This window comes from Aedes albopictus, chromosome 3 (assembly GCF_035046485.1).
Source record: "Aedes albopictus strain Foshan chromosome 3, AalbF5, whole genome shotgun sequence".
Taxonomy (NCBI): Eukaryota; Metazoa; Arthropoda; class Insecta; order Diptera; family Culicidae; genus Aedes; species Aedes albopictus.
This window is the reverse complement of record NC_085138.1, coordinates 74,426,148-74,498,236: the sequence shown is the minus strand read 5'-3', so window position 1 is coordinate 74,498,236 and position 72,089 is coordinate 74,426,148. Positions and strand designations below refer to the sequence as shown.

The 72,089-nt window shown below is 40.9% G+C and overlaps 1 protein-coding gene and 2 non-coding genes across 3 annotated transcripts; all 3 read left to right on the top strand.

The window, feature by feature from the left end:
• The first annotated feature begins 26,387 nt into the window (after positions 1 to 26,387).
• On the top strand, positions 26,388 to 26,469 carry Trnas-uga (transfer RNA serine (anticodon UGA)). Its single transcript has one exon. It is a non-coding gene; the product is annotated as a tRNA-Ser (tRNA).
• An 11,005-nt stretch (positions 26,470 to 37,474) lies between these two features.
• LOC134284337 (U6 spliceosomal RNA) lies at positions 37,475 to 37,581 on the top strand. Its single transcript, XR_009995769.1, has one exon. It is a non-coding gene; the product is annotated as a U6 spliceosomal RNA (small nuclear RNA).
• Positions 37,582 to 50,823: 13,242 nt separating this feature from the next.
• On the top strand, positions 50,824 to 56,452 carry LOC134291830 (putative uncharacterized protein DDB_G0293878). The gene is made up of 2 exons (XM_062860083.1): positions 50,824 to 52,535; positions 52,977 to 56,452. Exons 1-2 carry the CDS (start codon positions 52,231 to 52,233, stop codon positions 53,785 to 53,787), a joined length of 1,116 nt encoding a protein of 371 aa, XP_062716067.1. The 5' UTR covers positions 50,824 to 52,230; the 3' UTR covers positions 53,788 to 56,452.
• Positions 56,453 to 72,089: the final 15,637 nt, after the last annotated feature.

Genomic DNA, 72,089 nt, shown 5'->3' with positions numbered 1-72,089 from the left:
AAAAGGAGCAATTATGGTAAAAATTTACTTCATCATATGCGCTTATTCCCGTTTCATCGGGAGGAATATAGTTAATCATTACAGATATTCTCACTTACCTTTGCCCATGTCTCATTAGATGGAAGCAAAAAGATGTAGACTATATCTATGGCCAGCCTCTTACGCGAAATTTCAAGTTTAAATTTCACTCTACTTACGAGTTGAAAATTGTTCTCGTTTTGCGAATGACAACGGCAACCGCACCGAAGCAGCGGCCAGCTTCAGCCACGCCACCCTAAAGCTCATACATGAGCAAGATTTCATTTGAATTTAAAAAGGTGCGTTGAGCTGAAAATGCTCTAAATTGATATTGTATGGAAGGCATGGTACAGAATACTCACTTAACTTAGGGGCAAGTTATGTTTTCGTCAGAATGGAATCGCAACAACAAAAAAAAAAAAGATAATAATCAAGTCAGACTTGTATTTTACTGTCTCTGTCTAGGAAATTTCCAACTAATTACTTCTTCGTGTTCCTTTTGTGAAATTGCAGGTGTTTCCAGTGTGTCACCTAAACCAGCGCACTCGTGCAGAAGTGTGCATTCAAAAAATAACAGCAGAGAACATTTTAGGCAATAAGTACCTCCTACCATCTACGGTAGCTCAGATGGGCGCTCACTGCTATAGTTCTAAGCCAAGCAAAGTAGCATAGCTCTGAAGGAAAAATTTCCCTATCCTTGGCTGTTTTATTGTTGCCCGTAACGACCCAGCTGATGAGTTTATCCCTCTTGTCAACCTGATTTTGACGCCCACCGCCGTACGCCCACCTCCTGAGAGAGAGAAAGAGCGTTTTGCAGTCACTGACTGACTACTGACTGGTGGCATTGGATGACGACGATCGTTTTAGGAAACACACCGCACCGCATCATAGTCGAGATGATGATGGCAAAGCAGCAATAATGGGATAACCGGTCAACTTGTTTGGACTTGCCTGTCTCCAGCGGCACTGACTTCTCCAGGTAGATTGGAAGATTAATTGAGCCTCAGCCTCGTAGAATGCTAATCCGAGTAAGAAATGGCAACCGTTAATGAATGACGGTGGTGTCTCAAACAAAGGAACCTGTTGAATAAGAGAGTCAGTCGTCGTCGTCGCCGTCAGCTGGGAAAGGAACAGAAACGGACCACGCCCGCAATGCCACTTGCTGGAGTGCTATTATGCTGTTGAACTCTAGGACTGTGTGTTGCATGGTTGTCTTTTGAAGAAATCATCATATCATGTATAGATACCGATTGATGTGATGACAATCTTAACATTTTACCAGATCAGCTGGTTGATACTGCTTTTCAAAATACTATGAGTAATCAGATTCTAATCTATGCTTAAAACTCTTCGTAATCAACAATATACAGTACAGGCGCTTACCTTGGTGCGACCTAGAGAGCAGCTGGATACGTAGAATTAATCCCTGTAGCTTGGTACGTACCCTCTTAACCTCCCGGCAACATTATCGGATCAGTAAGAGCTCCATGAGGCCCATCTCGAGAGCTACTGGGCTGTAGTCAACACAGCAGAGAATATCGGAAATGTTGAGTAGAGGCGACAGAACGATAGATTGCCGTCTTGCCCAGGTCTCAGTCGCGTCCACGAAGTTGTCGACCTCTGGCTGGTTCTCTGCTGTTTTCGCTATTCTTTCTTCCGACATTGGCTTACGACTACGTGTCTAGCCCATTAAAGTCTGCCGTATGTTATCCGGTTCTCAATATTCGCTTCTTTGTACACTTGGTGCAACTCGTGATTTATGCGTTCGCGTAAAACACCATTTTCTTGTTTCCCACCACAAGTTGTTCGCAGCACGTCTACGCCTTGTGACCGTTAGAGGGTCACCAGAAGAATAGGCGTCTTATAAAGAGCGAATTCCGTTTGTGTTTACAAGTTACGGGACATAAGCTGGTTACGCAATCCGTAAAAGACCCTATGCGCAGTTGCAATACACCTTTTTACTTAACTTAACCTAATTTTTTACGCCGGTACAAATTTCAGAAAAAAATGTTTTTGTGAACATTTTACCTTGCAAGGAAAGTTTTATTTATGATTATGGAAATTACTGTTTCGTATCCTAAGTATATATAAATCCCCAATATGATTATTTCTAAGTTTTTGCGTCCTCATATTTAATCATCATTATAATATTGGATACTTTTCTTCCGCTCTCCCAAATATAAGGAAACCTCCTATGTGATTTTTGAGCGTGTATCACGAATTCAAGACAAATTGCCATTTTGAATATTCAAAGCTTTCGCGCTCCCATACTTGTGAAGAAGCACCTATATGAAATGGTAAATTTTTCTTCCACTTTTCCAGGTACATATTAGAAAATCAGCTGTTTCATTTTTTTTCGATATTTTTGCGCCCACACAGGACAAATATTTTTCTGCTATTTACTTTTTTATTTGCGCTCTCACTCATTATCGCGTGAGAATGAAAAAGAAGTTTTGATATTTTCTTTAGAGATTTCTTCAGTTTCTTCACTAGCTATGTGTATGTATATACAATTCAACTCACGCTGTCTAACAGTGGTATTATGGAAGAAAGATGTCTGCAGTTATTTGTATTATTTTCACTAAATTTTACACTAAAAACTGAAATCATCATCTGCTCGAGAGTCTTTTGCGATACAGTGACCCGTTTCAGAATGCCTGATTACTCACGACCATTCCGAAGTCACTTTCGCTTACAAAATCTGCATGCGTGCATTACCAGTATCAAATGGATAATGATATTGAAAACACACTTCCTGCTCCATAAATAAACTTTGAAGCTGACGCGTATTTAGTTCAATTGGGATGTTTAGTGAATAAAATATTGCCACTTTCTATAGCCTACGAAAGAGCTCATTTTTCTGAGTATAACAAGATTTTATTACATTCCAATACCTTTGATTTGATAAGTAAATAAACAAAGCAGTTTTAATTTCCGTGGATGACAGTTCAATCGATAAAATGGCAGTTCACTCCGAACAACAAAATTTCCCCATATAAACTTTAAATGCATTTTAAAAATAGTTCCCGGACACCAAAAATGATGAAATTTTGGATTTTGATTAATTTTTAGGCGGAGAATCCGATTATGAAATAATCTGGATACCCCTAAAGAACCCAATTGTTGTAGTAATAGGTAATCAGAACAATCTTACCTGAAACCATCCAAGATAGCGCTGCCATCATCATGGAAACGTCTTCACAACGAAGTCAAGCTAGCTCGTCGTCTCGCCTTCGTCGCACTATCCGTCATCATTAGAACAAGCGTCGCTTCAACGAATAAGGGAACGTTCAAAAATTGCATCCAACATTTGGGGGAGGGGGGGGGGTCTAGAAAAGTGTGACAGTACGTGTATTGGGTATAGGGAAATTGCCAGACAGAGGGGGGAGGGGGGTCTAGAAATCCCGAAAAACGATGGACGTAATTTTTGAATCTTCCCTAAGTATGAAACTACACTGTTGGATTTTGGTTCTACTCGCGAATCACTAATAGATTGGCATATCGCAGCCAAAAACGTAAAAAAACGCAAATACAGGAGCTTGTCAATGAGCCACACCACAAACTTTTTAAAACCTTTTTAAAACTAACGGATGAAGTAGGTACCAGGTGGCAGAACGCGAATCTGAGAACACATTTCAGCACTCTCGATGCGAACGTTGGTACCATTTTCGAAGCCCGTGCCGAGGGCAATGGCATGCAAGGCGTCGTCCACAAATCACGTAACGCTCTAGGGGGAGGGGGGAGTATGGCTGAGCGTTACGGCCCATACAAAAATTTTCGGGTTTTCATACAAAAAAGCGTTACGGAGCCTCCCCTCCGTCCAAAAATGTCGATTTTAGCGTTACGTAATAAATAGACGCTGCCCAATCTCGCATAAAACAATGAAACACCTCCGGATGGCGTAGCGCTACCAGCCTTTCGAGCAACTACGTGGAACAAAATCATTCACAATTCTTCTCGACATCAATATTTATGTAGGGTAGGTAATCAAAATTTGAACCAAATTGCGGCTTTCTGAAGTAGTGCAAATTTCAAGTGATTTTTTCTCCCACATGGAAATAACTTACAACGGCAAAATCGTATGTACATGGAAGCCACGGGTATAAACTTTCTGTTAAATGGTAAAAAGTTTGTATTTGCACCGAATTTCATTGAAATATTTGATTTTTCATCAACAATGATTTTAATCTTAATTTGAACCATCGTAATCATAATTTGAACCAATTTTAATCTTAATTTGAACTACTAGCGGCAACAGCTCGAGCAACTCACAAAACAGCCAATTCCATGCTAAACAATGAAAAACCACATGAATCTGCTAATTCTCATACCTATTTTTCATTAGGAAGTGGAATCTCAACTCAGAATGTTCGAAATTCTTTAGGAATTTGGAAACTAAATTTGGATTTTTTCATCCCCCAAGAGTAAACAAAGCAACCACTAGCGCAATCTACAGGCCAACACTAGAAGCTCACCCCCGTTTACTATAGATCAAATTTAGATTACAAATGGTTCAACTTAAGATAACATTCTCCAAGTAAAAATCACTTAAATTTGATAATTTTATGACAAATTATGCGGAATATTATTCGGTTGGTCGATTCTACGATAAATAAGCTTTCATTTGACGTGTTCACATATTGCATGTGATACAATGAATGAGCTGTACGAGTGCACCGAAAATGTGCTTTCTCTTGGGGGAAATGGGTGAAATCACAGTGATTTTTCAATTGCCTCTTTTCCACGACAAACACGCTTTTTTCAATGTTTTTAAAGTCCATGTTATCAGGTTATATCACGGAAAGCTGTTTAACATCTTTTTCGGGACAATATTTGCCTGAAAAGTACGTCGTTTTAATGAATTTTGATATGGTTCAAATTAAGATTACAATTTGACTAGTTCAAAGTTTGATTTCTTACCCTAGTTTCGCTTCCAAAGGGACACGGAATAAACACTCATTCACTAGCGGAAAAACCATTCGGAAGCACCGGCTGGATTATTCTTCAGCGGAATCGCGAAAAATACAATACAAAAAACGAGCAGACGCGAAAAAATGTCATGAGGAGCCTAAACCTTGGCCAAAACACGCCACTGCGCTCTCGCCTGGCTGACACAAAATCTTGTCCTCTCGCGAGCAACGTTTGCTACGATCTCCGATACCGAGAGACCATCGGTATGGTATTTTCAGATACTTCACCACCAGCTATTTCTATAAAATTTCCAGAATTTTTTTTAGAAAATCTTGCATGGATTGCTTCATGAAATTCTTCAGAAATCTATAGGTGATTCCTTTAGAAAATGCTTTAAGAGATTCCCACAGAAATCAATAGGATTCATTTAGGAAATCATCTACGGATATCTTCAGAAATTCTTCCGTGGATTCCTGAAAAAAAGGCCTGGTAATTCTTCAGCTATTCCTCCAGCGATTGCTTCAAAGATGTTTCCAGGAAATTTTTAAGAAATTCTACCAGGAATGCCCTCAGAGATTTGTCTTAGAGATTCTATAAAATTCCCCGAGAATTTATCTCAGTTTCCATAAGCATTTTCTCCAAAGTTTTCTAGAGATTACCACAGGCAATTATTACAGAACCCCTTTATAAAACCTTCCTTGCATTCTTCCGAAATTGCTCCATGGATTCCTTTAGAAAACCTTTCAAGATTTCCTTTCAAAAAGACTTCCACAGATCCAATTTTAAACTTTCAACGAGTCTGAAAACAATTTCAGTTCATTTCAGAGTCTGGGCAAGACTCCTTCAGAAATTCTTTCAATGTATGTTGTAGAAATTACCCCAAAGATCCTTCAGCGATTTCTTTAGAAATTCTTCCAAAAATGTTTAATGAAACTTGTCCAGGCCTTCAGACATAGATATTTATCAGATATTCCCTTAAGTATACATCCCGAGATTTCTCCTAGAATTCTTTTAGGTAGTTTTCCTTGGGTTTCATCTGAAACTCCGCCAGGGAAAACTTTAGATTTTTTTCTAATATTTCGTTTAGAAAACGATTGGGAAATATCTCCAGTGATCCCTTACGAATTTAAAACAGGATAATTTTTTTTCCAGAAAATCTGGTTTCTTCAGAAAGATATCAAGAGAGTCTACTTGAGATCAATTTAACAATTGCTTGAGATTCCCTCCTAAATTGTGTCCAGGAATTTCTCGCGAGAAATTTCTAGAAAATCTTGCAAGAACTTCTTCAAAGATTCTTGCATTTTACTTTCAGTGTTTCAGGCAGAAATTCATCCAGAGATTTCTGCAGGAGTGCATGCAGCCATTCCTTTAGAATTTCCTCTAGATATACTTCCATGAATTTCTCCAGAAATTTCTCCGTCATTTCCTCTAAGTATAACTCTAAGAATGTATCAACGGATTCTTCGCGAATGTTTCTCAGTATTTTTTTGTTGCAGCTTTTTCTAGGGACTTTTACAGAAGCTTGTCTAGCCATTTCCCAAGTATTCTCATGCAAAAGACGCCCTCAGATTTCTCTTGAAAAAGCCTTAGAGAATCCTCTACGAATTTTATTAGACGTTTCTCCTATAATTTCCCTAAAACATCCTCACTAAACTTTTTCAAGAATTCCCCCAAGAGTTTTCAAAGCAGTTTCTACAGGTATTCCCACAGTAAAATTCCCCTCTGGGATTCCTTATAGGATTTCCCTGAGAGTTCTTCAGATAATTCGCTGGTGTTCAATTCAAGACCACTTTCTGAGATTTTGACAGCATTTCTACCAAAGATTTTTTCGGACATTCCATCAGGGATTATTTTGGAAATTCCTGCTTGGGATTTTCTGAAAATCCTTCAGGGAATCCTTCAAACGTATCTTCAGAGACTTCTTCAAAACTTTATGGATTTCTTCGGAAATTTCAGCAAGGAATTTCTTCAAAAGTAATGCCATGGAATTTTTCAGAAATTCCTCTACAAAAGGATTGAAAAATCACACAGAGATTTTTCGGAAATTCTTCCAAGGGTTTCTTGAGAAACTCCTTCAAGGAATCCTGCAGAAATTTCAACAATGCCCCTGTAATTTCATCAGAAATTTCTCCTGGAATTCTTTCAAAGTGTCAGGAATTGTTTTACATATTTTCCAGGGATTTTTAAATTTTTTTTAGGAATTAAAGAATTGTTGAAAGGATCCCTGAAAGAATTTCCAAAGAAACACCTGGAGGATTGTCTGATGGCAATCATTAGAAAAAAAAAACCTCCTGGTGTTATCTTCGGAAATTTATATCAGAATTTAATGAAAATTTTCTGTAGCGATTCATAAACAAAAATACCAGAAGCAATTTTTGAAGTAATATCTGGAGCAAATAGTGAAACCTCCTTAATTTCTTGGAAAAACTCACAACTTCCGGAGTAACTCTTTCAGTTGTTCCAAGAAAAAAGTGCATGAAAAATTTTTGGAAGTCTTATGAAAATCCGTAGAGGTATCTCTTCAAATAGTTGCAAACATTATTAACAAATGTACAAGTGGACGTCTTGAAAAAATTCCACAATAAATTTCTGAGAGATCTCTAGAGGATTTTCTGAAGGAATCCTTGGAAAAAACTTTTAGAACTTTTTTATTATACTATAGCTGAAGTTTTAGTGCATAAATACTACCTGGAGAATTGTCTGAAAGATATTCTGCAAAAACAAAAAAAAAACAAAAACTGAAGATTTTTTTCAATCACAGAAGGCATTTCTAAAATGATATAATTTGAATAATTTGACGTATTCATCTAAAGAATACCTGGAAAACTTGAACTGGAACTGGAAAATCTCCAGCCGGACTTTCTTGAGAAATGCCATGGAATAGATTGTGGAGTTATTTCTGCATGAATTGTTGAGAGAAATTTTGAATAAACTCCTAAATCTTCTGGAAAAAAATTGACAGAAAGGTTTTATTAACCCTAAGAAATCCCTGGAGAAACTTCCTGAAGAATCTGCTTGAGAATTTTCCAAAGGCATTTCTAAATAAATTCCTGGCAGAATCCCTGAATATATGGAGTAATACCTAAAGGAATCCCTGGACAAATTTCAGCAATAGTTTCTGAAGAAGTTCCTGAAAAAAAAACAAATTTTCAAAGGGAAATCCTAGAGCAATTTCTTAAAAAGAGGCCGTGGGATAATCTTTGAGTTACTGTGATTTTTTCCTGGGACTGCATCTGCTGGGGAAATATTTGAAAAATAGTTTAAAATTGTAAAATTGTTCGAAGAATTTCTCTAAAGAAATCCCAAATAAAAAGTCCTGGATAAAATTTTGAATTTCTTTGCTCCAGACAAGAGCAATTTCTTCAGGAATGTTTGATAAAAAAAACATGAAGTTATAGAATACCATACATGCACGAAGGAAGAATTTCCTGAAGAATCTCTGGTAAAATGCATACCAGGAGGAATCCGTGGGCTTGTTTCATGATGGATCTTTTGACAAAATATTCTTAGGAAAGGCCCCAGGAAAACTCTTGGACGAACTCCAGAAAGAGTCTTTGTAGAAGTCTCTGGAGAAATTTTCAAATTAATACGGCATACGACAGTATCGACCGCACAGAGCTATGGAAAACCATGGACGAGAACAGCTTTCCCGGGAAGCTTGCTAGACTGATAAGAGCAACGATGGGCGGTGTGCAGAACAGCGTAAGGATTTCGGGTGAATTATCCAGTTCATTCGAATCTCGACGGGGACTACGACAAGGTGATGGACTTTCCTGCCTATTATTCAACATCGCCCTGGAAGGTGTTATGCGACGAGCCGGGCGCAACAATTCATTTCGTCATATCTAAATTCAATCACCTACAGCTCATTTTAGAAGCTGAACCTGAAAATAAGGTGTATGTAAAACATTTAAGGTAAATGTCACGGACTACCTTCGAAAAATGCCAATGATATTCACGGTGAATATCATTTGGCATTTTTCATAGGTAGCCCGTGACATTTACCTTTAATATTCGAAAAATAGCAGATTTTCCGTGACTTTCTTGCAGAACTGGTCTAGCCGCACAAGTTTTTCATATACCACATTCTCAAGTTCAGCTTCTAAAATGAGCTGTAGGTGGTTGAATTTAGATGTGACGAAATGAAATTTTTGCAATTTCTCATCGTAATAGGCTGTTTTACCTCACGCAAATCTAACAGGAAAAGGCCTACTTTCTCACACCAAATTATCAGTGCTGTAATGGTTTCAGCACTGATTTGCGTTGCGTAATGAACCATTACAGCACTGTTTTCAGTTTTGATAATCTTCTTGATGCTTTCTGGACGCAGGTTTGGATATAACCTGCTATGATCAGACTTTCTTAAACATGGTGCAGTTTGATGAAAAAGTTTTGTTAAAAACTATCCTCAAATGGTAATTTATGAAATTGCAAATAACATTGTACGCATCTCGGTGCAGAACTCGATTTTTACAGCACTCGTCGTACTTATCCAACTCGGCAAGCCTAGTTGGATAAGTGTGCAAATCGTGCTGTGAAAATCTTCATTCTGCACCTTGTTGCGTACACTACTATTTCAGCACTGGCTGCAGCTATGGGCACACACCTGTCTGGAGACGAAGCAATAATTAATGAAGGATTCGCTCTCAAGCCATGGAGCGAGCACTTACAAACACAACAGTCAAAACCTGTCAAATCCTCATGGCAATGCCACTGTTCAGGTGTTCTACAAAGTACTGCTATCACATTTCAACCACCTTCCTGAGTTCTCCCATCTCGATGGTACAGATGCCAGATCTCTCCATAGATTTTTTTTTTCATTTCTTGAGTCTGCCCGACCTTATTCATTAATTCTTCCAGCCATAAGTTTTCTTTCTTGGTGATGTAGGGTCACCTTTTACGTTTCCACTAGCAACACTCCGTGGTAAGTCCCATACTCGTACTTCTAATCCATCTCTGAGCAATGACAATTCAATGTAAATTCCTCGTCCAATCCACTGTTCCGTAGGGTCTGTTCTCAGTATCCGACAATACTCGCAGCTAAGTCATTGCTGGTTCTTTTGACTATCTTCCAGCAATTTTCAGGAAGGGTTTTGGTTTGATTCAGTTATCCTAGGTTATTCCGAGGCAGCCGTTGGTACCGTACGGTGACTCTTTAGTCCAGCCTATTTAATCACCACCAGGCAAGATGACATCGTCACAGTAGTGTCTTATGTCGATATTGTCAGAGAAGTGCATTTAATCGCCCAATATGTGGATAACTTTTGATTGTGCATCATGATAAGTGTGTTGTTATGATTTTTCATTGTTTCGCATTATTTCCTGAATGAATGTTCACAAAACACCCCAATTTGCAACACGACTCACCCCGAAGCGCCCAACAATAAGAAACTTAAAAAAAATCAGCAACCATTCAATCGGGGCTGCCTTAACCTCTAGTCCAGATGCAGCAAAACTCGGATTTCTCCCGCTCGGTTTGCCTCCTTCATCATCGGCAACGAACGGCTCGAGCGAGAAACCACATGAGGCACTGCCACACCGCATCAGACGCAGTCGTCAGCTCAGCAGCTAGCCCAGGCCTTTACCAAGCGATTAGACTCGTTTCGCTGCACATTTATCTCTTTGGCGGACACGATGACGACCGAGAAGCGATTCGATGGTGCACACGGCAGTATGGGATCGCTGTTTAGCTGCACAATCGCTTCGCGTTGTACTTTCAGTAAGTATGGGTACGTAAGAGGAGTTGGTGTGAAATGCGTTTGGTAGAGACCTGAAAGCATGTTTTCCTTCTTTTAGTTATAAAATAGCTCATCATTGGGAAATCCTCATTTGGGTCTGCTGAATATAATAAAATCAACCATATGATGTTTGCAACCTCACAAATAGAAGAATAAAAAGTCTTGTCAAAATAACATTCTTAGTAAAAAAAAAGTCCTCTAAAGTATTGGACACTTTTCTCCTAAGTAGGTATACAACCACTCAAAAGAAAATCGATATAGTAGTAGGTGGTTGTAGCGTTTGGGTTCCAAAAAATCTTCCAAAAATACAAAATAAATGTCTCCCTTTATTCTTTCGGGAACTTCTTCCAGAAGTTTTGATACAAATTCTAAAAAAAAAATTCTAGTATTCTTCTTTGAATGCTCCAGGGTTTTCTTCAAACACTTCTCCAGAAAGGCTTTCAGGAAGTTTTCCAGGGAAATTCCATTCAAACGTTAATTCTGGATTATCATTCAAAATTCTTCGGGAATTCTTTAAGAAAATCAACCAAATATAACGTCTGAAATTTTTCCAAGGATTCTTTTGTGAATTTCTCTATCGATTCTTTTAGAAATTCTCACAGGAATTTCTTCACACATTCTTGAAAAAAAAGTCATCCAAGCATTTGTTTCGGAATTTTCTATAGAAATACTTCCAGGGAATTTTCCACAAATTTCTCAAATTGTTTTATGAAAATCTCCATGAATGTATTCAGAAATTCCACAAAGATTGCTTAAGGAATTGCTTTGGGGTTCCTGCAGTAATTTTTTCAAGAATACCTTTAGAAAACTTTTAATTTTCTCCATTTTTTCTTCAGAAATACCTCAATGGATTCTTTAAGAAACTATTACAGGGATTTCTTCAAAAACTTCTCCAGGGAGGAAGTTTTCCAGATAACTTCCTCTAGAAATTGTTTCAGAAATTTGTCTAAGTATTTCATTGGAAAATCACCCACGGATTCCTTAAAATCTCCAGAGATTCGTTCAAAAAAACTTCAAGGGCCTCATTCGTAAATTTCACTCAAACTTTCTTCAGAAATATCACAGGGGTTCCTTCACAAATTTCTTGAGGAATTCTTCTAGAAAATCTTCCATAGTTCGCTTTATAATTTCCTCCAAGAATTACTTCACAAATTTCTCCAGAGTTTCCTTCAAAACTTATTTCCAATGAGTCTTTTAGAAAACCTTCCATAAATTTTCTTAAAAATTCTGTCATTCCTTCAGAATGTTTTAGAAAATTCTCCAGGGTGTTCTAAAGAAATTGAAACCGGGATTTTTTTTTTTGAAAATATTTTGCGGATTCCTTTCGGAATTCCACTTTTTTTAACCATGAATTTATTAGAATTTTTTCAGGTACTCCTTCATAAATTCCGATTAGAAGGAAGAATTTCCTTTACCACTTCCATAGATTTTTTTTTCATAAATTCTCTCAAAATGTCCTTAAAAGTTCTTCAGAGATTCCTTAACCTATCAAAGCGTGCGCTGTTGTAAAAAGTACAACACTGCCGTGAGAACCTCGAAATTTTTCAGACTCAACATGGCGCGCGTCCTAAATAGCTAGGTAGAAGGATTCCAGGGTATCACTCAATTTTTTTTCTGGAGATTCCCAAGAGATTTTTCAAATCTAAAATTTAACAAATCTTCCATAGTTTGCTACCAAAACTGCAGCATGGATACCTTTATGAAAATTGCTTCACAAATTCCTTCACGAATTTCTCCAAAAATTTATATTTTTTAGAAAGTACAATGGAGATTTCTTTAGCAATTTATTCAAGGATTCCATAGATTTCCTCAATCATTCCTTCATGGATATTACAGAGAAAGGATTTTTTTTCGGATAGTCTTCCACGGATTCGCCAGAAATTCCTACAGCCATTTCTTCAGCTATTCAGAATTCCCAAATAAATTTCCACATTTTTTCGGAAATTCTTCTCTAAAAAATCATTCATCAATTGTTTATACATTTCTCCAAAGATTTCTTTAACAATTCCTCTGAAGATTCACCCAGCAATTAAGCCATAAACTTTTTAGAATACTTGCCACGTCTTCCTTCTTAAATTAGTTCAAGGATTTCTTAAAAAAAACCCTCAATTGATTTTTTTAAATATTTTATAAAAAAATTTCTTCAGAAATATCGCCACAAATTACCATACAAAGTCCTAGAAATTCTTCTAGGATTTCTTTAAATAATCTTCTGTAGATTCTTTTAGGAAACTCTCCACTAACTGCTTCAAGGATTACTTCATCTCAAGGAAATTCTTTGGAAGTTTCAGAATAAATGTTTCCAGGAATTTCTACAGGGATTCCTCTAAAGGTTCTTGACTGATTTTTGTTTCAATAATTCCTGAAGAAATTCACACATAAATGTCTTCAGGAGTTCCCCCGAGTATTTTCCTTTATATTTTCTTATAAATTCTCCCAGGGCCTTATTACATCTAGAAATCACTTCACAGACTCTGTCAAGAATTTATTGAGACGTTCTTCAGAAACATCCTCTGTGAGTTCCCAGAGATATGCAATCAGAAAGTTCTCAAAAGATTTTTCGATAATTATTTACAAAGGTCGCCCAAGAGATTTCTCCAGACTTTCCTTGCAACATCTCATGAGATTCTTTCAGAAATGCAACCGGGGATATCCTTCAGAACATCAAAAATGCAGAAATCCTAAAAAAGAGTTTCTTAAGAAATTCTTTCAAAATTTTCTCAAAAATTCCATTTTAATTCTCAAACATCATTCACACGCTTATGTATGGATTTCTTTATATATTTCTCTAAATATTTCTTCAAAAATTCTCCTAGAGATTCCGTAAAGTTTCTCTAAAGATTGTTTAGAAAACCTTCTATGCATTTCTTCATGAATTCTTTTAAAGAATACATGGTTGCTTCAGAAATTCCTCTAGGAATTTCTTCAAATAATCTTCTAGTGAATCCCATAGAATATCTTCCAAGTATTCTTGCAGACATTTTTTCAGGGATTGCTGCAAAGGTTATTCCAACAACCATTTCAGAAACTCCTTCAACGGTTCATTCAGAAATTCGAAGGAATTCGTACATGTATTTCTTCACGAACTGTTTCAGAGAATCCTGTCGACGGGCAACATCGAGCCCGATACCGGTCGACTCTAAAAGGTAATTTTATCTCGTTTTTAACGTTGTAAGTATAAAAAGTGGTGTGTCCTGTCTCGCGTCGCGTCTAATTAGTGCTCTGGAGATTCGCCCAAGAATTTCCCAAAGAATCTTCACAAGACTTTCCACATATTCCATTTGAATTGGTTCTTGGATTCCTTAAACCAATCCTCAAGGGATTTTTTTTTTCAAATATTTCATTATATTTGTTTTAGAAATATCTCATAGAAAGTCTTCCACAAATTGCGTAAGAAATTCCATTAGGATTTCTTTTAAATATTCTTCTGAAGGAAATCCTTCACTAACTGCTTCAAAGTTTACTTCTTATCCTGAAAATTCTTTGGAAATTCCCGAAAAAATGTTTCTAGGAATTTCTACAGGGATTCCTCTAAAGATTCTTAACTGATTTTTGTTTCAATAATTCCTGAAGAAATTCAAACACAAATTTCTTCAGAATTCCTTCGGATATTTCTCTGTATATTTTCTCATAAGTTCTTCTAGGACTTAATCCAAAGATGCATCTAAGAATTCCTCCACGGATTCTGTCAAGTATTTATTCGGGACGTTCCTTAGAAACATTTTCTGTTCTTACATTAGAAATTTCTCAAAAAAAATTCTATGAATATTAATAGAGGTTTACCGAAGGGATTTCTTCAAACTTTTGTAAAAATATCTCTAGAGATTCTTTCAGAAATTCACCCAGGAATATCCCTCAGAAAATCTGAATTCCTGAAGAAATTTATCAAACGTTTTCTTCAAAAATTCTTTCAGCATTTCTCAAAAATCATTCATAAATTCATTTATGGATTCCATTAGATATTTCTCTAAATATTTCCTAAAAAAATCTCTTAGGGATTTCTAAAAAAATCTAAAGACTGTTTAGAAAACTTTCCATGTATTTCCCCCGAAATTGCTTCATGCTTCAAATAATATTCTAGTGATACATATTGAATACCCTCCAAGCATTCTTTCAGACATTTTTCTAGGGATCAAAGGTTATTCCAGCAACTCCTTCAGAAACTTCTTCAGCAGTTCGTTCGGAAATTCGAAGGAATTCGTACATGTATTTCTTCACGAAATGCTCCGTCCAGAAATGAATTTAGAAATTGCTCCAGAAAATCTATTGGAAGTTTCGTCAGGAATGTTTCTAGGAATATAATTTCAGATTTTATGCAATGATTTCAACTAATTTCCTCAGAATTTCTTTCTATATTTTTTAAGAAATTCTTCCAGGATTTTTTCTGGAATTTATTCACGAAATTCTTTAGAAGCGTTTCCCATGAATTTCCACAGTAGTTCTTTAAGAAATTTCTCAAAAGTTTTGTTCTGTGAATGTTTACAGAAATTTACCCAGTTTTTTTCCAGATATTCTTCCTGAAATTATTTCAGAAATTCGTACACGTCTTCCTTCAAAAATACCATTTGAAAATCATCCAGGAATTTAAAAAGGGATTTGAGATTTTTTTTGGGGAATTCCACTAGAGAGTTTCACAAGGAACTTAGTCAGGTATTCTCCAGGATTATTTTTACTAGAAAATCTTGATTTTATCAGGATTCTTTCTTAAATTTCTTCAGATATTCCTCCAGGGAGTTTTCCAAGAATTGCTCCAAAGGTTTCTACAGGATTTTTTCATAAATTTCATTAGGATTAATTTCTCCAGAGACTTCTTCAGTATTCCACGGATTTTTGCCTTTCTCGTTCACCTAAGTGAACTGAAAGGCTATATGTTCACTCCAAAAACGAATTTTCGATAGAAGGCTCGGAGGGTCAAGTCACATATACCAATCAACTCAGTTCAACGAATGGAGATTATGTCTGTGTGTATGTATGTGTGTGTATGTGTGTGTGTGTATGTATGTATGTGTACAAAAAAGTTCACTCATTTTTAAGGTACTTCCCATTGGCCGATTTTTCGGATTATAGCTCGAATCGAACCGGAATTTTGCCGCATTATTTTTTATTGAAAATGGTCCGGATCGATCGAGCCGTTCCGGAGTTATGGCCATTTTAGTGATCCGGACCAGCACCGGTAGAACTGGCCTTATATAAAACTGAACCAAGTCCCATCACGCGACGGTTCTGTCACATTCGCCCGAAAACCATTCGCCCGAATTCCAAATGCCCGAATGACAAACACCCGAATGTAACAAACGCCCGAAAGTCATTCGCCCGAAAAGACCATTCGCCCGAAAAGACCATTCGCCCGAAATACCATTCGCCCGAAAAGACCATTTGCCCGAAAGACCATTCGCCCGAAAACCATAATAATCTAGAACACTTTTCTGAAATCAGTTTAGGCGTCGTCCACGCGTATGGCTGAACGGCATTATCAACTAAAAGTTACTGCAACCATTTGCATCAGAGGTTTTTGCTTTCTTTGATTTAAGACTTATACTGTTACAAACATTTTCGGCAATATAGCTGTGGAAACATTGATTGGAATTGTCCCTTCTTTTGTTGATAGGCTTTTCTTTCTAGTTTCACCTTCAAGGAAATTAAATTCAATTTTATGTAATTTCTTACCAGAAATTTGCCCTTCTTACTATCATGGGCTGTTCTTTTAAGTTATTCTGTTATGGGGAACCTTGACGTTTTACATTTTTACAACTTCTGGATTCCAAACATGATTTCAAAAGAACAGCTTGTTCAAATAAGAATGCTGAATTAGCTCACGCGTTCTAATTTTTATCAATTATTGTTCATTTTAACGAAACGTAGTTATTCCAAGTAGATCAGTCTAGAACACTATTAGCTTAAAAGTGTTGACTACTCTGTGCTGAAGTATTGTCTTTATCCTTTCGATCAGCAATGCTGTAACAATTAATGACCTTATATGTAATATTTTCACAAGCAGTTAGGCCTTCTTCAAAGCATAGGCCGTTCATTCAAATTAAGCTGATATGATTATTATTGGCGATAGTCCAGCTGTTCTTGCGATTGATCGGATACTAAGTACACCATGGGTCTGTTCTTAAACTTTCATCATGACAAACCAAAAAAAACTTGTACTAAGAAATTACATGGAATTGGCGCATGACTTTCGGGTAAATGGTCTTTCGGGCGAATGGTCTATTCGGGCGATTGGTCAATTCGGGCGTTTGCCATTCGGGCGTTTGTCATTCGGGCGAATGGTTTTCGGGCGAATGTGACAGAATCTCACGCGACACATCAAACTGCGGCGATTTGTGTAGCCTTTAGCATGGTGCGGAAATTAACACGATGTCGGCCCAAAATTAAAGATGACAGCCTAATCTTCAAGATAGCGGCCCCAAATTGTGTCCGCGTCTTTTTTTAATAAAAAAAAAAAAACAAAATTCAAGATGGCAGCTGTTTAATGGAGTTTTGAGCCCTAAAATCATGCAATATGGGTATATTTTGTATGGAGAAGATGTCTGGAATCCAAAAATTGCAATCAGAATATCCAAGATGGCGGCCCTAAATTCAAGATGGCGACTATTTTATGGAGTTTTAGGCCCTAAATCATGCAATTTGGGTATGTTTTGCATGGGGAAGATGTCCGGAGTCCAAAAATGGCGACCAGAATATCAAAGATGTTGGTCTAAAATCCAAGATGGCGGCTCAAAACTCAAGATGACGGCTCAAAACTCAAGATGGCGGCTATTTTATGAAGTTTTAGGCTCTAAAAACATGCAGTATGGGTAAATTTGATATGGGGAAGAGCTCCGAAGTCCAAAAATGGCGACCAGAATATCAAAGATGGCCGTCTAAAATCCAATATGGCGGCTCAAAGCTCAAGATGACGGCTATTTTATGGAGTTTTAGGCTCTAAAAACATGCAATATTTGATATGAGGAAGGGCTCTGGAGTTCAAAAACGGCGTCCAGAATATTAAAGATTATCCAGAATATTAAAGATTGTCCTAGATGGCGACTTCAAATTCAAGATGGCGGCTGTTTAATGGAGTTTTAAACTCTAAAAACAAGCAATATGGGAATATTTTGTATGGGGAGGATGTCCGGACTCCAACAATGGCGGTCTAAAATCCAATATGGCGGCTCAAAATTCAAGATGGCGGCTGTTTAATGGAGTTTTAGGCTCTAAAACCATGCAAGACGGGTATATTTGATATGGGGAATAGCTCCGGAGTACGCAAATGATGAATAGAATATTGAAGATGGCCGAGTAAAGTCCAAGACGGCGGCATCAAAATTTAAGATGGCAGCTGCTTAATGGAGTTTTGAGCCCTAAAACCATGTAATATGGCTATGTTTGGTATGCAAAAGATACCCGGAGTTAAAAAATGGCTACCAGAATATTCAAGATAATATAAAATCCAAGATGGCGGCATTAAATCCAAGATGGTGGCATGAAATCCAAGATGGCGGTTCCAAATTCAAGATGGCAGCTATTTGATAGAGTTTTAGGCTCTAAAACCATGCAATATGGGTATATTTTGTATGGGGAAGATGTTTGGAGTCCAAAAATGGCCTCCAGAATATTCAAGATTGCGGACTTAAATTCAAAGTGGAGGCTTAAATTTCAATATAGCGGCCTGCCTCGCTTCAACTCAGTGTTCCTTGAGCACTTCCACAGTTATTAATTGAAGAACTTTCTTTGCCTGCCATTGCATGATTTTTTATATTGTGAGGCAAGCACAATGATACACTATGCCCAGGGAATCGCCGTCTCCGGATTTGCGATCCATAGCCACTTGGCTGACTGTAGACCCCTAAAAACTCAAAAAAGATAAACGATATGGATTTTTATTAAACATATGAGGGTGCGATATTCATCAACATGTGATTTTAGCTTTGTTGAAATGGGTTTTCAAAAGCACGAGAAAGGCGTCATCACCACTAGGTGGATTAATAAGGGTTTTTTTTCTAATTCCTGTGGGATTTTCCAGAAACTGCAAAGATTCTTCGAGAAATCGCTCCAAGGCTTCCATCAGAAATATGAAAACCTTGAGTTCCAAGTTCTGATTTTACCATGACAGCACTGGAGAAAGGGCAATCCGCAACATCTAGTCCGAAAACCAAGCTCCAAAAAGCATCATTTTACTCTGCCTTTCCCGCATCCAAACTAAGCTGCGTTGTGTGCTTTTGTTACCCCTTGGTAGTTGGTTGCGATTGCGAAGACCCATCGACCGACGTCGACGGACGACATTGCTTGCGACTGGGGCTCTCTTCTGGTTCGTTCGGTTACCTACCTACTGGCACTGGTGAACGTTGCTGCGCGCTGGCTGGGCTGGCTGTGTGTCTGTCTGCAAAAACGATTTCGCCACATCGACCAGCTTCGTCCGCATCCATCCCCCAGTTCCTCGCGGGAAGCTCACCCCTCACACACCGGCGCGCACCGTTTCATCTTTTCTGGCGGGCGAGCGGGTGATTCCCCATCTCCATATTTCCACAGCTGATGCAGCAGGAGTCAGTGAAATAGGTAGGTACCGTGATTTCGGGTGAAATTGATCGACGAGAAGTCTATTTTTATGTGTTAAAAATAACGCTTTAAACTTAAAACAATTTGTGGAAAATGGCCATCACCTTGCTCAAGGGTTATTGAATGATGAGTTTAAATGTTTTACAGCCAATTAGTTACATAGGGGAAATTACCTATTCTCGGCCGTTTTGTTCTCTTCGTCTTTGGGGGTTTTTTGAAGCCTATTGAACTCAGAGTTGGTCTCAAATCCTTCCCAACTAAGCTGAATTATATGGCCAAGTTTCAGGCAATTTGGATGACAAAAACCCCCCATGACGAAGAGAACAAACCTGCCGACAATACCCATTGTCACCCTATTTCGGTATTAAATTCAAAATTTTCCGAAACTGCGTGTTAGGCGTTCTTCATAGACACTTCCAAACTTTTGTTACCGTAGTTGTATCGCGCATGTAATGAATATTCGAATGGATGTTTCCAGCTGCAAAATATTCACTAAACCCGATTTCGTTATCAAAAGTTCTATAAATATTGTAATTTATGCATAAAATTGCACTTTTTCGGAAGTACAATTTTGATACACATAATTAGTGTGAAAATTGCATACTTTTAGGCGTTTTCTTTCGATTTATTAAACTTTAAACTTAAATAATTTAAAATTTAGTAAACTTGTAACAGTTTTGCATAGCTTTTCGCATTCTAGGGAGGTTAATTCTGATGGAAAAATAATTTTCAGCACTTACAAAGGCATTTCACTGACTGATCAATTTCACCCCGAAAGTAAAATTTTTGATTTTTTATTTAAAACTAGCTGTCCCGGCAAACTTTGTCTTGCCAAGCTGTGGTGGTTTGACAATTGTTGAGGTCATAACGTCACCGCACTCTAGATTGGTTTCATTTCAATCGTGTTGATTTCCTTCCCAGCTCACGAAAATCAGTACTTTATCAATTTTCTTACTTTTCTAGTTGTTTTTCGTAACTTTTTGGACATATAAACACAGCCAACACGAATACGAACCGAACCGTGCAAGAGTCAAGCTGATCGGTTCATCCGTTCTTGAGTTTTGTTGCCTCAAAGGGACTTCAAACTCATTTTTATATATATAGATGATATTTATTATAATAAAATGATTTGCTGTAAAAGTTTCAACCTCGTTGACTGATGAAAACCATGGTCGTACTTGTTTTAAAGCATTGAATTTAACCATATCGACAAACATTCAAAAAATAGACGCAAAAAACTGCGAAAAGTGATCAATTTCACCCGAAATCACGGTACCTCAACATTTTGTTGTTTTTTATCCGCATCTTCCGCATCTTTGGATTCTTGTTGAAATCCGCTCCTGCCAGCCAGCCAGCCGAGACACAACCTGGTGCTGCTGCAGGATCCGTTCGACGAACTTGTAGTAGGACGCGATGCGTTCCTCACATGACTACCCCCCATAGCAGCAGCATCGAGCGGGTTCACCGGAGTGAGATGAATGGCTTGTTATACATATGACCGACCAGCGACGATGACTGTGTTGTGTCCTCGTATTCCGTGGTGCATGATCTCTGCGCTTGATTCGCCGATCAACCAGAGAGACAGACAGAGAGAGAAATTTGGTTTAGCCAAAAATTGTGCACCGGCGTTTGCGAAGGATTCTGGCTCTCATATGGCTTGGTCGTTGTCCCTGGAATATGGTATACGTGGAAAAGAGGTGAATTGAACTCTTTCAAGGTTGTTGCTCGGACGAAGTCGTCGACATAGTATGAGGTTCTGATAATTTGCTTCGAAGCAGAATGCTTGTTTTTAAGAAATTTGTTTGTGTGTTCGGAGAAAGGGATCCGTTGGCGATTTGCAACTTAGAACGATGCCCTTAACTTCATTTTGGTGTCCTTGAAGTTGGATGATTGAAGGCACTGCCCTGCCATTGGAATTATTTTGTCAAACTCCCGTGCTTTATGTACATTGTACTACAAGCTATATGCTGACGATAATTCCATAATTATTAAAGCTACAATACAGCACTTTCAGTGCTTAATTTTCAACTATGGATTTCTTTTCGAGTCTTGCTTGAAACCATTTCCATTAAACTCATTTGTGTAAGTAAACTTCCGTTGAGCGCGATGGTCAAGTAGAGTGGAGTTAAGGTCCACCTCCAACAGACAACGAAAGACTACATCTGGAATACTGTACCTCCCTGACACGCTTAACCCTCCGCCAAGCCCTACGTGTCACCGGGACCTCCTAGAACGTATTTCTTTGGAGAGGTGACCCTCTCCTCATCTCCAGCCCCAGTCCCGGCTGTCCTACGAAAGGAGGTCAAGGATTAGGATCATGACGCGGAAAAAGCCCCGCGATAATATCTAAAATCTCTGAAGATTGCTCTGTAGAAGCCATTACACCTGTCGTCTTTGCCATCACAACCCTGTAGGTAGCACCCCTCGGATTCGCATTGACACTCTGGCAGAGCCCCACAAAGCAGGCCTTTTTGCTTGCCCTTATCTCGGTCTTCAGCGTGACTTTGACAGTGGCGAACACCAGCCGTAGTTCACTTCTCTGTTCATCAGTACTTGCTCGCTGCATTCACTGCCTAGCCTGGAGGCTTGCGCGGCACAGGTCTGCTCGTCCCCGCTTACACCGAGTATATTTCGCTCACCCTCAATACCCCTTCGCCTAAGTATGATATCTTCCACCTACGAGAGCTTGGCCTTGGTCTAACCGCAACTTCCTCTACCCGCTGCCTGCTGTTGTTGTAGTCGATACTGTAGCGAACCGTCGCGTCAGGTGATCACTGTGTGTGTAGCTATCATCAACTCTCCAGTTCAAACTACATACTTGTTAGGCTAGGACTACAAAACGTTACGTCAATAATCGACTCCGCACCGTTCCGACTAAAGGTACTCTTAGTACCGACATTAGCCAGGTCGACATCTAGTATGGCCAATGTCTCTAGCAGGATCTGACCCCGCTGGTTCGTGAAACGGCTTCACCATTCCACGGCCCAGGCATTAAAGTCACCCGCTATTACCACTGGCCTTCACCTTGTCAGCATGGTCATCATACAGTCCAGCATCTGCATCTGTGATTTGACAGCAGAGGCTCTACTGAAGGCCGAGCACCTTGGACCTCCCGTTGGGTGCTTGCTGTTCGCGGATTTCCCGGAAAAAATCAACCACGTGGGTGGATTCGTGCAGTCTTGTGCTTTATGGCCTTCACCACCGTATCGTCTACACAGGTTGCCCCTGGCAGCGCCTTTACAGTGCCATGATGTGTGTCCTGGTTTCAGACACGTGAAGCAAACCTCCAGACATACACGTCAACCTACCTTAATCCTCCCTGTGCCACAAGCCGACATGTGCCGAGATAATAACGGGAATATTCTCACGAGCGAGCGTGAGGTGGTCGAGAGGTGGCGGCAGCATTACGATGAGCACCTTAATGGCGAAGTTGCAAGTACCGAAGGTGACGTGGTAACAGATCTAGGAGTATGTGCACAGGACGAAAGACTTCCGGCCCCTGACCTCCAAAAGATTGAGGAGGGGGTTGGTCGGTTGAAAAACAACAAAGCCGCTGGAGCAGATCAACTACCAAGCGAGCTTCTAAAATACGGTGAAGAAGCACTGGTGACAGCACTCCACTGGGTCATTACCAAGATTTGGGAGAAGGAAGTATTACCGGAGGAATGGATGGAAGGTATCGTGTGTCCCATTTCAAAAAGGGCGACATGTTGGATTGCGGGAACTACCGCGCGATCACACTACTGAGCGTTGCCTACAAGACATTCTCTCAAATTTTATGCCGACATCTATCACCGATCGCAAGAGAGTTCGTGGAGCAATATCAGGCTGGATTTATGGGTGAACGCGCTACAACGGACCAGATGTTCGCCATCCGCCAGGTGTTGCAGAAATGTCGCGAATACAACGTGCCCACACATCACTTGTTCATCGATTTCAAATCGGCTTAAGATACAATCGATCGAGAACAGCTATGGCAGATTATGCACGAATACGGATTCCCGGATAAACTGATACGATTGATCAAGGCGACGATGTCTCGAGTGATGTGCGTAGCTGGAGTATCAGGGACACTCTCGAGTCCCTTCGAATCTCGCAGAGGGTTACGGCAAGGTGATGGTTTTTCGTGCTTGCTGTTCAACATTGCGTTAGAAGGTGTAATAAGGAGAGCGGGGATAAACACGAGTGGGACGATCCATCTCTCGCAAATTTGAGACGATGCCAAAAACGTACATCAGACTAAAGAGTGAAGCCAGGCGAATCGGATTATTCATTAATGTCTCGAAGACAAAGTACATGATGGCAAAGAGCTCCAGCGAGGAATCTCCGCGCTCGCCACCCCGAATTTATATCGGCGGTGATGAAATCGAGGCGGTTGAAGAATTGGTGTAATTGGGCTCACTGGTGACCACCGACAACGACACCAGCAGAAAAATTCAGAGGCGCATTGTGGCAGGAAATCGTGCTTACTTTGGACTCCGCAGAACTCTACGATCGAATAAAGTTCGCCGTAACACGAAGTTAACCATCTACAAAACGCTGATTAGACCGGTCGTCCTCTATGGGTACGAAACACCCTACGTGCAGAGGACCAACGCGCCCTTGGAGTTTTCGAACGGAAGGTGTTGCGTACCATCAACGGCGGAGTGCAGATGGAAGACGGGACTTGGTGAAGGCGAATGAACAACGAGCGGCATCAGCTGCTGAAAGAACCAACAATCGTCCATACCGCGAAAATCGGGAGGCTACGGTGGGCGGGTCACGTCATCAGGATGTCGGATAGTAACCCGACTAAAATGGTTCTCGAGAGTCATCCGACCGGTACAAGAAGACGTGGAGCGCAGCGAGCTAGGTGGGTCGACCAAGTGGAGGACGATCTGCGGATCCTACGCAGAGTGCGGAACTGGAGACAAATAGCCATGGACAGAGTGGAATGGAGACGGCCAAGGATGTTTTCGATCACTTGGCAATCGTTTGACGCATTTGTTCACAGCTCAGTTCAGAAGCCCTATATTGGAATGTTGTGTTCGGCAAAGTTGTAGATTAGTGTTTTTCTTACAATTATCACCAAGGACGCCATATTCTAACCCTAATATTTACGTCATAAAAGTGTTAGTATCAGCTACTCATACCAAACGATCGGATTTTTCAATCGTTTAGTATGAGTAGGTGGTACTAGCGCTCTAGCGCCGTATATATAAAAGTTAGAATAAGGCGTCCTTGGTGATAATTGTAGGAAAAACACTAATCTACAACTTTGCCGAACATCACAATTCAATATTAGGTTTCTGAACTGAGTTATTGACAAATGAGTCAAACGATTCCCAGGTGATCGAAAACATCCCTGGAGACGGCTACTATGTACAGCAGAGGCCACCCCGGCCTTAGCCTGATCGGTAAGGTAAGTACCTAAACCCTCCCTACTTTAACGGACTTTTTTACGTCCGTGTCCCTGCCAGCCGATTCCTTAGCCTAACGACTGCGTTTTTCACCTTCAGAGTCGCCTCTTGTGTGAGAGCCCTCACCTTCGTCAAGAACCTCTTCCGCCAAACTTTTGTAGGCGGCGACCTTTCATTCCTTATCGCGCTTCAGCTCCAAGATCATCTCACCCGTACGAGTACGTCTGATACTGTGCACGTTGGCTCCCAGATCCACGAGCTTGGCGTCGCTTCGCATCGCCTTCAAGACGTTCGAGTACATACTTCGACTGTTCGGTCTTGATGAAGAGCGCGTCGCCGTTCTCGCGCTTGGCAGCTACTCTTTTACGCCTTGGTTTGACGTCCCTAATTACCTCGAACTGCGACTTTGTCTTCTTCTTCTTCTTCTGCTTCTTCTTCTTCTTCTTCTTCTTCTTCTTCTTCTTCTTCTTCTTCTTCGGCTCGACCTTCGTCCTGGGGGGTCCTCTCCTTGGTTTGCCCTACTCTGTGGTTGCTGAGGGCCTAAAAATGGTCGCAACCCTCTGTTCCCTTCCATCCAGCCAGCCCTTTCAGGCCACCCTTCCCAGCTTTCCGGGACACCTGGCTGGGGTCCGACTTGTCGGCATTCCTGCTGACCTTCGGGGTAAGTATTTGCCTCTTCTGCGAGTGCTTATCACGAGCAGTCGCATCCGCTACGCCTTTTGGACTTCCTGCGAAAGCGAAGGCCTCCGTCTGGGTAGAATTCGTGACCTTAGCTTTCACCGGTTCCGCCGTTGCTTCGCGACTTACAAAGTCACAACAAGGTCGTTTTCAGGTCCTTACTAATGTTGGACTTCGTGGACGCAAAGCCGATTATCTTACAAAGCTGCTGCTCAGCCACCTCGATTTCGGGCAGTCCTTCTCTGTTTCAATCCATCCAGTATCTCCACCGGCTGTAATCCCTGCTGCCCCCAGGATGCCCTGGCCCTCAGTTGCTTTAACTGCACTTCAAGATTCTGTGTGCATGCTGAGGTGGCTTTCAGTAGTTCCAATTACCCTAGGTCGTGACGAAGCAGCCGTCGGTACCGTATATTGTACGCATAGTATGTCGAAGAAGTGCCGTCCATCGATTAGAACATAGTTGATTTGAGATTCCACCTGCTGTTGTGATCTCCAGGTGTAACGATAAGGGATACTGTGTTAGATGAAGAGGCAACGAATAGCCATACTCCTGGAGGTGGTGAAATCGATGAGTCGTAGGCCGTTTCCGTTTGTCAGATGGTGAGAGCTAAACTTTCCAAACGTCAGTCTGAATTCCAGGACCCTGAGCCATCATAGATCCTGACGTCGTGGCTTATGCAGTAGTCGAACTCGCGTTCGAGCAGCGCGTAAAATGCGTCCTTCATCATCATCAGTGCTTCAGGAGTGAGGGATGTGATTGACCATCGCGGCACCGTTATTGCTTTTGAAGCGTTATGATACCTACGTTCCTTTAATACATCGGCGAGTATGTGGGTGCTCTCGATGAATTTGGAGAGATCTGCGGTTCCACATATCAGTTTCCAATCGCAATCGTTTTACCTCGCGTGGTGGATCTGGTTCGTATTCTTGCCTTGTTCCGTGCCATTTTGATAACAACTTGATTTTTTTTTTCTAAGTATGTAACACAGATCACCATTGAAAGTAGGTGAATGTATAACTGGTGTAACTGGGATGCAATACAATACTATTAAAGAAACATGCCAAAGAGATTCCAAAACAGTCAGTGAATCCCCATCAAGCTGTGGTGTCCGAGCGGTTAAGGAGATGGACTTGAAATCCATTGGGTTCTACCCGCACAGGTTCGAATCCTGTCTACAGCGTAGTTGTTTATTTTTACCAAGCCTTAACATGGGTAAATGGTACTCTGCTGCAATGAACGTTTATTTGTTTCTTTGTCTGTTTGTGCTGTATCACCTGGAAAATATGTAATTTGGCTTTTTCAAGGTCCTCCTTTGGATTGCATCTTCCAAACGGCTCTATACGGCTACACCCGCCTTCGCAGCATCCTTGAAATCGTCTCCCCATCGAAGATGGAATAGAACCGTAGCCTAGGTAGGTACTCTGTAATTCCAGTTCAATCCATCGCCACATAAATCTAGAGTTTCAATCAATTCGCCTCCAATTATCAGTAGCGCACGGCAAAGCTAGGAAGAGAAGGCCATTCGAAACTTCCAGTCTGAATCAGTCCGCGCAAATGGGCTCTCAAACATCCGTCTTTCTGCAACTGTGTGTGCGCCCGCGCTCAGTTCCATCGCCGGCCGTGGCGGGACGGTGGATCTCTCATTTCGACTCCGGCTCGGAACGCATAGCAAAACTGGTTGCCTTGGTTATTATGCCTCCACTGGCTGGCACTGACAGTACCTACTGGCTGATGATGACGACGACGACGACGGTCTGCTATATTCACTTCACACTTTATTACGCTGCTGCTGTGTTGTAGAGCTGACTGGCTGCGGCGGGCGACCTTTGTGGAATCTGTTTCTGTTTTTGTTTTCTTGCCAACAGCAAGCCAGCAGCTCAACAGCAGCAGCACCAACAGCAGCAGCAGACCAGACTGTAAAACGCCATCCGAGAGACACGCAATCTCCGAATGCACACACAACAGGCTATATAACATTTGTACTTAGATATGAGTATATAGGAGCTGTGCCCTCGTATAACTGTGGTTTAGTATTGTAGGCTGTTGTTCCCTTGGAACTCCATCCAAAGATCTATCGAAAGAACTAACTGTTGTTGAAAAGAGTATAGCACATTTTCTATGGCAAATCAATTTATTGTAAACAATTTCGTATTGTACATGAACTCGTTCATGAATTAGAGAGCAAGGTCATTTGGTGCCTAAAAGTTCCGATACCATACACTACCAAAGTCGTGCAATCAGGATGATCACCAGCTAAATGGTGGCGTTGGCGTTACTCGCTGCTGCAGCAGCAGCTTGGGCACTGTAGGTAGGCTATCTGAGGTCATAAAAAGTGTAGATGTGAGTTTCCAGCGTCATTTCACTCTGCTCGAACCAGTCTTGTTTTGGTAACATTCAACATGAGGTTGAGTGTGAAATAGCAAATGCGTCTTCACAAGTGTTCATAAGATTAGTCCTTAAGGTGCCAGCCCCATCAACGCACAGTAGATAGCGCAAACTCGATAAGGTAACCTACCTTTTGAAATTCTTAACTACCGAAAGCTACTAGGGTCTGAGTGCCATTAATATTCTCGTCCTCCCATAAGGATCCTATTCGAAAATAAGCGATTACGGCAACGACGACACTTTTTATCTGCCTTGGATCGCGAGACAGAGAGTCTAAACAACTAGCACCACTTAGCGGCGAAATCACCAAATAATTGATGAATCATCAGATTTATCCTGTCTTACTAAACAGCTTTGCCAAAGACTGCTTACGATCCTGAGATTGAGAGGTCTAAAACATGACTTGAGAACTAGCGCCACTTAACTGCACAATTACCAACTAATTTGTAAGTCATCAGAATTTTTTGTTTTTCTTAACAACTTTGTCGAAGACGACATTTTATATCTGCTTTGGATTCCGAGACAGATGAGTCTAAAGCTTTACTTTTCAACTTGTGCCACCTAGCGGCGAAATAATCAACTTATTAGATAATTATAGATTGCTCCAGAGAATTTTTCAAGAGTTCCTCTATGGATTACACCTCCGGGAATTTATCCTGAGATATCTATAGAGATACCTCGAGTGATTGTTCCAGTGTTTTTTCGAGGATTTCGCCAGGAATTTCTTCGGTGGTTCTCAAAGGAATGTCAACAGAATTCTTTTAGGTATTTCTACAAGTGTTCCTTCAGAGATTTCTTCAAGAATTTCTTCATATATTCCTTCAAGAATTCCACTAGAGATATAATTTAATCTGGAATAATTCAAAATATTTCAGTAGGAGTATCTTCCAGAAGCCCTTACAGGAAATTTTATCAGAGATTTTCTAAAAAAAAACCCAGGAGTTCCTTAAAACATTGTACAACCATTCCTTTTTGAGTCCATCCAAAGATTCCAACAATAATTCGACCAAAAATTATTGCAGACATGCATTCCTCCATATTTTTTTCATCACAATATTTTCCAGTGATTTGTGAGGAAAGTTTTCCTGGGATTTCCCAAGGAATTCCTCATGGGGTTGCTTCCTGGATTCCTCATGTTTTTTTTTTTCAGGAATTCCTCCATGTTTTCCTTCAAGAACTCCTCCAGGGATTCACACGGGAATTTCTTCTGTGTTCCTTTCAGGAACAACTCAAGGGATTATTTAAAAAATCCTAGAACGACTCCCCTAGGAACACTTTTTAAAAAGTTCCTCTAGAAATTCTTTCAGGAATTAATCCAGTACTTCCTCCATGGACTGTTTAGGGATTCCTTAAGGAATGCCTCTAGGAATTGCATCCGGGATTTCGCCTTGGATTTCTTCAGAAGCTTCTGCAGGGATTCCTCATGGAGTTCCTCCAATAACTCTGCTTAGAATTCCTTCAGGATTTCTCCAAGGATTCCATCTGCAATTTCTTCAGGAGTTCTTCCTGGAATTCCTACAGGAATTTCTCAAGGGATTCCTCCGCGAATTTCTTCAGAAATTCCTCCAGGAATTTTTCCAGGGATTTCTCTGGGAAGTGCTGCAGGGATTCCTCTAAACAATCATCCTGCGATTCCTTCAGAAATGCCTCTAGAGATTCTTCCAGGAATTCTTCTATAGATTCCTCCAGGAGTATTTCCAGAGATTCCTCCGTTAATCCTACAGGCATTTCTCTAGAATATCTACCAGGAATTCCTCCATGAATTCCTCCAAGATTTTTTGCAGGGCTTAACGCGGAAATACCTTCTGTGATTCTTTCTGGAACAATTTATTTTAAAATTTTCTACATAGATTCTTCCAGAGACTCTTCTTAAGATTCCTTCAGAAGTTTCTCCTTGTATTCTTTAAGGAACTCCTCCAGAAAATAATTCAGTACTTCCTCCAGGAACTGTTTAGGAACTCCTCTTGAAATTGCTTCCGGGATTCCTTCTGGAGTTTCATCAGGAACTCTTCTGAGGATTCCTCCAGAATTTATCCAAGAATTCCATCTGCGATTTCTTCAGGAATTATTCTTGGTATTCCTCTACGAAGTTCTTAAGAGATACATCCACGAATTTTCTCAGGACTTCCTCTAGGAATTTAATTTCATCTTGAGATTCCTCCAGAAATTCTTCTAGAGATTTCTCCAGGAGTTCTTCTGGAGATCCCTCCAGGAATTTCTACATGATTTCTTTTTCAGAGATTCCTCAAAGAAATCCTCCAGGTTTTCCTCAATGCATTCTTTTAGAACTTCCTCCAAGCATTCCTCCAGAGATTCCTCTAAGAATTGCTTCCGGGATTCTTCTAAGAATTCCTACAGAAAATTATCCAAGAAATCTTCAAGGGATTCCTCTAAGGATTTTTTCCAGAGACTCCTACAGGAATTCATCCAAAGATTTCTGAAGAAATTACTTCAGGGTATCCTCCAAGAATTTCACTAGGGGTTCTCCTAGGCATTCTTCCAGGAAATTTTTCAGGCATTCTTCCCGAGATTCATCCTTGGATTCTTGCAGAGATTTCACCAGGAATTTTTTCAGCGATTCCTCTAGCAATTCAACCAGATATTCCTCCCGAAATTCCTCCAGGTATTCTCCAGGAGTTGTTCCAGGAGTGTCTCCTGGGATTGTTTCAGGAATTCTTCCTAGGATTCATTCAGAAATCCACGCAGGAATTCCTCCAGGATTTCATCCATGAATTTCTCCAGGGTCTCCTCTTCAGGAATTTCTTCAGGGATTCCTCCAGGGATTTTCCCGGGAATAATCAAGGAATTCCATCATAAGTTGTCAGTAATTCATCCAGGAATTTTTCTAGGAAATCCTTCAGGGATTCCTTAAATTTTCTCTAAAAATACCTTCTAAATTTTTTTCTGGAATTCCTCCAAGATTTCTTGTACATTTACCTACAGGCATGGATTCCTCTATGAATTTCGCTAAAAATCCTCCAGGAGCATCTTCAGGGAATTTTCCAGGGATTTCTCCACGAATTTCCCCAAGAATTCCCCCAAGGATTTCTTCCGAAATTCCTTCGAGCATTTCTCCAGGATTTTTTCCAGAAATTTCCGTAGAAATTTTTCATTGGATTTTTGTCAGAAATTTCTCCCAGAGTTCCTCTAGAGATTCCCCCAGAAATTCATCCAGTATTTGTTGCAATAATTTCTCCAAAAAATCTTTCAGGAATTTCTTCAAGGATTCCTGCAGAAATTCTCGAAGGAAAACCTCCAGAAATTCCTCCAGGTTTTAACCCAGGAATTTCTGCAGGAACTCCTCCAGAGAATTCTTCAGGAATTACCCCAAGAATTTCTTCAGGAATCCATTATTACTCAAGGAATTGATCCAGGAATTTCCCTTGCACATCCTTCAGAAATTATGTCAGCAATTTCTCCAGGAATTTTTCCTGAAAATCTCCTGGGAATTTTTTCAGAAGTTTTCCAGAAAATTCTCCAGGAATACCCTCAGGAATTTTTCAGGGATTCCTCCAGGCAGTTTTCCAGGAATTTCTCCTGATATTCCTTCATGAATTGCTGCAGGAATTCCTCCAGGGATTTCTCCACGAATTTCTCCAGAAATTTTTGCGAAGATTTCTCCGGGAAATCCTACAGAAGTTCCTCTAAGGATTCTTCCAGCAAATCGACTTCGGGTTTCTTCAGAAATTCTTGCAGGAAATTCTACAGAAATACCTTCAGTAATTTTTCAGGGATTCCTCCAGGTATTCCTTCAGGAATTTCTCTAGAGATTCCACCAGGGATTTCTTCACAAATTTTATCCACAAGGATTTATCCAGAGATTCCTTCAGGATTCCGCCAAGATTTTCTCGTGGGATTTTTTAAGAAATTGAAAAATAATATAAATCTCCCAGAATTCCTCTGGAGATTCCACTAGAAGCTCATCCAGTTATTCTTTCAAGAATTCCTCTAGAGATTCTTCCAGGAACTTCATCATGGAATCCTCCAGCAATTCCCAAAGGAATACCTCTAGGAATTCCTCCTGGCATTGCTCCAGGATTTTAAACAGGAATTTCTCCAGGAACTCCTCCAGGAATTCAAGCAGAAATTACTCCAGGACATCCTTCATAAATTTTGTTAGCAATGCCTCTAGAGATTCCTCCAGGCATTTCTCCAAGAATTTCTCCTGAGATTCCATCAGAATTTGCTTCAGGAATTCCTCCGAGATTTCTGCACGAATTTCTCCAGGGATTTTCCCATGGATTCCTCCAGGAAATCCTTCTAAAATTGCTCCAGGAAATCCTCCAGAAGTTCCTCCAAAGATTCTAAGGATTTCTTCAGAAATTCTTCCAGGAGGAGAAATTCTTGGAAAACCTTCAGGAATTTTTCAGGGATTCCCCCATGTATTTCTCCAGAGATTTCTCCACAAATTTCTTCAAGGATTCTCCAGGGATTCCTTCAGAGATTGCTTCGAGGATTTCTCCAGGAATTCCTCCAGAAACTCCGCTCCAGGAATTTCTCAAGGGGTTTTATTTTTCAGATATTGAAATAGAAATTTTCAAGAATGTCTCTGGAGATTCCTCTAGAAATTCATCCAGTAATTCTTGCAAGAATTCCTTCAGAGATTTCTCCAGCAATTATCACAGGAACACCTCTAGGAATTCCTCCAGGCAATTATCCAGGAATTCCTGCAGAAAATACCCCAGGAGTTCCTTCAGGAACTCCTCCAGGAAATTCTCCAGGAATTGCTCCTGGACATCCTTCAGAAACTATGTCAGCAAATCAGGAAACCTTTGAGGGATTTCTTCAGAGATTCTTCAGGAATACTTTTAGGATTTTCAAGGGATTCCTCCAGACATTCCTCCAGGAATTCATTAAGAGATTTATCCAGGAATTGCTTGAGGGGTTCCTGCAGGTAATTCTCCTCGAATTTCTTCAGGGATATTCCCAGAGATTCCTTCCGGGGATCCTCCAGAAATTCCTCCGAAGGTTCTTCCAGGAAATCCTCCTGGAATTTCTCAAGGGATTTTTTCAGAAATTTCTTCAGCAATTCCTCCCAGAATTCCTCTGGAGATTTCTCCAGTATTTTTTCCAGGGATTGCTTCAAGAATTCATCCAAGAAGTTTCTCCAGGAAATTCTTTATGATTTCTTGTTGGATCTCATCCAATAATTCTTCCAGGAATTACATCATGAATTTGTTCAGAAGTTTCTCCAGGCATTTCTCCAGGATTCTCTCAGAGATTTTTCCAGGAATTGATTCAGGGATTCCTCCTGGAATTCCTTCAGAGATTTCTCCAAGAACTCCTCCAAGATTTTTTTTTAAATTTCTCTAAGATTTCCTCTGGGAATTCCTCAAGAGATTTATTCTGATTTTTTTTCTATGGATTCCTCCTAGGAATTCTCCAGAAATTTATCTAGAATTTCATCAAGGTTTTCCTCATGAGATCTCTTCAGATATTTCTCTAGGTATTCGTCCCATAATTTATACACAGGAATTCCTCCAGGTATACTTTCAGAAATTCTGCCAGGGATTCCTCCGGGAATTTCTCCGGGAATTCCTCCAGGGATTCTATAGGGCTTCCTCCAGGCATTATTGTAAGAATCGCTCCAGGGATTTATCCAGGAAGTCTTCCAGGGACCGCTCCGGGAATTCATCGAATTATTTCTTCAAAAATTCCTCTCAGGTTCTCTTCAAAAATTCATTCAAGAGTTCCTTCAGAAATTTTAGAAATCCTTCAATTATCTTTTCAGAGATGCACCCAAAAACTTCTCCAGGTTTACCTGAAGATTTGGTTTTGATTATTTCAAGAATTTCTGAGGAATTCCTTCAGCGAATAGTATTGGAAGATAATTAAAAGGACTCATGCAGGAACCAGGAAATTCTAGTCCTAAAAATCCTTATTCTTCCAGAAATTGCTCACCGCTACCAGCACCACCTTGAATCATGTAGATCAGGCGAGTTTTTTTAACGTATTGTTTAAAATACAACTGCGTGATGCTGAAGGGCTAAATAATGCTTTTAAAATATAATGTTATTATATTCAATTTCATCGTATTGTGTATAGATATAGAAGCTAGTAGGCACAAATTTGCTAAGAGTGCTCCCCCCCTGACCGAAAAGCTGGCTACGCCCTACCTCGGATTTTACTACATAGAATGTCAGAATTTTGGCTAAATAGTATAAATAGAAAGTTTGAAAATATTCCATCGGGCAAATTTTGATTTAGCTGAGTTTTTGGCTGTTTTTCATACTAAAATTCAACAAATGCTGTTTCAGCCCAAAATACGTCCCATACAAAATGTATGGAAAAAATTTCGCCGACGAAATATATTCTAGTCTTCCGATTATGAATGTATAGCACAAAATACTAATCATTTTCGAAGAAAAATACGAGGTACATGAATGTTCGTTAATGATCAAGATTTTGACACCATGACCCCCAGTTAATCGACCATTTTATGTAGAATGGTCAGTGTTGCCATCTCAAGTCACAATTTCGATAAGTGTCGGTATATGATAGCCCTTAGTCGATACTCATTACTCAAACTTTGCTGAACACATGAAGAAGGTAAACAACCACCTAGTATTCGTATTTTAACGGAAGAATATAGAAACTATGATTTTTCACATCCAATTTAGTTTACGCCCCCTTATAGTGAACGTAAAATAAGGTCGGAGTGTAATTGTTGGCATTATTTTTAAGACCTGCCGCGCTGATAGTGATCGATCGGCAAGATCATAAAGTTAGAGCAGCTCTACCGCTGTGTCTGTTTTTGAACTGAACGATTGTTGGGACCAGTTTGAAACGGTGGAAAATGAATCATTCGTATCAATGCCAAATCCAGAAATCTCGGATACTTTTTCAAATCGACGTATAATACGTCGTTTTGAATAAGTATCCAAGAAATGTAAATTTGCATTTTTTGTTTTAAAATTGGTGAGGTTGTTCCTTTTAAATTTACTACTATTAATATTTGTTTCTATATAACGTATTATGCACTTAATTTTTTAAACAGAGCATAACCAATTCTGTGAAAGGAGGGTAACCAGAGCTATCAATCGATATATTATAGGGCCATCCTCTAATGCGATGGCTGTTTTGCTAGATCAAATTTGTAACCGTCGGTTCCAAATTCTACTTGTAGCTCCACCACAAGATCAATTTTCCATCAAATTTTCCTTAAATTCCTTTTCCCGTTTATTATCCCAAAATATTCCTGCCATAATAACACGCCCTTTGCAGATGTTTCTCCCACTAACACTATCAGGGAGCAATGGCTGCACTCAGCGGCTTGATGAGTGTCAGAGCGTTTCTCCTCTTTCATGTTCCACACTGTTTTGGTGACAACCTACTCGTATAACAGTTTGAGCTGTCAGGCCAAAACATAACTGGGTCAATCGTTGTTCACTCACAGATGGAGCCAGCAAAAATAGGGAGCTTGTTCATATTTCCGGCATTAAAGGTGCATACAATGTAACTTTATGTTATTTGTATGGAAAATGTAAAAGGTATGTTTGACTCGTCTATAAAAAGCTCAGAGCTTCCTCTCGGAGTTTCTTTTCCGATCGTGATATTCAAACAGAGTTGTAGTGCGCGCGTGTGTAGATTGTAGAGTTAGTATGTTAATTGTTAATTTTTGTATATGGTGAAAGTTTTATTATTCAGTGTTGTTTCTTTTGTCTTAGGTCGAAATAATTGTTAGTAACGATTAGTGCAAATGTTATTTGGTTAAAATCATGCAAATATTAGTACGGTTAGTGACAAAAATTGTTAGAATGAACTTAAAAGTAATTAGTTATTTCCTACAGTTACTATTATGCTAAAAGCTAAAAACGAACAAACAGCACAACAAAGAGTTGAAGTGTGTGTGAAGAAACTATAGAAAAAGGTAAATTCTTAAGTTTATTGTTATAGAGTACGGCAATTTATAGGGCTTTGCAAAGTGACGTCATGAGGTGCTAATAAGTGTGGTTAGGTCCGTCAATTGGGCCTTTTTCTCCGTATTTTTATTTTACCGCCGACAGAAGATCCCCGGGAACCACCTTTCCGGACGTGCGTGCCAATCAACGATCGGAAAACGGGGTTTCGTGTCAAGAAACTGCGTCCCGTCGCGAGGTGATGTCCCATTCCACCAACGACCATCTGTATTCGCCAGCGCACCGATAGGAGTCGCCATTACCATCCATCGGTCCCGCCAGCATTTGCCGCCATCGCTATCCGCCGGCACCCCCGGCGTTTCCCGTGACCAACACCGTCATGGCCGCCAGTGAATTCGAACAACCACCGAGCATCGACCCCTGAAGATCCGGATCTCGAAAGTACCGCAAGTAGCCCTATTATGTGACGTCACCATAGAATAAATAATTGTAATATGTAAATTGCCTCAGTGTCAGCCAATTCATTCGGAACGCAGCCCTGGATAATGACTTTTTCACTATTTTGTATTTTCCGCCTTGTTCCGGACTCATAACGGAGTCTTCAAGCCTCGCTGTTTCTATGATCCGTCGGAATACATTTGTTTAGACGAGTTGTCCCCCCTTTATTGTCTGTGTTTGTATGACCGTTCATCACTGTTTGATACTGTGCTCTATTTGTGAGAATATTATACCGTAGTTCCTGTTAGTGAAGTGTCCCCAAACGAGTGAGGAAACTGAGGGTTCAAGCCATCCTATAAAACGACCCTGAGAATCCCTTAATCCCCCAATCCCTGAGTTAGAGAGTTACAAAATGGCGCCCTATTTTTATTATTCAGTGTTGTTTCTTTTGTCTTAGGTCGAAATAATTGTTAGTAACGATTAGTGCAAATGTTATTTGGTTAAAATCATGCAAATATTAGTACGGTTAGTGACAAAAATTGTTAGAATGAACTTAAAAGTAATTAGTTATTTCCTACAGTTACTATTATGCTAAAAGCTAAAAACGAACAAACAGCACAACAAAGAGTTGAAGTGTGTGTGAAGAAACTATAGAAAAAGGTAAATTCTTAAGTTTATTGTTATAGAGTACGGCAATTTATAGGGCTTTGCAAAGTGACGTCATGAGGTGCTAATAAGTGTGGTTAGGTCCGTCAATTGGGCCTTTTTCTCCGTATTTTTATTTTACCGCCGACAGAAGATCCCCGGGAACCACCTTTCCGGACGTGCGTGCCAATCAACGATCGGAAAACGGGGTTTCGTGTCAAGAAACTGCGTCCCGTCGCGAGGTGATGTCCCATTCCACCAACGACCATCTGTATTCGCCAGCGCACCGATAGGAGTCGCCATTACCATCCATCGGTCCCGCCAGCATTTGCCGCCATCGCTATCCGCCGGCACCCCCGGCGTTTCCCGTGACCAACACCGTCATGGCCGCCGGTGAATTCGAACAACCACCGAGCATCGACCCCTGAAGATCCGGATCTCGAAAGTACCGCAAGTAGCCCTATTATGTGACGTCACCATAGAATAAATAATTGTAATATGTAAATTGCCTCAGTGTCAGCCAATTCATTCGGAACGCAGCCCTGGATAATGACTTTTTCACTATTTTGTGTTTTCCGCCTTGTTCCGGACTCATAACGGAGTCTTCAAGCCTCGCTGTTTCTATGATCCGTCGGAATACATTTGTTTAGACGAGTTGTCCCCCCCTTTATTGTCTGTGTTTGTATGACCGTTCATCACTGTTTGATACTGTGCTCTATTTGTGAGAATATTATACCGTAGTTCCTGTTAGTGAAGTGTCCCCAAACGAGTGAGGAAACTGAGGGTTCAAGCCATCCTATAAAACGACCCTGAGAATCCCTAAATCCCCCAATCCCTGAGTTAGAGAGTTACAAAAACGTCTTTGCTTCGGCAAGACATATACTAAAATTGGAACGATACAGAGAAGATTAGCATGGCCCCTGCGCAAGGATGACACGCAAAATCGTGAAAAAAGATACCCCATCGACCCTCCTAAAAAAATTAAAGAAATTTCATTTTTTTTTTCAATTTGATAACCTAATTTATGTTTTCGCACTTTATTTATGCTTTGATTAAGCCCTTTTGAAAAACTCTTTTACCTTCATCGCTCACGCGATGGAGAAAAGACACTCATTTGGTAACTCAATACAATGATAGAAACTGTCAAATCGTCAACTTGCTAATGTTTACGTTCGACCTCCGACGACGATCCGCGGAATCGCGACGAAAGTTTTCTCGGTTTCCCGGCGGCTAACGGAACAAAATTGTGTCCGGCGGTGTGAAGTTCCCGAACTGTGCACGGATCATCGATTCGCCTGCATTTTTCGGTTGTCTTCCACTGGTCTGTTGGGGAATCGGCCTGGGAGAACTTCACCCTGCTGAGGCAATTATGCCGTTTACCAGGTAAGAGAAATTATTTGTAAACAAAAGTGTCGACTAATAGTAATACTTTTTTTTTCTTTTAAATAGGATTTTCAACATAGCGCGTTTATTGATGCCCGGACAACGGAATGGTAAGTAGTTAATCAATTAAATCGACTGAATTGAAGAAAAATCAATCAGTTTCTGTTTTCAGAATGAAAATGTGAATCGACCGCGAAGGTTCCTGCGAGTGGGATGACCGGTTCGCCAGTTGAAAACTGGTCCCGCTCGAGGAAGTTATGGACCGCAGAAACAACAGCGCCATCTCGGAGGGAGATTGGGCTGCGTCCGCTATCAATGGGAGGACCATTGTGTACATTCCGGATGAATGATTACCGGAGCAGAATACGTCGAGAAAGTGATTAAATTTCGATTTTTTTTCAGATTTGTACGGGCCGAACATATCCGAATCCCACTATTGTTGGCTACGCTTTCTTTGGGTTTTGCAGTAGGGACATGATACCGTATCCACGTTATGGAAACCGCAATTTTGGCAGTATTTATGCCTCGGCCTGTCGCAGAATCGAGCGTGATGGCCATCTAAGCGACAGTTGAAGCAACAACCGTCCTTCGGGGGTTTGTAGTGGGCCAGCAGGATTTTCATACCTGTGGAGACATCGGAATCTGCCGCGGCGGAATCGGAATCGTACTGTGACGCGTTAGATGATCGGTTTACGACGTTCGATTTCGTTTTCGAGTGTATTTCGTTTACCTGCGACGGTTTTCCGCGAGATTTTGAATCGTTCGACGCGATTTGTGATTGGTGTTTGAACCAATACGTAGCATCTAATTTTCGACCGAATTTCTTCAAATCGACGAGATTATCGATGTCTGCCGAGACCGCGTGACCTTTATAGTCGCTCCGCAAGTTCCGGAACACGATTTCGAACTTCTTACTCTCCGTCAACGGCTTTGTCAGCGAGTTGAACAATTTCTGAAGTTCAAGGAAAAACTCCTGGAAACCTTCGCGAGGACCTTGCTTTCGAGAAATCGCGCGCGTCTCAAACGTGTGGTCATGATCAGGGCTGAGGAATTCGCGTTTCAGTTCCTGGACCAATTCACGCCATGACGAAAACTCTGCTATTTTCATATTTTGTCTGTGAAGTCAATGTCCAGTTTTCCTGTTTCAGGATAGCCCTTAAATCAGTGTGTAGGTGTGAAAGTTCAAGTCATCCTATAAAACGACCCTGAGAATCCCTAAATCCCCCAATCCCTGAGCTAGAGAGTTACAAAATGGCACCCTATTTTTGCTGGCTCCATCTGTGAGTGAACAACGATTGACCCAGTTATGTTTTGGCCTGACAGCTCAAACTGTTATACGAGTAGGTTGTCACCAAAACAGTGTGGAACATGAAAGAGGAGAAACGCTCTGACACTCATCAAGCCGCTGAGTGCAGCCATTGCTCCCTGATAGTGTTAGTGGGAGAAACATCTGCAAAGGGCGTGTTATTATGGCAGGAATATTTTGGGATAATAAACGGGAAAAGGAATTTAAGGAAAATTTGATGGAAAATTGATCTTGTGGTGGAGCTACAAGTAGAATTTGGAACCGACGGTTACAAATTTAATTAGGTGGACAACTCAATACTGGTGGGGTAAGTTACAATGAATGGAATACCTTTATCATGCATTATCATTACCATCATCATCATCATCATCAGCTTATCATTACAATATTTGCTCACGATTTTGACATTGTATTGCATTCATAATATAATGCCTACATTAGGATACCTCAACAGTTTATAACGGGGATGTAGCTCAGATGGTAGAGCGCTCGCTTAGCATGTGAGAGGTACGGGGATCGATGCCCCGCATCTCCAAAATTCTTTTATATTTGATTGCCAAATCTACTTTTATCAGAGCATTCCGTATTATTCAAGCGCATATTAATACTCAGGGACGTAACGTAACACATTTCAAGTACAAGGTCTATAGACGCTGCAGAGCAGCGTCCTTCGTTTATGACGTCAACATTCCTCAAACCTTCCCTCGAATCGCTCTTATTCCTCCCGAACAAACGCTGCTGCAACAGCAATGCAATCCATGTTTTAATGGATATTTTTTTTATTGATCACCATCATCATCATCCTCAGGTTGTCCCGTGCGCGCGCGCTGGCTGCTGACTTGGCAAGCCCGGGAAGAAACACGAGCCGGTAGTCATGCAGTCAGTCAGCGTTTCAGCTGCCGCCGCTGGATCAGGTCACCGCACTTGGCACCTTGAAGGCAGCAAAACAGGCTTGCGAACGACGCACAGAGTCGTTCAGTAAGTAGTCGGTTCAGTTCGCGCGCGCCACCAAAGTATAATTTTTCGCGATCGAATCGAACGCACTCTGATCGCGACCGGACCGGCGGCAACGCTGCAGTTGTGTATGCGTGCGCGCGCGTAGCTGCCAGCGTGTATGAGTGCATAATTTTCGTACTACCCTACCTTCATATTATTGTGGAAACGAGAAGTGTGGCTTGATTTCGGGCTGTGTTCTTTTCCAGGTTGTTGTGGGGCATTTGGATGCAATTTTGCGAACGGTGACCGCAAGCCACGTCCACAAGAACCAGGGTGATTAATTGTCCCTTGTGTCGTGCGCGCGCGCACTCACGTTCCCAACGAGACACATCTCGATGGGTGGACGGGCACGGGACATGTTGGTTACTCAGTTGGCACTCGATTGGGACATTTGGTAAAACAGAAATAACATCAACTTGAACTTCCAAACCAAAAATCACGCCGTTTGAAAAAGGGACTCTTCCCAACATAATCAGTAATATTACGCCACAATACCCGGTTTGCGGCTGTTGATATCCATCCTAGGCCTAGGTCACGCTTTATCCTTGCCAGATCACGTTCCACACTGTCCGCTCATCTTACCCGTTGTACTTCACGCCTTCTTGTACCAACCGATTTTGTCTGGCATCTTTGTCACATACCCTGCCCACCGTATCCTTCCGGCTTCGATCACCTTCTGATTGCTGGTCTCGCCGCAGAGTGGAGCTCCTGAACACCGCCAAAGATCGTCCTTAGCACGCGTCGCTCGAAAATTCCGGGTGCTTGCAGGTCCTCCTCGCACATTGTCCATGTCTCGTGTTCATAGAGGACCACCGGTCTTATTGACATGTTGTACATGGTGGATTTTGTGCGTGGGTAAATCTTTTTAGACCGCACCTCCCGTAGTAGGCACGACTTCCACTGGTAGTTCGTCTTTGTATTTCACGACTCACATTGTTGTTAGCCGTCGTCAGTAAGGATCCGAGGTAGCGGAATTCCTCCATCATCTCGAATACATCCTCGTCTATCGTAACGTTAGTATTTAGACGTATCCAGTCGTGTTCCGTTCCGCCTACCAGCACAGCATATACTTTGTTCTTCACCACCAGTCCGACCTTTGCTGCTTCGTGTTTCACACGCTCTGCCACCGTTACAAATGTTCTTGCGATAATGTATATGTCGTCCGCGAAGCACACGCATTGATAGGATTTTGTGAAAATCTTATTTTACCGCAAAATGCGACATAAATAAGGGGTCATGCTCAAATTACGTAACGCTTTAAGGGGGGACGGGGGAGGTTTCAGTTTTGTGTACGACCCTTACAAGTTTTTTGAGAATTCATACAAAAAGTGTGACATATTGAAAATGGTCGATTTTTGTGTTACATAATTTGTATATCACCCCTAAACGCTGGTGACCATCACCTTAAGGGCGTTCCGACAGGTTTCGTTGGCGTTTCAATGGGATTCCGGAAATTTCTGGGACGTTTCAAGGGGCGTTAAGGGTGATTCAGAAGAGGGAGGTCTCAGGAGCTTTAAAGGGACGTTTCAGGGCATTTCAGAAAGTTTGAGGGGGTTTCAGGAAGGATTTAATGCGGTTTTCAGGAACGTTTCGAGAGATTTCTGGAGCCTTTTAAAGACGTTACAACGCGTGTCAGGGGCATTTCAATTGGCTTATTTGGGGATTTCAAAGGCATTTCAATGGGATTATGGAGATTTTAGCAGCAATTCGAGGCATTTCAGAAGGGCATGTTCAGCGAGCCTTTCTGGGTCATATTTACACCAACACTGGGTTAAATGTGTTCCAAGGGGTGTTTCAAGGGGTTTCAGGGGCATTTCGAATGGATTATGAAGGCTTCAAGGGCGTTTCAAGGCATTTCAGGAGCGTTTCAAGGAGTTTCAAGGGTTTGTACAGAGGAGTATCGGGAGCCTACTGAGGTCGAGGGCCCATATAGCCGAGGCGGTAAACGCACGGGTATTTAGCATGACCATGCTGAGGGTGACGGGTTCGATTCCCAGTCGGTCCAGGATCTTTTCGTAAAGGAAACTTCCTTGACTTCCTTGGGCATAGAGTATCTTCGTGCCTGCCACCATAGGCGAAACTACCGGGGGTGCCGGGGTTGCCAGGCACCCCCTAGAATTTGAATGCATCGCTGTGCGATATGGGGCGATGAATGATGAAAGGATGAACTAATGAATTTTTGTTTGTAGTGCACCCCCTGGCAAAAAATCGTAATTTCGCCCATGCCTGCCACACGATATACGCATGCAAAATGGTCATTGGCAGAGGAAGCTCTCAGTTAATAACTGTGGAAGTGCTCATAGAACACTAAGCTGAGAAGCAGGCTTTGTCCCAATGAGGACGTTACGCCAAGAAGAGAGAGAGAGTGAGGTCGATACAAAGCGTTTCAGAGGGTTTCAGGGAGTCTCTTTCATTGGCGTTTAGGGATATTTCAAAGGGATAACGGGGATTCCAGGAGCGTTTCAATAATAAGAAGCACCCCACAGACCCCCTGAAACCCTGTCAAACCTCCTTAATCTTCTTGAGAACCCCTGAAGCGCCCCTGAGACTCCCTTAAATGCTCCCTGAAATGATACCCTAAAGCATCCTTGAGATACTCTGGAACCCTTCTGATGCTCCATGAGCTCCCTGAAATGCTAATCAGACCCTAAAGCACCCCTGAGACTTCTTGGAACCCCTTGAAATCCTCCGGGACTCACTGAAACGCCCCTGGAGCCCCCAGAAACGCCTTAAGTACCCCAGGGACACCTTGGAACACCTCTGAAACACCCCTGAGACCCAGTGAAAGGCCGCGAGCTCCATGTTACCCCTCAGAAACGGTCCTGGGACCCCTTGATACACTATGAGCCCCCTGAGTGTCCATGAGACCCTCTAAAACGCTCGTGAGACCCTCTGAATTGCCTGGCATTCTCTGAAGCATCCCTCACACCCGCTTGAACCCCCTGGGCTCCACTGAAACACCTTTGGGAAAGCGCTTCTGAGACCTCATAGAGCCCCTGAAACCCCTTGGGGACCCTTAAAACGCCCCTGAAAACCTCTAAAGCGTCTCAAAGACCCCTGAAACGCTCAGGGACCCCCTCTGAAGCGCCCCTCATATTCCTCCAAAGCACCCTTCAGAATGCTCCTGAAACATTATGGCTGCCCCTTGAGACACCCTTGAGGCCATTTAACTATTTGATGCCGAAATTTTTCCAAGCGTTATTATAGAGTTTTTTCTACGTTTTTCTGTAACTTTGATGCTCAACCAAACTGTTCTTGAGTTTGGACCTTAAAGTCTACGGGTGTAACGGTAACTTTCTTTCATTATACAAAGCTACGATTTGTAATCTATCATGTCTAGTAAGTCTACGGAAAGTTCAATAGACAGTATCAGATCAGTCGGGATATCCTAGGTCATCCAAACTATTCTTGAGTTAACTTCTTGCACTATACAAAGCTATGATTTATAATCTATCATGTCCAGCAAATCTTCAGAAAGTTCAATAGATAGTATCAGATCAGTTGGGATATTCTAGGTCATCCAAACTGTTCTTGAGTTTAGATCCTAAAATCTACGGGTGTAACGGTAACTTCTTGCATTATGCAAAGCTACGATTTGTAATCTATCATGTCTAGTAAGTCTTCTGATAGTTCAATACACAATATCAAATTAGTCGGAATATCCTAGGTCATCCAAACTGTTCTTAAGTTCAGATCCCAAAGTCTACGAGTGTAACGGTAACTTCTTTCATCATACAAAGCAACGATTTGTAATCTATTATGTCCAGTGAGTCTTCTGAAAGTTCAATAGATAGCATCAGATCAGTCGGGATATCCTAGGTCATCCAAACTGTTCTCGAGTTTAGATCCTCAAGCGCTACGGGTGTAACGGTAACTTCGTTCATCATACAAAGCAACGATTTGTAATCTATTATGTCCAGTGAGTCATCTGAAAGAACAATAGACAGTTTCAGATCAGTCGGGATATTCTAGGTCATTCAAACTGTTCTTGAGTTCAGATCCTAAAATCTACGGGTGTAACGTTAACTTCTTGTAATATGCAAAGCTACGATTTGTAATCTATCATGTCCAGTGAGTCTTCTGAAAGTTCAATAAACAGTATCTGATCTATGGAGATATCCTAGGTCTTCCAAACTGTTCTTGAGTTCAGATCCTAAAATCTACGAGTATAACGGTAACTTCGTTCATTATACAAAGCTACAATTTGTAATCTATCATGTCCATTGAGTCTTCTGAAAGTTCAATAGACAGCATCACAGCCCATTAGAGTGGGTCAACGTTGTATGGAGAATCTTTAAATTTGATCGCATCAATCCGGAACAAAGCTTTTTCAATCTGTATTGGCGGCAATATTCCGCATATTCCGCATCGCGATTGAAATTTGTATGGAAATTAGTATGGGAAAACGTACTTTTTGCATTTTATTCATAAGTTGAATTCTTTTGTCTAATACCATGCAACTAATTACGTTAAAGTATAGCCTAAGATATCCCGAAAAACTTTGCCGAAGACCGCAAAGTGATCCGACGCTTGTGAAACAAGTTATCTGCTTGGTAGCTTAGGCCAAAAATTAAGATTTTAATATTGATGTTATTCCTTCACATGTTAAATGTTAAGCACCACCGGGCAATCTGTACGTTATAACTTTTTTAACAAATGTCGGATCACTGTTCGGTCTTTGGCAAAGTTTTTCGGCATATCCTAGGCTATACTTTAACGTCATTATAGTTAGATCGTTCTAGACGAAAAATTTCAATTTATGAGAAAAATGCAAAAAAGCACGTTTTTCCATATTAAATTCCATACAAATTCCATACAAAATTCGCAATGCGGAATACGGGGAAGCAACCAATCGCTCCCAAATTTTGCACAGTTACTTTGGGCGCTAAAATGAATCGAAAAAGCTTTGTTCCAAAAAATCGACTTTGTTGACCCAGTCTTCAGATCATACGGGATATCCTAGGTCATCCAAACTGTTCTTGCGTTTAGATCCTCAAGCGCTGCGACTGTAACGGTAATTTATTTCATTATACAAAGCTACGATTTGTAATCTATTATGTCCAGTGAGTCTTTTGAAAGTTCAATAGACAGTTTCAGATCAGTCGGGATATTCTAGGTCATCCAAATTGAACTGTGAGTTCAGATCCTAAAGTCTACGAGTGTAACGGTAACTTCTTCCATTATACAAAGCTACGATTTGTAATCTATCATGTCCAGTAAATCGTCTGAATGTTCAACAGACATCATCAGATAAGCTGGGGTCATAGCCATAGATTTTTAAGAACTGAGCTCCAGAACACTTAGGATGACCCAGAAAATCCAAAAACATCTAAGAATGCCTTATGTCCTTCAAATATTTAGTGAACTGGATTGATTAAGTATGTAGGTTGACTCTATGTAACGGGAAAGATTTTTGATACAAATGCTAACTGGAAGTTCTTATTTGATGGAAAGTTTAGTAATCCTGAAATATCTCAAAGGTATTTTGGAAAGGCTTGGTAACCGCGATTAATTATGCAACGTTACTCAATATAACAAATATGACTACTGTTACGAGTGTAGACCTGAAGTTCTTAACTGCAAGTTAGTTTGCTTAACCTGGAATATCCCCCTAGTATCTATGAATAGCAGTATAGACTTCAAAAGCTTCACGGGTCTCAGTAGATTATGCAATGCTATCAATTTTGGCGATGCCTTATATTCTTGTAGATTTAAAGGACTTCCCTGTAGGTAGGACATATTGGAACACCTAGAACATCCCAGACTAGAAAACATCTTTTAATATTCTTGACGAAGGTTAAATGAATACATATGAACGTATCCCATATCCAAATTCAGCTTTCAGAACAACTGATATATCAATTATTTCATTTTATTTTATTTTTGTATGAGATACAGATTTTACACCGAAATTTTGTATGGGATACAGATTTTTGAAAATAGTGATACAGATTTTTCAGACTAAGTGTTCATAGAACACTAAGCTGAGAAGCAGGCTTTGTCTCAGTGGGGACGTAACGGCAAGAAGAAGACCCAATGACCATTCGGCCTGATGACCATTCGGCCTAATGACCATTCGGCCTAATGACCATTCGGCCTAATGACCTTAGGCCGAATGGCCTTCGGCCTAATGACCTTCGGCCGAATGGCCTGACACCGCCTGAAACCTCCATGAAACCTCCTGAAGCACCCCTCACACCCTCGGGAACTCCCCTGAAATCCCCTGGACCACCATGAAACGTCCCAGAGACACCCTAATCCGCTAATGAGACCGCTTGAAATGATCCTGAGACCCCCTCAAGTTCCCCTGATGCACTCTTCAGACCCCCTCCCAAGTAACATAGTTTAGCCAAGTAGACTAGGAGAGATTCTTAGAATTTTCATAAAACCAAAATAAAAGATGTTTGCAGCACTGATTGGTCCTAAAAATGTTACTTGGGCTGAAACCTTCTGGGTACGCCCTTAAACGCCCCTCCCAAGTAACATTTTGATTGCCAATAAGTCTTGTAGAGGTTTTTAGAACCGTCATAAAACCTTGAACCCATTATTTTGGGTTTATGATAGTTTTAAGAACCTCTTCTAGTCTATTTGACTAAAAAATGTTACTTGGGCTGAGACCTTTTATAGTCCATCTAAGATTATATGGAATGAGACTTCCTGGTATCCCTTGGAGCGCCACTGGGACCCTGTAGAACCCTCCTGCAACTCCTCTGAGTTCCGCTGAAATGCCGCGGATACCTTCTATAATCTTCCTGAACCCCCTGGAACTACTCTAAACTCCCTAGATCCCCTAAAACACGTCTAAGACCCCTGTGACCTCTCTAGGGGGACTCCCTGAAACCCCATGGACCTCCTGGAACCCCTCTGAAATCCCCTGACCCATAGGCGCCAACTTAGGGGGGGCAAGCATAGGTTTGCCCCCCCCCCCCCAATATTTGACGATTTTTTAATTTTCCCATACAAAAGATCAGAAAAAACAGGCTTTGCCCCCCCAATAATTTGACCAAGTTGGCGCGTCTGCCCTGACCACTTGAAGCGCCCCTGAGGTCCCCATGAACTGCCTGAGATCCCATTGGAACTCCTTGAGACGCCTCTGAGACACTTTTAATGCCCCTGAGACCTCCCGGTACCCCTGAAACCCCCTAGGACCACCTTGGAATGCCTTTGAGATCTCTTGGTACCCTCTGAAACCCCCGTAAAAATTCCTGAAATCCTCTGAAGCAGTTCCACCAGTGTTTCAAATGTTCTAGCAATAATATCCATAGCGTACGAAAATAAATTGACTGGATTTCGTGAAATCCGTGCCCGGCTGTTGAGCCCGGCTCATCGCATAACACCTTCTAAGGTGAGAATGAACACCAGGCATGAGAGTCCATCACCTTGTCGTAGTCCCTGGCAGTGTTGGTAAACTTACACTCAAAGTACACTCATGAACCGCTCCTGCGAGAGCAAACTTGTACGCGATTCTGTATCGTTTTCTCACGCACGAGCTTTTTAAGCTAAATCTCGCTCTCAAGAGTCAAGCGCCGAAATTTCGTTTGCTTGTAAAACGAATTCAAATAATTTTGAACGACATTCAAAGTTGCTGTACGCTAGATTTGCTTTTGTTCTATCATGCAATCCCAAAAACATCGATGTAAATAATAAGACCACCAAGAAATAAAGCAATGAGGGAAATCACGAGTTAACTCATGCATGATTTTTTCGGCGGCGAGTTTGGCGAGTCAAGCATTGCACGTGAATCAACTCAATCATGAGATTTGAGAATTAGAGTTTTTACCAACACTGGTCCCTGGTGAGATTCTAACGAACAAGACAGATGGCCATAAAGCATTAGGCAGTTTTTTTACAACGTCCATTGCCGCCTTAATCAGCTTAGTGAGCTTCCCAGAGATGCCATTCTCGTACATGGTTTATCATAGCTCTGTATGGTCGATACTGTCGTACGCCGCCTTTTTGAAGTCGATGTACAGGGCGTGCGTTGGGACCTGGTATTCGCGATATTTTTGTAGGATTTGCCGTACGGTGAATATCTGTTCCATTGTCGAGCGATCGTCGATGAAGCCGGCTTGATAACTTTCCATTAACTGATTCACTTTAGGCGAGATACGATGGAAGATGATCTGGGATAGCACTTTGTAGGCGACATTCAGAAATGAGTCCGCACAGAAGTTTTCGCACTCCAACTTGTCACCTTTCTTGTAAGTGGGGCAAATGACTCCTCTGGTTATTGTTCGGTAGGAATTGGATCGCTGGGGCTCCCTGCTGTACTGACGTAGTCATTTCTCTCTCTGCCTTGGTCCTTCATGCCTGCGTTCTCCGAAGTACTCATCGAAGTACTGCTTCCATATTTCGATTACCTCACGTTCGCCTGTCAAGAGCCGAGAACGAAGCTTTTATGGCATGTGTTGAGCTTCTGATAGAACTTCCGTGTTACTTGAGAACGGCACAGCAGTTCCATCTCCTCGCACTCCGCTTCTTCCAAGTGGCCCGAGAGAGACGGGTCTGCTGCTTCCGCTTTTTATTGTATCGTTCCAAGTTCTGCCGCGTCCCACGCTGCAGTATTACCGCACGCGCTGCATTCTTCTCCTTCGAAATCGCTCTGCATTCCTCGTCGAATTATTCGTTACGTCGACCTCGTTCCACGTCTACGATGGAGCTCTCGGCTGTGACGTTGGTGGCTGCTTTAACTGTACTCCAGCAGTCCTGTACAGTGGTCACATCGAGATCACCCTCGTCCGACAATGCTGCCTCGAGATTCTGCGCGTATGCTGAGGCTATATCCGGTTGTTTAAGTCGCTCAAGTTAGTATCGTGGCAGTCGCCGGTACCGGACATTATTGATTTCTTTCTTGGAGGAATTAGAGAGTACGTTTGTAATAACTTTGCCGAAGACAACGTTTTTTTTATCAAATGGGTGATTTTATACAGTCATATTTCTTTTGGTGTCAATTATGATCCCTCCGGCCCTCAAGGGTTAAATATAATTGGTAAATGCGTAATTTATTTTGCAACTGAACTGTTTCCTTATTTTCAATCTTGAAATTCAATTTTCACATTTCAATAAATGTCCCAAAATCACCACGAGTGTCGTGTGTGCGTGCCAAATACAGTCGAAAAGAAACCAAAAGGTAGTGATAACTACGGTACTCGACTTTTCGATTTGAGCAAAGCCGAACAAAAAAGATTCCAAACTTGATTCCAAAGCATAAATTTTCCTATCGTTATGCGGTGGCCAGCAGCAGTGCTTGCTCTATCATCCAAGCGCTGAATCTTCGTCGTAGTCACCGTCGAACGCGTCTACGACGAACCTCTACCTACCTAACCTACACACACTGACACCATGCGCACAACACCATCAGTCGCAGCCAGTCGCCGCCGTGGTCGTCACAAATGCCTTCACCGCGCGCGAGACGATAGAGCCAGAAGGAGGTGCACAGGCAAATAGCAATAGCAATGTAAATAGCAACAACAAGAGCAACGGCAACAGTGCACTCTGCTTAGTAACATTGGTGGCCGATCGAATCGAGACGTCCGACTAAACAACGAAGACACGAATGAGGGAATGATTTTCGTTGTTTCGCAGTTGTACATGGAAGAAGTCTAAGAAATTTTATGTATTTTGACGTTTTTGTTGAAAAAAAAATATAGATTATAGAGTTTGAACCGATTTGAGCATAATTTCTACGTGGAATAATTAAAAGCATCGGTTTTCCGAAGCGCAAACACAGGTGCCGCAAACGTATCAGGAAACCAATCGTTTAAATTTCCACTTTAACGCCAAGTGGCATAGAAATTCTCACACACTGGTTCCCCCAGCAGCTGCGAAACGGTATTCCTCCTCTGCTCAGCACCGCACAATTTTATTACGATTCCTTTTTTACTGCTGTGCGACGGTTGCGGCGGCGGAGGCGACGACGGCAGCAACACCAGGCACCCAATAAACTGGTGAGTGACCTATCCATGGCCGGCAAGTTGAGCGCGAGCACGTCGACATCATCAAAAACCGTTCGCCATTGAGCACGCGAGAGAGCCGTATACCTACCAACAGCAACAACAGATGCGCAAGAAGAACACGGCACGAAACAGAGCAACAGACTTTACATAACCAAACAAAAGAAAACTTGTCGGCATCTCAGCTGATTGATGATGATGGTACGGGCGGGCGACCAATCGACCGACCGACACCGCGCGACGAGGATTTCCCGTTGCCCATCTGTGCGCTTCACTCGGTAACTCAAGCCCATCGCCTGTAAACACAATGGAATGAAGGAATACGAAAAATATCCGAAGTCCGAAAACTGACGAAAAGAGTGCCACGAGAGTGAGTTCCCCCGACAACGATGAAGACAAAGCAACATTAGTTTGTCGGAGAAAAAAGGAATCACGTAGGAACAGTACCTAGCCATGGGTAGCTAAATAATCGATGGTTTACATACCTACCTATAGACACGAGAGATATAGAGAGAACGAGTGCCAGACTAGGTGCACTCACTAAGTACGGAGGTCGCGACGATCGGTTTGCTGTTGGCTCTGGCACTACGACTGGTGTTGTCGCCTTCGTCGGTCGGTCGGTCGGTCAGTCTGTGAACAGCCTATCTACGAGCAGCACGCAAAAGCGGCGTTCTTCCGTCAATCGAGGTCGCGTGTCAATTCAAATATACAACTTGATACAAGAGAGCAGTGGCAGTGGACTGCAACAACAATTAACTAGAACACTAAACGACTGTGTGAACAGTGTAAGTGCCCTGAACTATTTCAAAGAGAATCTTATCAGTGGTCAAGGGGTGTCCTAGCGAAGCAGTGACAAAGGATAACAACAGAAGAGACAATCTTGCACCGGTCGAAGACTGGGGAATTCACCCCTTGAATTGGAGACGTGACACGGGGAAGAACCAGGACTGCGTCGAGTGAGTTCAGCCAGTGAAAGTGAAAACTATCATCCGGAAGCCTCCGGTGGAAACATCTCAATCAAGCCAAATATTGAATAGCTCTCCCCGAAAATAGAGTGAATGGTCTGTGGCCAACGAAGAGTGTGAGCCCCGAATCCTAGGTGCCGAGGCACACGCAGCAGCAAGTGTGTAAACGTGCGCCAAGCGTGAATATGAACTAGTGAGTGGAGACAGAGAGCGAGCGCGGAAAAGGCAAGGAAAAGTGAAGCAGTGCCAGTAGCAGCAGCCGGAGCAGCGAATCTTGTGTCTTAAAACGGTTAATAAGAAACAGCTAACGGCAAGGTCGTATCTCGCCACACAGTGTTGCTTCGCGGTGGCGGTGAGAAGAAAAGAAACGAAGCGGAGAAGCACGCGCAAAAGTGAAGGAAAGACGAAAAACTGCCGTTCAGAAACCAGAGAGGAGAGCCGAAGAAGTGTGAAGGAAACGACAACGAAAAAGACTAGCCCCTCCTGCGTTCCCTTCCATCGAATGGTGATTGAGAAACTATAATAGGCATTTGGAGTCAAGCGAAAAAAAAAATTGAACGAAAAAGTGCGAGTGAATGAATTTGGAACGCGAGCTAAAAACTGCTCAGTGAGGTCGGTCCTCGGTAGCTCTTTAAGCCCTGACCTGGTGTCGTGTGGATATTCCGGATCGACCCGCAATAGACAGAACTCGAGACTAGCGAAATTCATCGGGCGGAGAGACTGTGATTTTACAAAAGAGAAACTATTTACGGGTACAGTGCACGCACAGAAGTAATCGAAAGTGAACAAGGCAGTGTCGGTGGGAATTTATGAAATAGAGAAGCAAATTGAGCGTGCAGAGACCCATTCCCGAACCAGTGAGTGTGAATGTGTAATTAGACAGAAATATTTCACTGGCGAGCATCCGTCGAGCCAATCGTGAACTTTGAGAAGACAATCGGAATAAAATAAAATACCGAAGAGCAAGTGATATCGTAAGGACAGGCCAAGTGTTAGAAGTGAAACCAAACCATGACCCTACCGTGCAACAACACCTCCAACGTTGCTGAAGACGATTCGGATATGTTTGGACCACCACACACCTCGCCACCGATCCGGCGCAACCGGCCAAAGGTGCCAATGATCTCGGCCCAGTTGCGGATGCGTGAGGTGCGCAAGCGGATCCTGCAACTGTGTGTCCACAAGCTCGAGCGCATCAAGAACTCCGAGCGGAACCTCCGACGCTCGGTGTGCATCAACAATACATATTCTCGGCTGACGGACGACATCCGGCGGGAGAAGCAGCACAAGTATCTGATGTTGAATCAACTGTCCAAGTAAGTATCGGATTAGCGAAGGGGTGTACAGGAAAAGTAGAGCATAAGGCATGGGGCTGAGTGAGAGTGAGAGTGTGCCGTACGAAAATAGTGCATGATGAATGTGGGCAGTAGGAAGAAGAAAATTTGAATTAACTATGGACGCTATAAATAGCGGCGAAAGTGAGTAAAGATGAGTTAAAAATAGCGTACTGAGTATTCTCAGTGGCATTTCGAGGAGAGGGGGCCTATGATTTGCTAAATACTGGAACAGCGTTGACGCGTGGGATGATAGCGATACGTAAATACGATGTTATTAGTATTATCAATGTGACGTCTATGGGTGCTCTTGACGTCACTCTGGGACGGAAGTTAATTCCATTTCTGAACATTGGTGTCAATTTAACCTATACGAAGTGCTAAATTTTAATGAACTTTTCTTATCTCTTATTTATTCCACAGATCTGACAGTGATGAAAAATCTGACAGCGACAGTGCAAATAACAATAACATCAACATCAACAACAGAAACAATGAAAATCTGAACAGCAGCAATCACCAGCTACGAGGAGATGAGTTCATGAACAAGAGCAACAACAACGACAGCAGCAGTATTAACAGCAACAAGCAAAGCGCAACCGAAGAAATCAAAGCACCAAAACAGAAATCCTCTTCGGTGGAGACTGACCTGGAAACGCTGGACCGAGAGCTATGTGCACTGGACGCCGCGATGCCTTTGGTCGACCCCGAAATCACTCAAGGTGCCGAACAGCTCGAACAGGCCATGGTTTCGCGGAAACGCAAGTATTCTCAAATGGACGACGAAGACAACGATCGCCTGGTGCGGGAAGCGTTATCTCAGTTCTACCTGCCAAGCAACCGACTACTCTCCGGAATCGATGACTGCCCCTCGCACATGCTGGGTACCAATTCCTCTCCATCCATCGACGTCAAGCGCACCAAAGTAGATCTCCTGGATAGCAGCCTCCACCATCACCACCATCATCACCATCACCATCATCATCCCTTTCACTCGCTGCCGGACCTGAATGTAGCGCTCGAGCTCTCGCACCAAAGTCATCAGCACCAGAAGGATTTTGAAGTCATTATGGATGCGCTGAGGATAGGAGCCGGAAGCGCTATGACCGGAGCGACCGCTAATGGATGCAACCTCGTCGGCAACATCGACTCCTGCGGTCAGGCCGCCATGATGATGAGTGGTGAGACCGGTAGCGTGTTCCACAACCTGGTGGTTACTTCGCTGGAGACTTGAAAGTAGGCCAGCGCCACTGCGCACATCCCCTGCCAGTACCGTTTGCGCTGTCGCCGATGCTGCTCGCTTGTAGAGTACGGCGATATGACGCATCGCTGGTACCGGTAGGGATCTGCAATATCCTCAATAGTACTAAAGATATAACCTCTCAAAGCGAAGCCTTCTGCGAGGAAAAATTCGCATTGATCTTAACTTATTTGGGCGTATCGCTTCATTATTTAAACACAAACGCAATCCTTTCAGTAGCGCATTATCGGTATAGGAAAATATTTATAAACTTCATTAAATCACTACGGGCGAACAGAACGCGCAAGCTAATCGCAGTCCAACGCACACTCAGCCAGACACAAAAACAAAGTAGGCGACATCGACAGCGATGGGCAGCGCAACGCAGTAGGCGCTGATATTTCGCGTCGATCGCTGTGGCAACACGCGTGCCACGATAGACAAAAACAACAACAACAAAAACGAGGAAAAATGTAAGTGAAAGTGCAAGAAAAACTCATTGCTCGTCATACTCATCGCCGTGCACGGCTTGTAGCCGCCCGATGGTGATGATCATGGATGGTTTGGCATATGTTTTCTAAGCTCAACAGCAACGGGTTAAAGAAACCATAGTTAAATCCATCACAACAGCAGTGGCAGTTAAACAGCAAGCCATGCACGGTTGAGTAATCGTTGCAAACGAGCCTACGTTTCTGTTGTGTCGGTGTGTGTGTGTGCACGTGGAGGTGTCACTTGAACGTCACGCGTCTAATTTAAACCAAGTCGTTGCCAAAATTAACACGTTTTTAATTTATAAACAAAAAGCAAGCCAACAAGCAAAACTCGCATATTTTTCGATTAGACTCTCGGAGAGTTCGCAAACAGCTCGCAATCAAAGTGTTTGTTCACTATTACGTTGACCTACAAAACGAACTGCTTCCAAGTTCCAACAAATAGGAAACAGTTTGGTTGAATACAACACTAAAATCGAATAGAAGGAGGAAAATTTATAGTAAACAGGATCTGTGATATTAGTCGTGTAAGATGCATATAAACTAGAGCAGAAACATTTGAAACAACATAATAGATAATAGTAATCGATTGCAATTTCGAAACAAAGGAACCGAAAGTCAACCAATTCTTGAGCTAGATTCATCAAAAGTTGAGATTTTATGTTTCTTCGCTACCACCTCAAAGTGCATACATATTGGTAAAATTACACTATTCCAAACGTAAAACAGAGAAAAAGCGAGCGCGAGTTTTCAAAGCGTAATTCCGTTTTACCTTTTCTTTAGTTGAATCGTTGCAAGAAAAATCAAATAATTAAATTCGTAGAATTTTCACTGAGAATGCCAAGTGAATAAAGACCAAGTTTAGAACAAAAGCTAAAACAAACATGTAAATTGTTAGGTTTCCAAGCATCCGCGGTGGCCGTGTGCGTGAATGTACGTAAAGACCAAAGTTAAACGTTGTTTTAAAAAGATCGATCGAACAACAACTTTAAATTGACAAAACTACTGGAAGGCATTACTTCTTAGCCAAAACGAAAAAAAAAATCAGACGCATAATGATGAAGAACAATGTCAAAATGACACATGTCAATTGCTTTAATTCTTTGTTAACCAAACTGAGTCAAAGTTGCCTTTGCTGTCAGAGCAGAAACCATTCTGACACGGTTTTGAGTGTACTTTTCTCTGCAAAAATGTGCGAACATTCCAACGGTCAACTACCAACAAACAGAGAACAGAATTGCGTAGCAAATTTTATCTCAGTCGCTAGCAGTACTTAAGCGAATTCCAATAACTTTGCCAATTTTCTGGACCAAAATGACGCTATGCGTTCTACTTGTCAAGAATCGACTCAGTACGATCGATGAATTAGAAACAACATCAGCAGTAAAGCGACAACCATCAGACAATGTATAAACAAAACCCAAAGTGCTTGAATTTGTTGAATTGAAATTACCCTTTTACCTGGTAAGAGAAAAACAAAACACACACACAACTTAACTGTAAACAAACTATATTTGTATAAGAAGCGAGATAAGCATGAAGCAACAATCCCTCATCGGAGAGTTGACGAAGAAATCAAAGTTTACCAAGCCATTTACGTTTCACTTCTATTGCTATCTGCTCCTATTTTATCTTGATTAGAATATCTAGTTTTTACGTTGTACAAATTGCCAGATTTGTTAACAAGGTTAGCCGCACCAAAAACTCTCTTCCAAAAAATTACATGTACAACGGAACTCCTCCGGTTTACTTAATCTTCCTTTCAAGGCTGTTGGTCGCAACGACAACAGCACGCCTAGCAAACAATCGTTGTTTTAGTTTTCTTGTAAGTTCTATTTGTTTTCCCCTTTATGTCTATTTGTTCTCTTTTACTCTGATTTTAGTTCAATTTTTCCTCATCTTCCTATTAATTTTAGTAGTTTTAACTGAGTTAATTTATGCAAATTACATTATTATATGAATACGATTGGTTAGTAGTGTTGAACAAATGCAAATGCGAACGAGCAACCAAGACGGACGTCGTATCGGTTGCTCCGATCTAAACTAAATTTATGAAAATACAGAAAAACCTATAAAAATAAATAAATAACAATATACACTCATAAGGACACTTATTGTTGTAGTAGAATTTTATCTTCACAATAAATGTACCTGGAAAAATCTAAAAATTGCCAATTTTCAATCATTTTAATCGTTAGAACTTGAAAGAACAAATCCATTTTTATTGATAAGTAAATCCACTACGTCGTAAAACTCTCAACACTCTGCCTTAATTAACGCAGTTTTTGCTTCATCGTCCGTTTCGCTTATCGTTTCAGCTACGTAAAACTCAACTACCGATTTAGACAACGATCACGTAGTTTATCATCTATTTAGGTAGTTCTACTTTACCGACCCATGACTATATTTAAATTCACATTGCTCGCAAAGAGAGCTATAAATATCTCACCACTACTATTCTACCACATTTTCTCTCTCGGTTTCTCCAGTGCCGAACACAGACACATTGAAATGCGTCTAATTTCTTCCCGAACACACAATCAAACATCACACGCACACACCGACCGACTTTGGCAGTGGTAGAGCGCGACGCGAGAGCGCGCTGTTTAAAAACAAACTCAATCTTACTGAGAAACAAGGGTGGTGTTACTGATTTGCCGACCCAAGCCAAATTTAGAAGCTATTTTCGAACGTATGCGGGTATAGAAGAACGGCTGTTCTATAAATAGACGAGTGCAGATTTGTGGAGGCACGCGCGAGCAATCAACCAGAATGAGAGGAGATGTAAATATAAGCAGAGAGCAAGTCAGAGAGGCAGTCTCTGTCTGAACGAGTAGGTAGTAGAGTGCGATTTGCTGCCGATATCGGGGATGTGAGGCTTAATTTCAGATATAGCGCATTTAGTTCACCACTGGACTATCGCACTAGTTTTCACGAGTGCGAAAACGCTAATAAAAGTGCGCGATTGCATCAAATCAACTCGGTGTCTTCAGAGCACTTGTTCTCCATAGATTGAAGAAATAGTGCGCCAAAGACATCAACCTGATGTGATGCAATCGCGCACTTTTATTTACGTTTTCGCACTTATGAAGTCGCAGTTCGCAGTCCAGTAGTGAACTAAATGCGGTATAATAGCAGACAGTGCCAGTGGAGCAATAAATAAGAAACGCGCAATAGGGTATTGTACCATTTGGGCAGGTGTACCTATTTTGGGCACTTGCCGCTATAACTAAGACAATATCAAACCGATTGATTTGAATTTTTGTTCAGGTTTAGATACTGTACGTGCCTAACTCTATACAAAATTTCAAATCAATCGGTTTGAAATTGACTTAGTTATAGCGGCAAGTGCCCAAAATAGGTACACCTGCCCAAATGGTAGAAGACCCTAAATACGACTTCTCTAAATACGTATAATTTTATAATTGACTTATAAATGTCATGTTTTCAAATATACCTTCTTAAATATGTAGTTTCTGATTCAAACAATGTTTTGGTAAAGGACAATTTTTCAAAACCATCTCAAAACTTTGCGTTTTAACTTGCCCCGGTGTACCATACTTTTAAAATTTTCACTTTTACCTGAATTTGACCAAAAACTACTAAATCTCCGTATGTCAATTTTGAGTAAGCAGTTTATCATCATCCGAATCATCCGTTTGCAATGAGCCTGCTTGTACAGCAGTCTCTGAATTTTCCAAAAAATAGAATTCGCCGTGGTATTTTGCAATGCACACTGGGCCACGAGCGGGATCTAGCAAGTAAAAACCTCTAGCGTTTTGGGAGTGCATTTTTTTGAGTTGGTGTCTTCGGAGACTTGTATTAATTTTACCTGCACTTTTATATGGTGATGCAAGTTAGTTGGTAATTTTGCCGCATAGGTGGCGCTGCGATACTAACTTTTTTGTTTTACGTCCTAGAGGTTTTCCGTCTTCCGCAAAGTTGTAGAGCGTGCAAAAATAAGTAAAGTTGCCGAAGACACCAAAGTTGTGTGACTTCAAACAACAGGGTTATACTAAAAATAGTAAAATTTACGTGAAAATCACGTTTTTATGATCATTTTGAATGATATTTGCAAATTTATCAATTTTAACACTTCACACGTGTTAATGAAAGTAGCCTGCGTCTGATGTACCAACTTTACAATTTTTCGGGACATTTGAAATGGTTTTTTGGGCAAAATAGTAAAAATTACTATGATTTTTATTAGTATTTTTTTTTCTAAAAGTTGCAAATTTCGGCAAAATTTAATGCATGCTACAAAATATACCACTCAAGATCTATTAAATCTAAAAGTTTGCCGGAGGTAAAATTTGGTGTTTTGAGATAAATATCTTGTTTTTAAATATTGCTGTTTTTATACCAAAATTATTTTGAAAGAGAAGCAATTCTTTATTCCGGAGTTGTCCTGCCATTAGATCCTCACGGATCACTTTTAAATTAAAAGTTTTATCACAGACAAACAGACGTCTCACTCTACTCACTTCCCATCGTTTCCCTTTTTAATGGATTATTCAAATATTCCGTAGTTCGCAAATCGCTCGCTCATGGCGCTCCCATCGTTTTTGCTCCTGTTTGACGTTTGCTTACTACCGCCATCTACTCAGTGGGTTTGCGTACCACAGCATAATTAGCATTGGGCGATTGTGTTTGTGTGACGATGATTTTTATCGCATTTTGTTCCAAGTGATACGTCTGTTTGTCTGTGGTTTTATGTTTACCCAACGCTTTAATTACTTCAAGCTGACGTTTTGTGTTCAATAGGGTCCTAAAATTAACGACGAAATCTCGATTATATTGAATAATACGATCAAGCATGGTATTCTAATCGGAATTGCACTTTACTCGAACTTGAAAAACAAAGGAATAATGAGAAAATTCGAAATAAATAAAATGGTAAATAGTTCTACTTTGACGTTTGAGGTCAACCTTGTGTGACAGAGCTCGACATTTTTCGCACTGGGATTTCAAAAATGTTCCTATCTGACATACACGGTGAAAAAAAATCACTCAAAGTATGTGTTATAAGCTAGGGACGAGACAAAAGGCTAAAAAAATAAAAATTATATATTTTCAACTACGTTTAATAAAAACGTCAAAAAATGAGTAAATATGTACTCTTGAACTATATATTGTGGTTTAAAACAAGAATCCCGATAGGACTTTAGGAGCCTATTGTCTTACGCATCGATGTATTAAATCGACAGTGCACATATATTTATTGGTCTATTGAAAGAAAAAAAAAATATATAATGCTTTTTGATCCTGTGTGAGCGACTTGTGTTAGTGCAAAGTTCCGGTATACCAACCCGTGGAATCAATAATGATTTTCAGTTAACTCAATGATTAAATTATGAATAAATTATGGAAAAAAAACTTAGCTCATCAATGCCGTGTTATTAATTGGCACAGTGACTGAGTTAGTAAAGCACTTGCCTATTGTATAAGATTCGTAAATTAAAATCTCATCTTGAGCTAAGGTTAAATAATTTAACCAATAATTTATTCATTTTTGGATTTGTAGGGTATTGTACCATTTGGGCAGGTGTACCTATTTTGGGCACTTGCCGCTATAAGTAAGTCAATTTCAAACCGATTGATTTGAGTTTTTGTACAGAGTTAGATACTGTACGTGCCTAACTCTATACAAAATTTCAAATCAATCGGTTTGAAATTGACTTAGTTATAGCGGCAAGTGCCCAAAATAGGTACACCTGCCCAAATGGTACAAGACCCTATTTGGCTTGGTATAACGAAACTTTGCACTTGCGTGAGTTGGTCACATAGGACCAAAATCAATTGTAATTCCTTCCTCTCAATAGACCAATAAATATACGTAATAAAGAATTGCTTCCCTTTCAAAATAATGTTGGTATAAAAACATCAATATTTAAAAATAAGATATCTCAAAAACACCAAATAATACCTCCGGCAAACTTTTAGATTTTATAGATCTAGAGTGATATATTTTGAAGCAAGCATCAAATTTTGTCGAAATTTGCAACTTTTAGAAAAAAGTGCTAGTAAAAATCATAGTAATTTTTACTATTTTGCCCAAATTAACATTTTAAATGTCCCGAAAAATTGTAAAGTTGATATCATCAGACGTAGGCTACTTTGATTAACACGTGTGAAGTACTAAAATTGATAAATTTGCAAATATCATTCAAAGCAAGCATGAAAACATGTAAATATTACTATTTTTAGTATAACTTTGTTGTTTGAAGTCACACAACTTTGGTGTCTTCGGCGACTTTACTTATTTTTTCACGCTCTACAACTTTGCAGAAGACGGGAAACCTCTAGGACGTAAAACAAAAAAGTTAGTATCGCAGCGCCACCTATGCGGCAAAATCACCAACTTACTTTCATAACCATATAAAAGTGCAGGTAAAATTAATACAAGTCTCCGAAGACACCAACTCAAAAAAAGCACTCCCAAAACGCTAGAGGTTTTTACTTGCTAGATCCCGCTCGTGGTCCAGTGTGCAATGTAGGGGAACGTCCATAAATTACGTCACGCTTTTAGGGGGGAGGGGGGGTTCAGTAAAGTGTGACAACCCATACAAAAATATCAAAGGTCTCATACAAAAAGTGTGACATAGGGGGGAGGGGGGGTTGAAAATAGGCAATTTGTGCGTGACGTAATTTATGGACGCTCCCTAGGGAATCGCGCCACTGGGGCGGTGGCTTCTATTTTCGTCTGGTTTCCGCTGTAACTCAGTTAAATTTGAACCAATTGTCACAATTTTTGGAATGCGGTGAGATAGGTATAGTATCTACCCGTGTACAACATTTCAAGTCCATTGGTTCAAAATTGACTGAGTTATAATGGAAAACAGACGAATATAGAAGCCACCGCCCAAGTGGCGCGATACCATAGTACAGGTATACCTCGGAATCTATAACAAAAGGTCGAAAGACATAAGGTCGAAGGACAAACGGTCGAAGAACAAAAGGTGGAATGGACAAAAAGTCGAATGGACATAAGGTCGAATGGACAAAAGGTCGAAGGGACAAAAGGTTGAATGGACAAAAGGTCGAATGGGACAGAAGGTCGAATGGACAAAAGGTCGAATGGACAAAAGATCGAATGGACAAAAGGTCGAATGGACAAAAGGTCGAATAGAACAAAAGGTATAATTGACAGTAGACAATTTGGAAGACATGATAAAGTGGTCAGTATTTGACAGAAAAACGACAATTCAGTAATAAATTTTGAAAACGACGTATAATCAATGGTGTAGCATTGATTATACGTCGTTTTCAAAATTTGTTACTGAATTAGCTTATATGCAGCTATTTACTACCACATTGATAGAAGGTAGAAGCCAATAGAAAGATATAAAGTAATGTTATTTATGAAAGTTAAATGTGGAAAATAGTACCATAGACTAATTTCAAGACCTCGATGTACCAAAGAAAACGTTCAAATTTTCGGTGTCCAGTTCGGTACCCAAAAAATATTCATAACCGTGTATTTTTTTCCGTGTAAATAGCCTTTTGTGTAAATTTTATTTAGCGTGTTACACTGATCTGACAGCTCTGACAGTAAGGGACTAAACATAAATTACGTAAAGTGGGTACCGAGGATTGTTCATAATCTGCGAACTTGACTGCAGAAAAAATTGCGACCATGACGCCGCTGATAGTACTCCTTGAAAGAATAGCCTATGGGTAGAAGGATGAATAATATATTGAAATATTGTCATTTGAAATTCCAATCATTACAGCGATTTAATAATGTTACAAAATCTATTAATTAGAGAAAAACAAATCTCTGGGTACTATATGAGCAAACAAAACCGAAATAATTTACGTTGGGAGCAGTGATCCAAAATGTACTGTCAAAACTGTAGTTTGCATGATAATCGTCGGTGTATGGTCTTGACTATCATGCAACAGAAACATTCACGTATGAGCAGATGAAATATTCATGGGTGACTGTGACATTTTTTTAATCACGGCAAAAAATGTGGAGGATTAATGAAATCCCAGTGGTTCCGAAAACTGCGAACGGGACATGCGTATATCAGGTATCAGAAGGCCGGCTCCAGAGGCACGTTATCCTCCATTTGGGACATTTGTGCCATCGCCATACATATGAGCCTATTTCATCATTTACCTGAGGGAGATTGGGACAAGGGATGGGAATTGGGAAAGGGTGATGAAATAGGAAGGGGTGCCCTAGAAGAGGGAATGAACGCCTAAGCGCAACGAGAGCTCATAGCCCATACCTCAACGGGGTTAATCAGTGCCCTGAAAAGGACACTGTAAAACGCATAAGCGTAAAAAGAGCCTATAGCTCATTGGAGGTAGCTTGCGACGTCATGCGACTTTCAATATGACATAGAAAGACACGTCATCAGAAGCATCCTCAATATTCAAGAAATCACCCAAGCAAAAACTACGTTTGAGCGAGTGCTTTCTTGAAAACGTATACAACTTTGTGTAAAAGAGTCACTGTGGACATCCCAAATTGGGAGACATGTGAGTTCACATGAACAGGCATGTTAGCGAGACGAATATCACAGATGTGATAATCGACAATGCGTTTTAAGCATTTCAGAAAGAACGAGGGTTCCAGATGAATCTGGAACTTATTCCTTCTTTTTACAGCGCACGCACCCTTTCGGGATAAAACTACAGAGTAATTTCACGCCATGAAAATACCCAGTAGAAAACTACAAGAGTTCAAAACATGTTTGAAAAACTCAAATCCCTCTGGAGAAAAATAGGACAAACCCCTTTTGGTCCAGGAGATTTGAAGTAAGCAGAGCTTTTTAGTGCACACTAAATCGATTCTATAGCTACAATTCTCGGGGTAGAAGCAAAGGTTCGTAGCTATACAAAAGACTGGTTTATCCGAAGATATTTAGAACTTGAACAGGTCCGAGTTCCATTCAGGAATACCTCTTGCGGTCCGCACAGACCGCAGAGGACAAGCTTCTTTCAAAGCAGTAGTTATGGTATACCACAATGAAGGGCGTTTTAATAACAAAACCACAATGAAACTCTCTTGGAGTAGCAATGGAAGCGAGTTATCCATAAAATGTGATCGCAACCAATTAGGTTCCCTAGCTTGTTGAGCAGGGACGCCTGAATACGCAAAGTTTGCGAAGGAACACTCAAAAGTGCAGAGAAGGTCAAATGGAGATTCCTCATCTGACACATGCCAATCAGTCAACTCATGACAAATTCTGCTCATGCAGAGTTGAGTTAGGTGCAATTCTATGTTAAGCTAACCATGAACTGTACTACCTAAGTATTCCATCAAACTGAAGCATCTCAAATCAATGTTTGAGCTACTTCAGATGCCAAATATCAGCGAAAAGATGCTGAAAACAAGGCTTGCTTGAAGGCATCCACAAGGAAAGGTTGAAACATACTGTTAACGTTATTCTAAAATATAGCATGCTCGAGGCACGACACTTCATCTATAATGAAAAAAGCAAAGCTGGGTTCACAAGGTAACCTATACAGAAGTTACCCTACGAAAATGAACTTTTTGAAGTAGATCCACTTACCGGTTAGCGCAGTAAGGGCGTAATACTGTGGAGGACGCCCTAACTCTCCACAGGCTCCGTTTGTGGTTAGGTTTTTATTAGACCCCCCTAACCATTCATTCTTTGGCACGGTAAGCATAAAGCCGCATAACACCATGAATTAGGGGTCACCTGTTTAGTGGACTCTTACCACTGGATCAGGCGATCCGTAGTGTTATTCTTAGCCAATTGAGACAACCGCTACCGACACTACACAGCTATCTAGGCTGATCGGGAAAAGAAGTTAACATTGATGGTCAACTTCCAAACGAACCCGAACAGCCTGAAATTTCATTTCCCGGGAAATCCATCCCGTAATTGGAAGCCCTATCTGTAACGTTTCTGAAATCCTCCGAAAATGCACTGAAGCCTTTTGGAATGCCTCCAAAATTCTCCTTAAACCCCCGGAAACCCCATGTAACGCACCTCAGACCCTCAGAATCCCCAGAAAACGGCATGTAACGCCTCCGTAACGTTTCTGAAATCCGCCGAAAATGCTCTGAAGCTCTTTGCCTCCAAATTCCCGCTTAAACCCCCAGAAACTCCATGTAACTCAGACCCTCCGAAACCCCAAAAACGGCATGTAACGCCTCCGTAACGTTTCTGAAATCCGCCGAAAATGCTTTGAAGCTCTTTGGAATGCCTCCTCAGACCTTCCGAAACCCCTGAAAACGCTATGTAACGCTTCCGTAACGTTTCTGAAATCCGCCGAAAATGCTCTGAAGCTCTTTGCCTCCAAAATCCCCCTTAAACCCCAGGTAACCCCATGTAACGCACCTCAGACCCTCCGAACCCCCAGAAAACGGCATATAACGCCTTCGTAACGTTTCTGAAATCCGCCGAAAATGCTCTAAAGCGCTTAGGAATGCCTCCAAAATCCCCCTAAAACTCCCGGCAACCCCATGTAACGCACCTCAGACCCTCCGAAACCCCAAAAAACGCCATATAACGCCTCCGTAACGATTGTGAAAACCGTCGAAAATGCCCTTAAGCTCTTTGGAATGCCTCCAAAATCCCCCTTAAACCCCCAGAAACCCCATGTAACGCACCTCAGACCCTCCGAAACCCCAGAAAACGGCGTGTAACGCCTCCGTAACGTTTCTGAAATCCGCCGAAAATGCTTTAAAGCTCTTTGGAATGCCTCCAAAATCCCCCTTGAATCCCCAGAAACCCCATGTTACGCTCCTCAGACCCTCCGAAACCCCAGAAAACGGCATGTAACGCCTCCGTAACGTTTCTGAAATCCGCCGAAAATGCTCTAAAGCTCTTTGGAATGCCTCCAAAATCCCCCTTGAACCCCCAGAAACCCCATGTAACGCACCTCAGACCTTCCGAAACTCCCGAAAACGCTATGTAACGCCTCCGTAACGATTATAAAATCTGCTGAAAATGCTCTGAAGCTTCTTGGAATGCCTCTGAAATCCCCTTAAACCCCTCTGATCCCATGTAACGCACAAGTGACTCTCCGAAACTTCCTAAAAAGACCTCCAAAATCTTCCTAAACTATCCCCCTTCCCTGTCAGACCCCAAGTAACGCCCCTGACACCCTCTAGCACGAGTTATCCGCATTTTTCTTTCGCAATTTTCGGAATCACCCCAGCTCTACATTTCAAAACAGTCATTTCGTACTCCCATCATCTTGATTTGTGTTACAATCATGGTGCCAAATGTTACATTCATGGTAGACGACATTCATGCATCGACGGCAGTATGAATGTGGTGTGTGACGGTAGTATCGAAGACGGCTAATAACAAGACAGACATCTTCCCTCTTGCTCCATATACTTTGAGAGCTACAAGCACACTAGCGCCACGAACGACTTCAGGGAACAACATCATGAATGAGTGTGCATGCGATGTTACCATTTCCGTGTACGTATTTGCATGTACACGCACACATCATGGTTTAATGTTCCTGTGAATCGTTGAGGGCGTTTCGACCAAGTCGCCTGAAACAGGGTGGGAGCTGTCTGTCTTGTTATTAGCCGTCTTCGGTAGTATGCAACATTAGTCATGACGGTAAAGGCGTTGCGACGATAATGAAAAAAATGTACTATACGGTTCACGGGTTGGGAGGTATGGCTTTCAATCTTTGGAGGAATAACTTATGAAAGCTTAAGAATCCGTTTTTGAGTTATTCGTGCAAAGACTGAACGCCATACCTCCCAACATAATCATCAACAGTCGAATTTCGAAGAAATTATTTATACTTATACAGTGTAATTCGTCGAAACTACCTATAAATCCAAGAGGGGATGATCACTAATCACAAGTAGTAATTGTTTCTGCAGTATAGATAGGAAGAACAGCTATTGAATTGAAGAAGGCAAAATTTCTGATTGAATTATAAGTACCTAAATATGAGCATGAGCATGAGCAATGAGCATAGATGACCGCACAATTCGTAGTTGCTACCCTGATAAAAAATATCATAAAAATATGATAAATTTTATTGTTACAACACCATTTTTTCGAAAATTATTCACCGTTAAACGTATTGTAATTTGCACAACACACTCACCATCACCCCTATTGTTCTATACCATTCGGCGAATGGTAAATGGCACTTTTACAATAAAAAATGGTGGTCGTTATGTATCTTAACCATAAAATTTTGAGAAAATTTTCATATATTTTTCCGCGAAAAACAATAGAATGTATTGTGTTTTTATGAGACATTTTTGGGGCAATTTAAAAAAAAAAACAATATATCCTAATGTTTTTTCATTGTTCTCACAATACAAAAACAATTAATTAAATGGCGTCAAATAAATCGATGTTAAAATGAAAATACAATAATATTTGTTGTTATTTGTACACAGTTTTCGCTTTTAAAAATACATAGAATTAATACATTTATATTCAGCATTTACGAGCACTAACGGCCGCCAGAATGATATGAACATTTTATGATAAGAATCAAACACTCTGATGTCTGTCTGGTATGCATTGCTTCCCAAGTAACAATCAGCATGCCTTGAAGGTTTATTCATGTTTTATCCTGGTTTTATACGAGCATGTCAAAAATCTAGTTGTTCTAAGTTAGTTTCAAGTGATAGTTTTTTACTTTGAACCTTTGGCGTTCCATAAAACTATCATATAACTTCTGCTATAAACATCTTCAGTTAAAGACTTGCAAGTAGACCTGAATTGGTTTTATCACTTATTATATACCATTTCAATAAAACTTGCATTTGGGGTTGTTGTCGTAGAGATTTTTTTTTGTAAACAAATACACAAAACTGTGAGGCAATGCATAAAACCAACAAAAGATTTCGTGGCCGTAACATAAACCAAAAAAATGCTGTGATAAAACCGCTAGTTCTATCATGAGCTCAGTTATGACTACCTCAGGAGGGTTAGCCCTATTGGAGGAATCATCAGGAACACAGAGTTTTATCAGAAAAATATGTCGCCTAGCCGGGATAATTCATGTAAATACAGAAAAAATATTACTCAATTTTATGATTTCACGTACAGCTTCAGATCAAATTAAACCATACAACATGTTTCCGTCATTTTATTTTGTCAGAAAAACTACATATTGTCTTTTAAATTCCGCTGTGTTGAAAAAACCTTTTTTGCACCCAATTCCACCGAGTATATTAAATGCATTTAACTTCCAAATTATGCATAGTTTGTGTGGCGCACTTAGTTTTTCTCATTATCACAGTCACATTCACCACAAATCTTCCGTGGTATGTCTCCTGACACGTAATAAATAGCAAACAAATCTGTATTCCATATCTGCATCTTTCCAATTGATGGCTGGATAAACTACCAAGCATAATTTATTCTGACGATCGAACATTGAGAGTGAAAAATAATCAAAACAATTATTTGACAAGTCAGAAGATGGTTTTATTTAGAAGATTGATAAAACTATGATACAACCCGAACTCCTAAGCCGGTTTGCATACGAAGTCCTGTAGACCCTAATAAGACTGGGCCAACTAGCCAGAACGTGGGCTTATTGAGGCATACAAGAACTCGAGAGAATTTTTAAGTCGGCATCAATGGTTTTATGTTTAGGACTTTTGAATCGCTAAAAAACTTTGATAAAATTAAAATTGTTGCTTGGGTTGGCAGCTGTTGATAAGATCTATCATAAATCTTTTCAAATAACTGCCAAATATCACTAGTCAGACCTCAGGTCGTATGATCCATACCATTAATCGTTCACAATTAGGTTCTTTAGGGGTATCCCGATTATTTCATAATCTGATTCTCCGTCCAAAAATTTGCCGAAATCCAAAATTTCATAATTTTTGGAGTCCGGGAACTATTTTTAAAATGCATTTGAAGTTTGTATGGGGAAATTTTTTTGTTCGGGTCGAACTGTCACTTTATCGATTGAACTGTCATTCTATCCACGAAAATTAAAACAGTTTTGTTAATTTACTCATCAAAACAAAGGTATTGAAATCCAATAAAACCACGTTATACTCAGAAAAATAAGCTCTTTCGATTAGGCTATAGAAAATAGTAATATTTTATTCACTAAACAACCCAATTAATGTGGCCATTAGTATCTGTAAATGTTGAAGAAAAATGTTACCGAGAAATATGAATTCTTTGGTTTTTCAAAGGCGAAATCTGTTTACATAACAACAAATATTATCACCGACGAACCGACGTGACAGTGGTGATTCAAAACTGTCTCCCCCAAATTTAACGGTCGACCAGCGAAGCGAGCGAACGCTTCTGTCAAATCAGCGCAGGCGCGAACCTCTTCCTATATGAATACACGGGGGTTTGGAATCATGCTATCACTATACAACGCGAACCGTTATATAGGGGAGGCGGTAGTGTTCGGCTATTTTTCATCATGGCGTCGGAGACAACAAATTTGAATTTATTTGTTCTAGCTGTCACGTCGGTTCGTCGGTGATATTATTGCATGTTTATTTTAACATCGGTTCAATTGACCCCATTAAACAAATTGTATTTGTATTGTTATCAATGGTAGTTAACTATTTACTAGATTCCTTTAATTTATTGGAAAACATTAGAAAAATCATTGTTCATCTTTTTCTTGTCGTAACGTCCTCACTTGTCTAAAACCTGCATTTCAGCTAGTTTTCTATTCGCCTTCAAACGTCACCATCCCACCGCAAAATCGCTAGCGTAGAACGATCGACGTGCCACCATTTTTCGAATGTTGGAGAGCACAGGTACCTTTTTCGCGGTGTTGCTTCACCGTAAACAACACCGCGAAGAAGATACCTTCACCCTCCACTATTCGAAAGATGGTGACGCGTCGATCGTTGCAGTTTATCGTTTGACAGTCAATAAGTACTTCCTCAGTTATTCATTGAGAGCTTCCTCTGCCAACACGGCTTGACGTCTGTCAGTCGTTGAAGTTTTAGCGAATAACATTCGATAACCGAAACATCTACTGAACTCAAATTTAAAACGAAAACTATAAAAAAATATGTCAAGTGATTTTGTATTTGATTATACAAACATGATCCAAGCAACAATAATATTTATTGTTATTTATTTGTTACAAATTGTTTTTAAGTGTAATTGAGAAATAAACTCTTTTTTAATAAAAAGTCCATGAGAACTTTGCAGGCACTTTTGCAACTATATAAAAACATTTTAAATTCATTTTTACTGATAGTAACTTTAAATTATTATAGAACTATTGAAAAACAATCGAATCAGTTAGTCACAAATAAAGCTAATGTTCACTTATTGTACGAACTATATGGGCTTGCTTTCTATTGTAAAAAGTAACAATATATCTATGATGTGTTTTATTGTGAACAATAAAGCCAGTCATATGTTAATAATATTTACCATGTAATGAATGGTAATTTTTTATCTGGGTACTCCGTGATTGATCAGAGCAATCGAAATTGCACAAGGAACCAATGAATAGGGCTTAGAACTAGCTCACTATTCTCAATGTACACAGTTCGAGAGCTCTCAACTTTAATAGGGTCAATAACGGCGCCGGCCACGTCCTTACGGTCATCGAGGATGGGAGGGAATGTTAGTAAGACAAACGTTGTTAAAAAGACCGCGAATCGCTGCATCTCCACGTTTGTCTCAGGAAGAAATTTTTTGTTAGTAGGGTAAGGTACATTGTCAGTCCGGGGTTGGTGATATGATTTGACAATGGATCAATATATTGAGCTTTGCAAGGATTTCGCGACGATCGTGCAAATGTTCAATCTTTGACAGCACAATGTTCACACATCCAGCAACAAAGGAAACAGTGCATAAACAAACCGATAAGTCGATACACCACCCCAAAATAACGCTCCGTTACTGGAAAACTGTAGCGGCGACATCAACCAATATATGCTGAAACCGGTGTGCATATTTTGTGGTGGGACAATTTTGTTTGCCTGTGCGTCGTATTTGGCGCAAGATCGTCAATACACAAACCGCCTTTAACAACCGACCACTTTTCGACGCAAAAACTAGCCAAAAAGAAAATTCTATCGCGCGTCTCCACTCCACTAGGGAGCAGAAACCTTTAGTCTATTCCACACACAAATACACTGAACGCGACTCACTTGTCGGCGCCCGGATTTTTTCGACCGGCGAGCCCGAACTAACACTTTTCACTCTTTTGTGTAAATGCAAAAAAAAAGACAATATTATCAACTAAAAGCACAGAGAACAGACATCCAGGCTTGAACAAATTTCATTCGGAAAGTTGTGTAAGGATTTGAATCTTTACTTGAGTAAGGTTGCAAACCAATACACGATGACAACACTAACGCCACCAAACACCATATTGCCACAGTCAGTGGTGAATTGAAACATTTCAAGTGGTGAATTAAATTAGTATGGGAAATTAACCGATTGCAGCGCCACGCTATTGCCACTTGAGTTGCCGATTTCAAATGGCCGTTAAATTCCTTACACAGTTTCGGAACTGGACTTGGATGTCTGTTCTCTGTGCTAAAAGTGTATTGGGAACTAGCGCTGACGGGAAGCGAAAAATTCGGAATCGAATCGATCCACGACGCGTCCACCGCGCGCTCACCGCCGTCGAAATGCTCACTACGGAATACAAAATAGAAAAAGAAAAAATCGAACCACCGAAGCAAACGCGCGCGAACTGGCACCCGAACGAAATATAGACACTATAGATTCCATAGACTCGCGGAGACATGGTTGAGCAATACGATTTGCCGTGAATTTAGAGTGTACCGAGCGCATATGACGTCACGCAATCCACTGTCGTTATTGAAATCGTGACGTCATGCTCGTTTGGCTACACGAACTGACAGTTCGTTTGGCTACAGTTGTCTTCGCCTCCGCGAGTCTATGGAATCTATAGTGTCTATAGGACGAAATCCTACCAAACACTCTGAATTATAAGTACCTAAATAGTCGATAATTAATTCAGTAACAAAACTTAAAAGAACAGCCTATAAATTTAAGAAGGAAAAATTACTGAACAAAACATCAAACTAAATTACCATTAAATACTACATCAACACAACTTGAAAGAATAGCCTATAAACAAAAAAAGGAAAAATTCCTTTAGAAATGTCAGTGGCTGAAATACATATGAAAAAAAAAATTACAATAACAGCACCATAATGTTTTCTCTCAATGAGCAACAACATGAACTATTTATTCTTATAAGTGACACACCAGCTAGTAACTTGGTCTAGTAATGTTCTTGTTCATTCGACCTTTTGTCCATTCGACCTTTTGTCCCATTCGACCCTTTGTCCATTCGACCTTTTGTCCCTTCGACCTTTTGTCCTTCGACCATTTGTCCTTCGATCTTCTGTCCTAAAGCCATACCTCGATCACAGAGAACAGACATCCAAGTCCAGTTCCGAAACTGTGTAAGTAATTTAACAGCTATTTGAAATAGACAACACAAGTGGCAATACCGTGGCGCTGCAATCGGTTAATTTCTCATACTAATTTAATTCACCACTTGAAATGTTTCAATTCACCACTGAGTGTGGCAATAGGTATGGTGTTTGGCGGCGTTAGTGTTTCCATCATGTATTGGTTTGCAACCTTACTCAAGTGAAGATTCAAATCCTTACACAACTTTCTGAATGAAATTGGTTCTAGCCTGGATGTCTGTTCTCTGTGCCTCGATTTATTGGACGCTCGATTAAATAGACCATCGATTTTATGTACTTCGATTTTATTTACATTTCACCTAGATTCTATGTACCTACATTTTTTCAATGCTAATATGTTTAATATTCAATCAATTTAAAAGTTGCGTCATGATGACCTATAATGCAGGGGGTTTCATCCTTTTGAC

What these genes read in the sequence shown, in the direction of transcription:
- LOC134291830 (XM_062860083.1), top strand. Translation starts at nt 52,231, where the DNA reads ATGACCCTACCGTGCAACAACACCTCCAACGTTGCTGAAGACGATTCG. An exon ending in ATGTTGAATCAACTGTCCAA is followed by an intron (nt 52,536 to 52,976) that starts GTAAGTATCGGA and finishes TTTATTCCACAG; the next exon opens with ATCTGACAGTGATGAAAAAT.